This window comes from Hetaerina americana, unplaced genomic scaffold, assembly GCF_022747635.1.
Source record: "Hetaerina americana unplaced genomic scaffold, ioHetAmer1.1.p SCAF_9, whole genome shotgun sequence".
Taxonomy (NCBI): domain Eukaryota; kingdom Metazoa; phylum Arthropoda; class Insecta; order Odonata; family Calopterygidae; genus Hetaerina; species Hetaerina americana.
In genome coordinates this window covers 16,736,153-16,808,241 of record NW_027287538.1, presented here as the reverse complement: position 1 = coordinate 16,808,241, position 72,089 = coordinate 16,736,153, and positions in this window count along the sequence as shown.

The window sequence follows — 72,089 nt, the reverse complement described above, 5'->3', positions numbered from 1 at the left end:
ACTGCACGTCCCACATCTGTAAGGTGTAGCTTGATCCTAATTTCATCAATAATTGGTTATAATTAACACTTCATACTATAAATGCCAAGTTTTTTTTATGTTTTCGATAAAGGCTTTTCAATTAGATTACCACTCAATGTGCTTTGTTTATGCCGAATATTGCATTGCATTTAATATTAAATTGCTTCACATAATGGAATCAATAATAAAGTATGACGAAATTCAATACCTCTGGTGTTATGGAATCTCTAACACAATGCAACGCATATCAGTTCAAATTGGAAAACATACAGAACCATTTATAGCAACACTGCATCCTAACAGACAATAAGTTCATGTAGAAGATGGCGTTAGGACACCAAACTCTCTCATAAAAATTCAGATAAGCGTTATGTGTGTGTAATAATGTGTGTTACTGGTGTATGATAGGGATTTTAAGGTATAATTAGGTTACTACAGAGCTGCTTTTGCAGTAAATGGCCTTCGTTTCCGTTGGCCTTTCTGTTGTGATCGCGAACTTTACTACGAAAAAAGAGGATTTACCCTAGAAATCTGCCCTTGGATGAACATCTCTGTTGCGTAGTGGTGGTTTGACTTACATTCATTACATTGACATTATAGAAACTTGATAATTTTCTCGGTTCGTCACAAACAAGCTCATGAGTCTTTGACGTTGCCTCCTTTGCTGTTTTCGTATTTTGCGAGACCCATATATTTAAAATAAAAATATCAAGCTAGCTTTTGTATTGCAACAGATGTTGACAAAACCTGGTCTATTTTTTGCGGCATTATCTAAACCTGAAGTTAATTTATTTTCATTGAATACTTTACGCTAAACCAAATCGTGATCATTCCCAATCTCGCCTTATTTAGACAGCCAATACATTTTCCCACAACCATTACCATGAAACCGCGATTCTTTTTGGTGTATTTGCCTATAATTTTGATGCGTTTTCCCATAAGATAGATTGGAGATAAAGTGTGATGGAAATATTATTATTAGCCGTAGTCTACCAGACCAGGCTGGTCCTCGTTGAGTCCAAGGAATGAACACTGCTAAACATCATCTATGCACCGCCATACTTTCACCATACCTTCGCTAATGTCATTAAAACTGATATTAAAGTACACCCATTCTGAAATCCACGTATTTTAGACCTCCCTTACTTAAGTTCAAAATATCTATTCACTCTCTTACAGCATATTTTCCACTTAACCATGATTTTCAATACCCAAATAAGCAAAATTTCTTAACACTTTATACTGCATCCACTTTTGTACACCTCCAACTCGAAAGCCTCCATTTCATACATATCCCGTAGCCTGAACCATATTTATATCTTTGGAGCTATATAAAGATTACACCAGAATTTGTACACCTTCTATAAAGTGGTAGCATTCAACTCGCAATGCAATGAAATATATCCTATTTATTTTCAATCCAGCACGAAGCCCACTGGATATTTCCATCAATTGCAAGAACTCTAAAAAATCATGGTAACGAAAAAGCCAAAGTAGATACTTCATAACATCGCTGATGCACACACGCACTGTTTCTTCGAGTTTCTGGAGAAATTCATGGCAAAATATTGTTTTATTTATATCATTAATAAAATTAGTGCATTTAAACTGCCCTGAATTTTCGAACACATTTCACGAATACAGGGATAACGTCATTGTTCAAAATACAATAATGCCTCTTACTCATCACAAGGGCACACACAAATATGAGAATGAATTTCGTTCACACGTGAATACGTAAGAGTCGAGACCTCTAGGGTCAACTAGACCTTGCGTCCAATGGATGAAATTACATACATAAACCACTCTCCTGCACACCCACTCACACTCGAACACCTACGAGTAATGCCTGTACTTGACTTAGCTAGCGTCATTAATTTCAATAAAATGAAACACTAAGAGTAAACTACAATAACATTTTCATGGATAATTGAAAAAGCTTGTAACTAAAATAAGTTCCGAGTATGCCATGTTTGATCCCATTTATTTAATGCGACTAAATCAAACTTATCTCTGCATTGAAGGCGTAATTAAAAACGTTACTAGGCCAGTTTCTTCAACCATCTTTGTAAATGAAAGAATTATCCACAGAAAGAAAGACTTCTAAGTTTATCAGTTACGAAATCACGCCAGACCTTTCATTAAAATGTCATGACTCTTTGATTGAGGGCCCTAGTATTATACTACACTTAGAATTCCATTCCAAAACCCAGTTGGTTTGATATTTAATTTATTTATTCAAATTTAATTTTGAATTGTAGGAGAGCCAAAATTTTGGAAAATGAAGATAATGGCATTTTTTGCATATTTTGAATTCCACAAGGGAATTTGTAGTTTTTTGAGCATCAATTTTCCCAGAAAGCCATCCTAGAACACATCTATATTCAGCCATTTGGGTTGTAAACTAGTATAAATGTACATTTCCTTCCACCTTTCAATTACGGGGAAGGCTGAGGTAAAAAAGCCTTATTTTTATTACGTTCCTAAAAACATACACCAACCACTCTATTTCTTTCTATAACCTAATACCTGTTTTTTTCATGATTTTTCCCGCGTCACTTTCATATACTGATTGTCTTTTGTCCCTGAGAATATGAAAATTCCACAACTGGAGTCTCTTCGACCGGAAGATGGGACTATCAGTCTCAATCTAATTCCAATAAAAACGTTTTATTATAATGCAAACGTGTTTACATACGATTTATCTGTCGATCCCTTACTCTTAATCCATTTATCCATATATCTATTTAGTGATTTGACTACTATACATTCTGTCAATATTATCAAAGTACGACACTCGTTTTAATCCCGTATGCTTCCAGATGGAATCAATCTTATTCTTTCATGTTCTTATCAATTAATGAGTGTCGTCATTTTTAACTAGATCACTTTTATTTTTACCACAAAGGTTCCTCTGTCACCACATACAGCATTGGTTCAAAATTTTCCCAAACTTTGTCTTACGATTATCTTGCTTTTAACAATATGGCGGGGAGGAGCGCACTAAAAGATGCGTTGTAACACTAATATTTTTGCTTCATTTTTACATATGCATATATTTTTAATCACCCCCTTTACCACTAGCAAAAGCTATTTTGTTTACCACTCACATTCCTCTCAATATTCTCAATCAACCTAATATCGTTCGCCAACATTATTCCACGTTGTATAATACCATACACTTGTTCAATTATTTCCCCATTTATCCTCTGTAATTAAATGGATACCTAACATGCCTTATCTGCTCGAGAGAAGAGCCTATTATGCAATAATAGGCCGGTGTCGTAATGCCCACTGCCACAAGTCTTCGTGGCGAATCGCTGGGAATAATGTAGATGCGAAATTTTGGGAGCTTGAGAGTGAGGCGAAATGGTTCCAGGACCACGGACGCCAAAAGGAAAGGATTGAATTTACGCAAAATATGGTGCGTGGGAGGAGGTTGGTTATTTGCTGCGCGGTGTGGGGTGAGAGGCGGAGGTTTACGAAAGTGGGATGACTTCCCGTGTACATCGTAGCGTACCATTCGGACTGCCTTTGCCTCAATTTCATGAATTGAGCTTAAGCGCCGGCGCCTTTAATGTATCTTTAACACTTGATCCTGATGAGATAAGATGCCGTTCGCGATACCCGAGTTTACCCTTCGACTACATGAAGGAAATAACCTTAGCGCTTAAAAGGGCGGACGTGGATGCAATCTTAATCGCTAAGGCAAAAAATTACCTCGCTGCTTTTAATGAAGCAGCAAAGAAGCATAGCTATTACAAAGGGCCCCACCTCAAGGGACTACGCCAAATCTTATCCTTGGAACGGTGGTCATAAAAGTGAACTACATTTCACAGGTAAATACAAAAAAAAATATTTAATAATGATTATTTGAAAGTATTTATAAAAGTTAAAAATTTGAGAGTGTCCACGGCACATGGTTGACTATTGTACGAGGTTTAAAAAGCCTTACATGAATTCTTAGTTCTTGGGTAATAAAAATATTTAGAAATTATTCTCTGTACATAATGAGAATTCGATTGGATTAGTCATTAATCAGCAGCGTGTATCCCAGAGGGATTATAGATCCTACTGCCACCATTACAGATACATGTCCCAGGTATTTTAGTATTTTATTAGGTAGCCAAACAGTACGCTAAGTAATCCCTCCACTGAGGGGTTCAAATCAATCAAAAGTCTGAATATCGGATGGGACAGATAGGAAAACAAACGAAAAAGCACTAGGCAAATTGGGGCAAGAGAGGGTTTTTTGGAGAAATCCCGAGGCCAGAAAAATGATGCAGAGCAGTGTGATTGGTGATGGACTGCAAACAAATGTTACAGAAGGGAGTGAATTAGGCAGGCTAGGAAGACGGAGCAAAAGCATAACCATATAGATTAGACGTAATGAAAAGAGTTAGAATGAATGCGAAAATGAAGATAGGTTTACAATGTCAAGTTTGGCCATGTTAGGCAAGATTTAGGAACGGAGCGATGTTCAGTGAATTAAAAACCTATTTAATACGGTAGACTACCAAATAATGAAGAATAACCTGCACATTAATTGTAGAAAATTGCACCCACACTACTTCTGTGGAAACATATAGACTTGACAAAGCCCAAAAAAGCACTTCTACTCGCAGTGTTTTAAATGATTTCTCATATAAGTCCATGATTATCTCTTCCTCTAAGATAGCCAAATTTCACTCAAAAGTTTAATATATCAACATTAATTCTAATGAAGTATTTTTAAATTTTCGATTACTCTTGCCCTATCCTCCGCACCACAAAATCACTTTTTTGTTTGCAATTAGGATTGAGTAAGGTTTTCCTACTTGCTTGTATCAACACATCGGAGGACTCCGTAAAAGTGAAGAGTTTGCGAAATTTTACTTGAAAATTCAACTGGTAGTAGGAACTTAATTAAAGATTACAGAAACAAGTAGGGCCAAATTATGGGGACATATTTCATTACAATTGCACTTATTGCCCTGCATCAGAGTAGATCTCAAGCTCTCGGTCACGTCGGTAGAAACGGAAACCCATCACATAAGAAACCGGAGAAACCTTAGAAGAAGCAGACGTACGTACACAAATAATAAATAATGGGATTTTGGCGATGAATATTTTTCAATGTTAACATAAGAGTTTAGTAGATCTCCGTGTTGAATAACAGTCAGAGAGGCACAAAGAAAAACTTGGATTGAAGGATACTTCTGGAAGTACTCTTTCGTTTGCTTCCCAATTGAGGTTACCGATGGGGAGTGCTTCTCTGACTAAGAGAAAGAAAGTACATAGTGTGGAAGACTGGAAAGAGGATTGGATGACCCAAGAATCCGCTGTCACCACATTTCTCGGTATTGAAATGCGAAAATGATAGCAGACTTTAACTGAATGAGAGCGTGGCGTATGGGTACGCACATCAGAGAAAAGTCGACGAAATACAAATTAACGATATACGTAAGTAGAAAAAAGATTCATTCTGTAAAAATATGGTATTGATGAAAAATGAGGACGTGAATATTTAATACATAGTGTGCACTCCTGGATGACAAATCATTTTAGCTACGTATCTACATAGCCTATGTATATATGGAAGTGTTTATCAAATCCTTTCTTCTTTTTCTGAAACGGTTTGATCTCGAGGTATGCGGTAAATGCATTATGTTCCTAGTAGCATGGGACTTTAAAGAAAACTATTTTCATTTTGGTAAAAATGAGGCATATAGGTATGAGGTATACCTCCTGTAAATCAAGGAGACAGTCACATTTTATGTTTTAACATGGTGTTTTAAATTTTTCAGGTCAAAGAATTTCCTCTCTATTTATTTGAAAAAAAACCATAGGAGTGTGCTAATTTTACAGTAATTGTTGCCTTAGATTTTATAATTTCCACTTGAAATAAAAAAAAGATAAAAAATCTCGTCAATTACCTATCTCATTTACTTAATCATAATTAATCAATTACTATAGCAATCTTTTTATTGCTAAGTATAAAACTTCAATCGCCAAGTTTCATTGTTAGTTAAAGACCTATAGAAGATATTCAACAGGATTTTACCTAAGGTTATTTATTTACACTTCACGATGTTAACTGGTGTAATCTTACTTATCATTATAATTTAATTAATTGTATACTTCAGTATAAACTAGGATAAGACCAAGTAACTAAGCACAGAAAATACATAGCAACGTTTTAACTACGTCCCCTCTCGAGGTGGTGGTTACTCTAGTAGAGTTATCTTTTAATGTGTTATCAATGTTTCAAAAATGCAGTTATTTATTTTCTTCTTTAGTGAGGCTGCGCTCTAGCACTTGCCAAATTCACCAATGTGTGTAAACATATAATTACATAATTATTTAAATAATAAAATAGGAAATATTATATGCTCAAATCTACTATATTTCTCTAACCCATACTAGACATTATAGTCCATTAAAACTCAGCCCCGGATTATTACGTCTCAAACATTATGTAAATGAACGTATGAAAATTTAAGAAAATAAAGTTAATTATTCACCAGACATTGCTCCTTTGAGCTCAAATTAGACATCTTTGGTAGTTAAATAATAAACCCTTGGCGTCATTTTAATTTATAATGTAAAATAAATTGATGTCTACATTCAAGAATTCTGTGATACGAGGATTAACAAATGCATGGAAACAGTATGGTACGACGGCGAACTAAAAATAATTGTCCAACAAAGAGGCCTATTAAGGATTATAGAAGCAGGAAGAGGAATTGTGAATGAGACTGGCTGGAGCGGCAATGCTTACAGGAGCCCTGAAGTAACGAGTAGAGTCAAAAGACTCTGATGGCGCAGTAGATGCAAGAAGGCACATGGCATCTGGATGGAAGGAGTATGAAATAATGAAAATTGCAGAATAAATGGGGACGTGTAGAGAGGAATATTTACCCAAGTAATAGAAAACACTAATTAAAAACAGTGGTGCACAACCTATGCGTCTCGACGCAACTGAATATTTCCGAGACTAATTGAAAGGTCTTGCAAGAAAAACATTTTAGACAAGATGATTCACCGTAACAACGTAAGTAAAATTGAAATAACCCTCTGGAATTGGAGTATTTGGAAGATTCATGAAATATCCAAACGGTTATCAGTTGGGATTCCAATGCTTGGGAGTAATAGAAAACGGAGTAATGACCCGGAATGAAACTAGAGTCGCTGTAGATGAACATTAAATTTAGGTTTGCAGTCGAAAAATTTCTGGGAATTGAATGTCCCCGAGCGACGAGACATCTCTTTCGTGAAAATAACCTGGGAAAGACAAAGACTATCTTTCCCTCATGAAAAAATGCTCTCATTTTAATTAAAGGCAGTCTTTGTATTGTTTTAATGCAAGTACTACGTGGTGCGGCATCAATAATGGTGATTATGACGGATAAGACGCAAGGAACTCGGAGATTGACTGACTCCGTGGCTGAGGAAAATATAATATTTCTACGTTGAATCCTTTTCTCTGGAAACTTACATGTCAATAAAATCCGTGGAAAGAAAATGTTACAACGCCGTTTGCATGATGGTGTTTCAACTAATGTTCATACGCTTTTGTAAAGGATATGTATCTTTAATTCCCACAAGGGAAATGACGTAAACTTCATTCAAAGCTGCCATCATTTATAGATTTCATAAAATTTAAATAACGGAGCACTCGTCCGTCTTAACGAATAACTGAGAAAATTTAACGGGGATTAATGGATTTTAATCTCAAAAAAACCACTCAAATACCGAAAAAATTATCTTAAGTACACAATCTGATTTTAAGTTATTAAAGCGACATCCCTACTTTTGGCAAGAAATTCTGATAATTCGCCAAAAGTTCAACCCGAAGTTTGGTCTGACAAGTAGGAATAGAGCTCAAATGATACTAATCCCTAGCCTTCGTGTAAAATTCAAAAAACAGAGTACAGCGCTCAGTTCCTTTCCCTGTGACGCTTGCCATTTCCCAGTAAGACCTTATATCGTACCAGAAAATGACTCAGTAAAGCTCATGATTTGACTTATAATCGAACCCGGATCCTCCAGTCTCCGGACAATAGACCAACACTTGAACCACCGGTCTGCCATGATTAATAGGTTACCAGAGAAACCTAATTTTAGATCCATTTGAGTAAATTAAGGTTCAACATAAACACCATAAGGTACTACTTAGATAATTATACCAATGACTGAAAAACTATAAATTTTTTCGCAGAAAATTAAAGCAAAGCGTAATTTTTAGAATAAAAATTATTACATCCAAAGCCAGATGATGATAAGCTGTATCTAAACCGGCCGCAGTAAATTAATATTTTTCGTGGAATAGTAGATTGTTTTTTTCTACGCATCATGACGGAATTCAACAAAGTCATGCCATCAACCATAGAATTTTTAATGAGAGTGTATTCGGTGAAATAGATCCAGAATGAGGTGACGTAAAAAGATTTTTTTTTGTTCGCAATTAAAGAGCGGTGCAAATTTTCCGATGCTCGCAAATATGACGATACTATAGATGAAAAGTGGTCCCTCTTGTAAACCACTCTTCTTGCGCTTGAAAGTTATGATTTTTGTGTCTTTAAATCACAAAGGAGCGGCATAGATTCAACTGCAGCAGATGACCACGTAAGCATTACGTAAAAAGAAAGATATCGTCAAGCTGATAACAAATTAAAGGTCAAACAAATTTGCGGTGAAAGATAATTCAGCGCCAAAATTATAAAAGAAATCAAAAAAATTAGACTGGAGGAAGGAGAATATTAATATGCTTAATTAATTTTATTAACTTTTTTACCCTGCTCGTGAAAGAGGAAAATAAAACAAGACTTACTTTGAAACAAATATTGAATTTACTTCATTGTTAAGTTGAGCGTTCTGAGAAAATACTTTCTATTTGTTCCAGAATTAAAAAATTATTCACCGCCTACCTCAGGGGGAAATTTTTGAAGATAATACCGATAGGATTTTATCGCCAAAAGCATGCCTTTGTTGTTTGCCAATAACACAACGTGGCAACAGGGATTTCATATATATAGTATATCAAGGACAGATAAAAATCTCCAGTGATTTCATAAACTACTTCATTAACAAACAAAATAATTTTTCGGGGCATACCACGAGTTAATAATGTTCTAAATTATTCCTCTTGAGAGTTAAAGATATCTTATTAGCTAATGAAATTTTAAAATTGTCGGAGTTTCGTGCATAATCAATGTTGCATAAATTCTAAGAATTAGTTTCCGTCAATGTTGTGAAAAAATTCAAGGTTTTAGGTAATTCCTGGAAGAGGGAAGAGTTCCATTGATTTAAGCACGGTACGGTATAATTGAGAAACAGTAGAATAATGCAGCAGCTAATTCAACGTGAGCGAATTCCAGGGAGAAATGAGTTAAGCAATATTATCTCAGGGGAAAGGAAAGGCGAGACTCACCGTCAACCGGTTTTCCGACGCGACACGAGGCGTGGGGTATTTAGGCTAACTCCTCGGGAGTCCACGGCCCCTGTGCCTACGGAGCAAAGAAATACACGAAGGGTTATACACAATTTGACTATGGAAGGAAATACGGATGCAATTTCAAGGAGACAAAAAAGTTTCAATTTTTGCAAAGCAGCAGGTATTACTCTAGGCATAGAAAATTCATTATTATTGGTTATTCACACTTCACGAACATAACGTAGTCGAAAAACAACACCACTTAGTTAAATCAAACTAATAAAAATACAACAGAGATCACCTCAAGTTCACTTGAATAGCCACATTCAGTAGCGTCATTTCCGCTCATGACCCTAAGAATTTTTTCTAGCAGCATGACAAATGATATGTATTAAAGATTTATATTCACTTTGGAAAAACCAATCTGTGTCTAGTGTTGAAGATGTCATAAAAATATTTAATAAAAAACCTTAAGGAAAAAGTCACGCAAATGACGGTAGATCTCACTTAGCACCTCAGCCAACGGCGTTAGTGGAATTCACACAAAAGGGTACGAGGCGGCAGTTCATTTTATTGTGCTGCCTGTTTTCTTCCAATCAGAACAGGTACCAGAGAAATCAGACAGCTTGGGCAAAGCGCCAGATGGAACCTGGGCCCTTCGATCAGTATTACAGCACTCTATCCACTAGCCTACCCCGACCTCCTCTTTAAAGCGCACAAATATGTTCTTCTTAAAACGTAATAAAGCATCTGTTTTGAAATACTTTGGCATAAAACCTATCCTCTTCCTTTTGACTCATACGATTCACTGATTATTCTGCAGTCGATTAAGTATCTACTCTTTAGTTTCAATTGTGCGAGGTAACGTCAGCCTCGTATGAATGATAGGAATGAGTTCCATTGAAGTGACTGCAATGATAAGTTAATACATTAATCAAGCATTAAGAACAAGTTGTGGAATTAAAACAACTTGTGGCTTGCAAAGGGAAGGCAGCTGTGGAATTTCATACCACCGCCCAGGTAACCAGTAAATATACAGAGGTACGTATTGTATATAATAGACAACAGTGACCATGCTCTCGGTGAAGGTAATGATGTAATAACGAGGTTCTCTTTTCTTAATGTAAGTATATGATACACAATTTCGGTTGACAAACATGTTTTCCCATATTCACTTCTCGAATACCACTACGATTTTACAGTCGTCCAAAACCCATGAAAGGGAGAGATAAGCTCTTCAAATGCAGAGTGATACATATCAAACTTTTGCCTTCGTTTTTCCGCGTAGAATATGTCAGCACCTTGACAGCTTACTTCATTTCAAGGTATTCTACTTGTTAAAATTGAGTTTTTGATTGTCCCTAATGACTACTCTTTCCTTACTTGTAGAAATTAGACTAATGTGAGAACTTCCTCTCCTTCTCATTTCTCCTTAATCATTTATAACTATCCTCTCTATTACGGGATTTTAAATCAAAAGATCCTTTTATAATTTATTAATTGCTCCAACTAATTTTGTGTTTTCTTAACTTCCGTTAACTATTTTCACTTTCTTCCCTGATTTAAATCATCACGTTTTTCTAGTACAGTCCTAAAATTCGCAATACTCCAGTGCCCTTTGTGCTCCCTCGATGGCTCATTCCAAATATATGAAATACACAAAGACATCTAAATTTAATTCTACACCTTTCCGATTAATTTTGCATCCAATCAATAGTGTTACGTGATTTTCTCTCCTTCCGAAACTCAAATTGTGTTTCGTCTTGGTAGTGAAAGATTCTATTATTTAAGTGTCTGTTTTGGACTCACAGAACTTCGTTGCATGAGAAATAAAACTTTTGGTCCCATAGGTCCCAATGACGGCCATTTAACTTTCTCTCGGGGCGGGGATCAAAATTGATAAATTTGAATCCTCTGGCAAAAGTGCTTCCTCATAACTACTACTTATAGGCCCAAAGAATCTGTTCTTTATTTTTTTCCAAGAAACAATTCAATAATTCTGCGGGGATGCTATTTATTCCTACTGATTTATTCGGCTCTATCTCCATTACTGCTTTTTCTATCCCGCTATCTACTATTACTGAATTCAAAAGATATTCACCTGATGCCACATTTATTTCCTATTTCTAAGATGGCTGGCCAAATCTTTTTACCATTAAGTTTTGCCGTCTATTTTTTCCATCTTCCCTATATATTTTCTGAATCTAATAATAGCTTGTCAGTCATTTCTCATATGGTATGACTAGTCTTTCATTTTCAATTCTATAATAATTTTATTTTTAGAAACCACCTTTCTGTGTCTCAAAATCTCTTCATTCATACACAGTACCCACCAAAATTCCTTTGCCGCAATTTTTTCTCAAATATTTATGATGTTTATCCCTCCATACGTTACTATAGTACGATACTCTACAGTCTTTTATTACCTTTATTTGCATCCTCGTAACGCCCCAAAAATCTCTCGAGTGATCCGTGGATCCTTAATTTTCTTTGTTTTCTTCCTGGTATGTCTTTACATCACCCCCTCTAAAGGTTCAGCGTTTCTATATTTCACTTTCCTTTTTCTTTAAATCCCTTTGAATTTTAAATCGCATATTTTCAGATTTTTGATGAAGCAGATATTCGCCATTAAATAAAAAAAGATCAATCTCATGCAGGGAATATCAAAATGATACGTTCCTGGACACCTAATTTTTATGCAGAATGAGGAAAACAATTTTTCATTTTTATCTAGCTAATATATCAACGTCTCTATAGTACTTTTATGCAAAGTTTGGAAAGGTAGCAATTTAACCTAAACTATGCTATTTTTTCGCATTTTGAATAATCAAGGAAATATATTGAAATAAATAAATCAAAACGTCAACAAAACCATGGAATATTTATTTTAGAGCTACTAAATTTAAATTGCCGCCTGAAATTGTCCTACTGCTCATTTGCAGAATTGGTTTGGTTCAGTCTTCGATAGTATCTTATTTTATTAAAACTGTCAGAAAACAAATACAGGTAACGTAATGCGCTGCCTAAATCACATTTATCAATCAACTTTCAGGCGATCAAGGTGATATAATTCAATTAAATTGAAACACTAGCGAGAGATTGAGGACAAATTCATAAAATGCCACAGGAAGCCTGTTTATAGATAACCGAGCATCATCGGATGGAGAGAATAGTTGAGTAGGTTACACCAACAAGTGGGAGAAAGGGACCATAATATCATTTATATCGTAGATATTCTTTGTCTTCAATTAATAACAAGAAGTATTGGCAGTTATTGGAGAAGACAACTAACAGCTAAGGTCATTTGCGTGATTTAGACCAAGTAGCATATATAATTGTTCCGCATTCTCTCGAGTACGAAGGGTAGCGAAAAATAAAAAAACTAGTACCATAGGCGAGCAACTTTGGCGCATGCAGAATGGGTCACGTACGGTACCTCGTGTCTATTACCCCGCGCACCGTTTGGTGCACCAAAGCACAGGGCGTGACGGTCAAACGCGCAGAGTTTGAAACGAAACTCTGGGAACTCCGACCGTACGAACGTGCAGGGTTCGTCCGACCGTGGAGACAAGTTATACTTAACGCTTCTCCCGAAACAGCAGCGATCGAGGATAAGGTTAGAACAGCACAACTCAACGGTTAAGCTACACCGTGCGCGATTTTTGTCACGAAAGTCGCACCCACGTGACGTCGACACACTTTCGTAGATAACTGCACATCTTCATTCTTCAACATCGTGCGAGAATTAAACCGTTCACTATTTGCTCATTCAACATCCGCCATTTGACAGTTCATGAGACAGAAGCACACCATACATTAACTGATTCCAGGTAAGATTAGGATTCATAGGTAATTGCTGGGGATTTTTACTGTGACGACAGTTCGGCCAGTAAAACAGTTGTTTTTTTCCTTCAGAAGAACATGCCAGCTCAATAACGAACCGAGAGTAATAAGAAAACCTGCAGTGTATTCATACGTAGTCGTTAACAATTTAAATTATCTAAAACCTGCATGTTTAAATGCTTTCCATTAATTCTAGACGTGCGGTTCTCAAATCTCTGACTTCGCGAACGTAAATGAGAATCTCGTTTAAGACTTGCCGCCTCGCGAACCATACTAATTAACTGGTATAGTATTGATAACCTTCAGGTGCTGCTTGCATTTGAACAGGCAAGCGAGTTTGCATCCGGGATCGAGATGGTGCGGGGGCTAACGTACTGGCTTCCCACCCTGAGGGCGCGGGTTCAAATCCCGGCGGTGTTGAATATTTTTCAGAGGTATCTCGATCCCTACTTGAGGTGCTTTGTGGAGGGCACTTTGAGTGAGTACGCCGTCCGTCGGATGGGACGTAAAACTGTGGACCCCTTGGCGCCTTTCGTAAAGAGTAGGCTAATGCCGACGCCGGGTTTCTCTCCACCCTTCATCCTTTCCTATCCATCCCCTATGGCGCAAATGACCTTAGCTGTCGGTCGCCTCCCCTCAAAACTACTACTACTACGAGTTTGCATCCAAACTTTCGTTTCGTTTGAGGACCGCATCAACATTACACCATCATCCCCATTAATATGGTCTGAAATAGATGCAACATACCCGATGCAAACGCTTCCGACGACGCAATAGCTCCGAAGACCCATCAATGCTGCGAAAACATGCGCTAAATTAATAAACGGAAATGTAACAGGTGAAGTGTAAACATTTACCAATTCACCAAATCATCGACGTCCACGTATGAATAATGTCCTTACGTATAGCCTCAACGTATTTGTTCCTTTATATCGAATGAATTTCCCTCCAAACTTGCTACCTTTCCAATATCCAGCCAACTTCTCTTGGAGGGTGAGGTCACAATCATCTAGCTTACAACACTTGCTCCCAAATGGGATCCAAGAAGAGCATTTTGATGGATCGGAATGTTACAGACAGCGAATCCATTCGTAAAATAATGATGAAATTACACATTCGAGGCGTCTGAGTAGAGAAAAACGGAAAAAAAATTGGAAAGAAATACAAGCAAAGAGACTTAATAGAAGACAATTATAAATACAATGGTTGTTGGTAGGCAATTGAAGAAGGGATGGAAAGTGGATGCAGGAGATCGTTTTTCCATTCTCTGGAGTCTCCACTACAATGATTGAAATTAGGCTACGAAATACAAGTCTCGCCGGCCACTTTAGGAGCCATTACGAGTTCGAAGTGTCTACCGTGAAAAAAGTGCCATCTTATTGGCACAGGGTGGAAACGACAATGTTTCCTACTATCCCATCGGTCCGTAGGTCATGTCCTTTTGGAATAACCTTTTCCGTGTTCATGGAGATCGTGTGGCTGTCCTCTACGATGAATTCTCTCGCTTTGTTGGCTATTAATACAGCTTCTATTGCGAGATATTGGAAATATATCTTTTTCTCTTTGACTCCAGCTCACCTAACGGAATATTTTGGTAAAAAATCTAGAAACCTGAATAAAGATTTGAAAAAACACAGAGGATGCCTTCAGGAGAACCAGACATGAGGAAAATTCGGAGGCAATGAGACCCGAAAGATTGTCACAGAATGGTGACTGGCCCAGTAACGAAATTTAGGAATGAAAGTATTGGTACTTAAGACTGAGTGTAGAGCGGTATAAAGTACTTTCGTGGAGTTGAGGAATGTATTACGGTTATGCGAGTGATTAGGGCGTGTAGTATAGTGCCACCAGATATTGGAAAATGTTGCTATAAGAGGACTTTTTTCTAATAAATTATGATGTGCACCAACTATTGATCCCTAAGGGACCAAAAAATTGCGCAGTAGTTTTCTGCTTCCTTCAAAAATCCATCACTCATCGGTAAAGTAAAAATACAAAGATTTCCCAAAGGGCGTGTGGCGGAGGCATTATGGAAACAACCCTTAATTTATTCATATGAGAATGTAAATAATCATTCATGTACTTTGCTTATGAAAACTCGTACACATGCATGCCTATCTACACCATAAAGCAACGAGTGTTTGGCTAAATAATTAAATGATTTTCCCTAATATATGGAAAAAAAATTCGGCTGCTCAGGTTCATTTTTGTTACGATAATGTACCGTGCGAGGGAAGAATGAGCACGTGAACCTATCAGTGACCGTGACTATGACCTGATGGCTATTATTTCATCAGGGGGTTAAATGTAGTAACGTTATTTTTGGTCATTATATTCTCTCTGAACCACAATAAAACTAGACTCTTCCGGACTTTTCTAATAGTTTTAACATCGTGCCCTCTTTTCCTCAATCGGGAGGCTCCCAACTCTATTCCTCCAATATTCCCGTCACGTCTGCACGAGATGAACAAGATTCGCTAATAGCGGATTGACGCACATGTTAAAACAACCTTAGAAGAGGGAGTTAACTCATTGCGTTGCGGGCGATACAAAACGACATTCTGGGGAGATTGTCCATTTGCAATCGGATGGACCCTCGTTCCACAAGCATTCTCCCTCGGCTAGTCCCATGTGGACGATCCGCTTAGGACGGACCTCATCATCTGCCTGTACAGCTGGAAGCATTTTACTATTTCCTGGCCCTACTCGCTCCCCTCACGCCCCTGTTATTGACCCACTCACCCTGCGGTGGTTCCGAGGATGGCATGGGTAAAGGCGGAAGGGGGGAGAAAGCGGGGAGAGAGAAAGTGAGAGATAAGGACCGGAGGCATCCGACTCGATTAAAAATTTTTCCTTCCAGTCGTTCCCACTTTGCCATTGGGGCAGAGGCGGCAGGGTCTGCTGCTCGCCCTCCCTCCCAAACCTGCACCTACGACAACTGACAAACGCACCCTACGCGAGCGCCCGGCCCTCATTCCCACCCTCCCACGCAGATACCTGAAAGCCCTTCGCTCTTCCTTCCCCTCTGCCCCCCGCGCCGACCGCTCAATCTCCCCTATTCCTTTCTCTTTCCGCTCTCCGTCCCGCGGGAGAAGGGCGCCTATGGTTTATTCACAATCCCTATCTCTCTCCCCCGAAAGGATTTCGACCCTTCCCCCCACCCAACCCACCCTTTGCTCACGCTTTCTTCCAACCCCCGCCTCTTCCTTCTCCGCCCCAGGGCTCATTCCACCCCACCCCCTTATTTCATATTTACTCCTCCGCTCAACTTCCATTTTCCATCTAGACCGACTCTCCTTTCTCTGTTATGTGCTGGTTCGTGTGTGTAAATATGTTCGCGCGTGTGTTATGTGCGTGTGACCGTATGGGTGTCTACACACCACCAGCATAATCAACTGCACAAGGAGAGGACAAGGGTAGTATACACATAGCAAACTGTACGTTCCCTATGTAAATTTCGGAGCTCCGCTCCCGTCTTCGGAGAAGGGATACAATAATTAGTCGGAGCCATGGTAAGGGTACAAAAGGGAAGGGATTAGCCAGTGGCTGGAGATTTTAAGCCAGGGTTTTTGAAAAACATTCTTATCAAAATGTAGGCTGAATCGCGTGTGCCTTAATCTATCACAGAAATTGAGTGAAGTTGGTTATGAATAACGAAAACAGTGAATACTATATTTCGTCCAAGTTCTTTTTCAAGTCTCATACGTATTATACAGAACACGATCACAGGAAAAAACGAAGACTCAAAACAAAGAAAAATCGTCAAATACACACTAAATATTCTTCAATATTTACGTGGCAACTTCAGCAAAATGATGATGGCGCTCATAAATTATGTATATAAATAAATATCAAATGAGGGTTTTTTCTTCAAATTCATGCATTTAGCACTCTAAAATATTGGCAAAGACGCAAGGGATACCGTCACTTACTTTGTACGAAGTATTTCGGTGTGAAAAAACAAATATAGCGATGAGATGAGGAGGAACTTACGCGCATACCTGTACATTCATAAATGGATACATTAGGTACTCGGGGGATCGGGATGATGCAGCAACTAACAGGCTTCCTATTGAGAGGGCCCGGGTTCAAATTCTGGAGACAACAGATATTTTTCAGGGGTATCCCGATCCCTACTTGAGGTGCTTTGTGAGGGGTACTTTGAGTGAGTACGACGTCCGTCGCATGGGACGTTAAACTGCGGACCCCTTGACGCCTTTCGACAAGAGTAGGCTAATGCCGATGCCGGGTTTCTCTCCACCCTACCTCTTTCCCCATCCATCCGTAATGGCGCAAATTATCTTAGCTGTCGGTCGCCTCTCATAAAAACAACTACTACATAAAAGGTACGCTAATATTCACACGCAGGCACGCATTCCTATAGAGCGACGATTTCACCCTTTTAATTTCCCTCCTGCCATATGCCGATTCAACGAATATTTTTATACTCCACTCGGCCCCACGTTTGAGGGCAATGGCCCCGAGAGTCTTGTGTTCTCCGGGAATGCGTAGGCGGGAGCAATGAGAGTACTCGTGTGCGTTGAAAGTTTCGGACAGAAAGTTTGTGTAAGGACCCGGAAAAGTCTAAAGTGCACGGGATCTCGGAGTAGCACTCAGGGGTGGTGCAAAGGAGAATGGAAAAAGAAACGATTTCACTAACCGCCGTATCGAGAAGCTGAGGAATCGATGAGAACCTCGGGACAATTCACTTAGGAGCCTTATTTTATGGCATTGAGTCCGCGTTACCGTTTTCTTCAATATCACTACGGTAACCTTTAAGCATGGAAGGGCACATGTGGTACGGAACGCATGATTTCAAACACCAGACACGCTAAATTCAAGTCAAAAAGTTTCTTAAATATAATTTACGGATTTATATGTAAAAATATTCAGGTAATGCATATAATTATACGCAGTAAACTTAAGTTTAAACTTAAAGTAACGCAGTAAACTTAAGTTTATCATAACTATGCGTTCCAATTCGGCAATACATCCAACTTCGTGAGGACCCTATATACTTGCAGCATATTCTAAATGAGGCCTAACCAGCGAAAGACAACATTTATCTTTGACCTTTTCATTACATTTAGCCAGTACTCTTCTAAAAAATCCTAATTTTTATTAGCTTATCTACATATTCTTTGTATGTGCTTCACCCTGGAGAGGTCGTTAGTGAGGCTAACGCCCGGTTATTTAATTGAGTATACACATTTCATTTTGGTGCTCGTTTGCGTCGGTTTTTTTGAACTTTCGCATCTGCGAACGTGGATTTTTCAGGTTCATATCTTTACAATATCTTACACAATTGGCAATGAATTTCGATATGTGTAAAACCACGCAAGTATATAAAATATGTCATTTTTACATACTTCACGACTCCGTTATTAACATTTAAAATACTCATCACTCTAGCGGCAGGTATAAAATGTAGTGTGATACACAGCCATACATGTTTTGTACTTATAATGTGTGCGCACTTATTTTTCTCTCAAAATATGCTGACTTTAGACATTGAACGAAGTTAGTAATTCGCAGAAATCGCAATGGATACAGTCGCTATAGACGTACTTACGTTTATACGCATGCAAAAGATTTTTATAAAAATAGAAGGAAAATGATGAGTGCAATAATGTTTAAAAAATGAGCAGGATGTTATGGAAGACGTAAGAATGTCAACGTTGAAAAATATTCTCTTTTTAACTAGGGATAGAACAACTTTCCTTCGGTTTTACAGTGGAACATCCGAGAAAAGAGATAAACGTAGGAGTTTGTGTAACTTTATGTCTGTATTGTCCTAATAAGCACTAACCCAGGAAAATATGTACGCACATAAACATGTATGCACATTCACGCACAGAAAAAGACGAAAACGCCCCTTATTATTCCCTCCTCAACTATGTGCGTTCGGCTTCCATTTCCCGTCCTCCTGAGTACTGGATGAAAGCGTCGAGCGAGAGAGGACGACACCGGGAGTTTTTCCGCGCATAGTATATTCCATAACACGCGGCGGAGTCCCCTTTAAAAGATGTATACGCGTGTCGTGGAAGCGACAACGAGCTTAGCGAGCAACAGGTTTTGCGCTATCTAAAACACAATGCATTCGCAAGAGTTGCGCCATCGCAACTGGTCGCAAGCGACCCTTTCGATTTTTTCGAATTTACATTATTTCTTTAGCAATCGGCTTAAAAGTTCTACTGACAGTAGTGAATGAGTCTGATGTATCGTAAACGCATCAAATTAAGGAGCGATCTTGTCGAATAACCTAAAGTAAGTTGAACGTGATAATTGCAGAGAATATTCTTTACAAAGAAGCGGTATTCAAAAAATCAAATCAATACCACAAGATTAAGACGTTAAGGACTAGTGGTTAACATTAAATTATGAGGTAACAAAAAAATAGCTTTTGGTTTAATAACCATTTACGATGTGTCGCGGTAGTCCAGGGGTTGGACTACCTACCGGAGGGTTCGGTTAGGATTCCCGGGCAAGAATCTTTGGACACCCTCGGCTCCAGTCAACCTGTTTCAGGTTCCTGATCCTCCTGAAAAACCAAAGTTGGCACAGGTGAAGGCACTGGCCCACCCACCCTGATGCGTGAATTTCAGACGACGCTGGGCTTGGTGTTTGGTGAACTACAACATCACCTACCAAACCGTACCTTTTGGTAGATTACTCTGTTTGCTTCTTTTAACTTGGAAAGAGAATGGTCAAAAAAATCAATTATGGTATTTCTTTAACGCGGAATTTATTATCATGACCTTTATTTCCATCCAAAGACTGGTGGTCTACAGCCTTTATTCTTTCCTTCGTAAAGCTTTCTTACATACGAGCATGCAATTTTTACATTATGCCTGCTTCCACTTATTACTCAGAGGACTCATTTTCCTACCACAATATTAATTTAAAAGCCCAGATTACCCAATCCATCAGAAAACGTTTTCTTCTCATAACTCTCCACATTTCCTTATACTCTTCCATTCTACGATTAACTGCTGCGTTAACCAGCATCAGGTTTCTAAGGCCCCCATTCTATTAAAAACTGAATTTCCTCTGATACCATGCCTATCATTCCCAAGAAATTTTGTCAATTATTATTTAATGTAAGAAAGCATGGAATTTACGGGAAAGGGAAATATTATCTCCTTGTGCGACGCAAAAGTAGGCTTTTCAACACCCATGCAGTCATCCGCGTTTCGTATGACTTAATACCGAATACCTTACTTCTCTTATTAAGACGGTATTACATGCATGATTAATACAACAGGATATAGTGATATTTACAAAATTATAGATGAAAAAGGTTTAATATTAACCCAACCGGAAGAGGTTTTAGCATAATGGAAGTTACATCTAGACAGACAATATAATCAAGATACTAGTCCAGGTAGTTTCGATATAGAAAGGGAATATGATAAGGATAGCTTAGAACCATGAATATTTGACTACGAAATAGATAACTAAGTCATAAAATGAAATAAAATCGAAGAATAATCTGAGAATTGAGAAAATCCCCTACAAAAGTTTGGGAGACAAGAGAAGAAAATTTTTTGGGCCAATTCGTACCATTTATGAGGGTGAAATTTCGCCGGAAGACACAGATCAGCATTGATATCTACGCCAAAAAAGAGAAAATGAGCAGTATCCGAGGATTAAAGGGTTATTAGTTGAATTCCACTCGAGGCGAACATATTACTTAGCATCATCACCAAAGGGAGGGAAAAGATAACAAATTGGTACATAGGCGAAAATCATTTTGTGTCTAGAAAGTGGCGATGTATGCTTGACGCCACAGAATAATGAGGTTACTAGTAGGATGTACCTGGATCATGGATTGTATACAGGATGTAGCTGCGTACTTCGTGCATTATAAATAGGCGTATGTCAAAGTAAACTGGGCATTATTAGCGAACATTTTTCATGAGATAGGATTAAATTGGCGAGATGGATGGCTTATCCGGAACATGCACATACCTCAGAATGTACAGGTGCGGATGGAGAGAGAATAAAGATGGGATGGGCAGCGCTGGGCAGGGGATCACGGGAGGGATGTCAATAGTCGCTGGTTATTTCCAATATATTTGCAAATAAAATGGAAAGGGAGGCATGATAATGGCTGGAGGCTGGGCTGAAAATAGGTGTGCAACCCCTCTAATCAACTTTAAATGGTAACCAACTGTTAGTTAGCCAGTCAGCAGATGGGTTATAACCTTTACAAAACGCTTTGCAAATCAGATTTATGCGTATAAATGAGAATTGGTTTTTAAGAAACATAAGCAATGAGATTTTCCAGGCAAAGGAAGGTTAAGACAAAAATTAAGGAGTTGGAAAAAAGTCAAATAATTTATCAGGGTGTTAATCATTTCGCCTGTTTTGGCAATGTCTTGCATAAACATTAAAAAGTGTTGTGAACGTTAAAAAAAACATTGTGTTACTTACCGAAGCGTTAAAAAAGGGGTGGGAAGGCAGCTCAAGTAAATATGTGAATGAATTACGATTGAAAACTTGAACAATAAGCCAAGATATGAATGTTTCAGAAATTTTTTCGTTGAGACTTGATAGGATATGAATGGTTCAGAAATTTGTTCGCTGCAACTGGACGAAAAGGAAAACAAATAATCAAGTTCTAGTCATGCTAGTGGAAAAGAAAATATTGTTAGGAGAAATAAGAAGGGAGCTGCGCGCGCGATATACTATACTTATAAGAAATTTTAATGACTAAAAAGACTCGGCTTAGTGCCTCAATTTTATTTTACAAGGGTTAAAAAAAAAGAGACTGTTTCTGGCTCTACCCGGTGAAATTCCTTCATGAGAGGAGTTTAAAAAGCAACTCGAATCCGTAATTCAATATTTAAAAAATTGTATTCAATATATTCCAGCAAAATTGTTTTGACCCTAGGATTCATCTTTTCGCAGAAATTTTATAAGACATATTTTATTATCTTGTGTCCTAATAATTAAGCATAATATAGTATAAACCAAGGTCATGTACAAATAAGAAAGCACGAGAAATTTCTGTGATATTTTCATTCTAGCATTTGCCATTTAAGGTCCTGTCATCTTCTCGATTTACAGTGAAATCATGTGATCAGGGATGAAAAATGTAAGCACGATGAAAACTAGAATAGAGAAGGAAAACCAGGAGGAATAGGAAAACTGAAAAGAGAAAGAATAGTCCGAGAAAAAACTAAATGGAAAATATTTTACAAAATACAAGACTATGGAACTTGAATTAGGACAAAAATACATCATGCTAAATCTTCGGAAATGCAAGACGTGTGGAAAAAGAGGAAAACGTTGGACAAATAGAATATTAGCTTGCAGAAATGAATAGAATTAAAGATTATGTGGAGAGGAAATGCTCATAAAAGTGAGATAAGAAAAAATATATTTTAAATGAGTGTCTGCTAATTTGTGACGGTATACGTAACTAAAAAAGACTAAACCGAAATTCTCCAAATGTCAATATCATATTTAATTTACATCATCACTCGCATAAGCTATATAAATTTCATTCAAAAAAACTAGAAATGGCCTTGGAAATTACTTAAGTTTTTCAGACTGGGAAAACATTATGAAACATGAAATTACGGTTCTACAAAATAATATATTAGCTTCTTTATGCATGAAGGAATTAAAGTAAGATGAGGAGAGAGACTAAAATGTAACAGCAGCATTTATTTCTTACTCGAGTATGCGCATTTTACTTGAAAAACTGAATAAATTGGATAAAAACTCAGAATTTTGAGTGTTTTCTTCTTTTTCCAGAGCGGGTTTCATGAGAGTGTATTATCGATCTCGGCGATTTCTGGCTTCGTCGGTACTAATTAATTTACTTATTACATATGTACCGTTTATATTCCAACTCGAAAATTTAAGGTAAGACCTACTTGGAGGATAACTGGTATATTCGGATCTGACAATAATTTCAGATTAATGTTCGAAACCAGAAATTTCAATATTGCCGAATCTCAGATGAATTAACAATCGATTGTCGTAAACTATTGTTTGGCTAAATACTCCATTTGCTTGGGTAGATTTATTGCAATTGAGAAAACAGGGCTACAAAAAATCTATATATTTTGCTCCAGTCGCAAAAAAAATTATTTTGGATCAAGAAACGGTTTTCTTGGATTATAATTAGGTATGTTCTCACTGCAATTGCTTGGCCGATGAAATATTATTGGCATTAATAAATAAAATAGTTGTAAAACGTGCTAGCATATTCTCTCTAAACTGATTTCAGCAATTTACGTCATCTTAAAGCAGAACGGACTGTTTTCATAAAATTTGAGCGGAACATTTAAACAGTTTTGATATTATGAGAAAAACAAATATATACTTTCCCACAGATGTATTTGTAATGTAGAACGCGTTTCATTCAGTTCATCAAACCATCTTCAAGCACACGACAAGATTCAACTTGCGTTCGACAGGTACAACAAGATTCAACAGTTTTGACATTACAGCACCCTACAAGCCACCGCTAGGTTGTGGCAGGGGGTGAATACACACCAGGCTGATTTAAGTTATGATTATATGATCATTATGATTACCTTTTCAAATAATAAACATAGGATTCAATTTACAAATGAAAATTCATCACGTGAAATATGTGATTTATTCATAGATTCTGTTGGTTACGGCGTAAATAAAATGCGGAGGTTATGTGTTATTCAACTAAACCTCGCTCTTTTAGCTGAATTCAGGGTCTGAGAAATCTCCTCAACGATGAGGAAATTAAACTCACACTGACCCCAGTGCAAACTGATTGAAATGTTCCCTAACGGAGTTATTTAATGCGTTGTCCACTGCTACATATTGTTGTTGAATTCCAAGAAGATAGATCAACCAAGTACATCAAAGATGACCATAGGCCATAGAGGGAAATTCTGCCGTACGAGCTAGATACTATCAATGGGCAAGCACTTCATATCGATTCCATAAAATACAGATGTTTTGACGATGATAATAGAAAGCCCTTGGTTAAACGCATTTAATTTCTAAGAAACGCAGCGCTGCTTCCTGTGACGAACAATGCCGATGGAAAATAATACCGTTTGGAAAGGGTTAGTCCTATTTGTCCGCATAACATTCCTCATTATTCGTCACTTATTTGTTAACCAATCAACCTAAGCCAAAACAGATCTATTAAACGGTCAGTACTCATTAAGTAGTCAGCATATTATTAATAAATGGTGTTCAAAGAAAAACTGGCCTGATTAATCTCTATTTTTGTTAACATTCCAGATCCTCAAGCGAACTTACATAATTTTTATACCAATATCATTGCACAATTTATCAGCCGGTGGAATTTGAAAAACCACTATCTAAAGTCCAAGTAGATCAAAGTCTTGGAGACAGGAAATACGTTTAAAAAGAAATTGGTGGCAAAGGATCTGAATCTCGCCGTTTCACGCTTTTAATGTCACTCGCCTCAAGATTTAATTCACAGTAGATTCAACCCTCATTGGTCATTGCTTATGATCGAAATAATTACTGTAATGATGCTGGCTATACAACTAGCTTACATTGGAGTTGTCATTAATTACTGGGAAGTAGCTCAGGGGTGATACTGGTTATAATAACTTTAAAAAACTTAAAGCATTGGTGGAAAAATAGATATAACAAGTATTTTTTTAATTCAATACAAAAAATATGAAGGAAAAGTTTAAATTAATCAAACTAATGGTTAGGGCTAACGAATGCTAGCCATTTCAAATGGCAGTGTCTGCAGATGAGTTCACCGGTAGACGTGGCATACCCTGTTCTGCCTTCACCCGTTTCTATTCCATCAATGCGTAACCAGTCCCAGGAGAAGAAATATGGTGACGGAAGGTAAGCAGTTTGTGGAATTGAAGAGGGACTTAGTGGAAGGTTGGATGTCGGGTTGTGTTTTGAAGAGAGAGAGAAGAGCAAAGTGGCTCTACCGTTTGATAACCTGTTTCCTTTAAAAACCTACCTTAACCGGTATATTACCAATAATAAAATAATAATTACACTATTAAATCACTTGGACTTATTCTCGGACGCATAATGTTCTTTCATCCTCCAGTTCTTTTTATATTACCTAAATATACGCTGTCCCAAAGGTTGATTTAAGAAATTTATTTACTTCCTTGCTTGACTAATTCCTTACTTCTTTTAGGGCCTTTAACATCGATAACATACCAATATCATACCCGCTGACTATTTCAGACTACGAATTTCACCTCAAAAATTCTCCAATCAAGCTAAAAATAATCTTTTTTTCCATGTAATATTATGCAAAAATCACATTTGAATTAAATGTCAGTTAAAATTTATAACCTCTGCCATATATTGTGGAACATGAGTGATAAACAATAAAAAAATCGGTGAGGTGATCAAAGAAACTAAATAAAATGGATTAATTCTATTCAATTGTTCCCGGCTCAACCTTGTGGAAATTCATTTTAATAAAATTAAGAATACAAAGTATCGTTCCACTGTCCATCAGCGTTGAAACCGGTTGTACGCTAATAAAGGACAGTGGAAAGATACTTTGTATCCTTAATTTTATTGGATTAATGCTGTTCAACATGGACACCAAAAAATCCAGTGGATGAGGTAAAAACCATTTATCGTCCAAATATTTAGACTTGGACGTGTTAATATTTTTGTAATTTCATATATGCAATAAAGAATCATGAAGGAAATATTCATCACCATTTTTAAGTCGCAGCATAGAAATGATTTAGGGCAAGGTAATATAACACTTAAATCCCTTATTTTTACGATCATCAGTCATGAGATGACAGCATTGTTCAATGCCTGATATTCTGATATTATATGCCTGAAGGTTCGCCTTTTAAGAATATCGATCAAATATGAAAACAATCCTTTAACTAATTGCAATTTTATAGAGAAACTGAATGAATATTTCCTGGTAAGTGAAATTACTTCAAATAATTCAGTATGCAAAAGTTCGATCCCATGTTTCCCTTTATTGAAGTGCATAACCACGTGGTGTGGGTAGTTAAAAGCGATATTGGTTTCTCTATTGAATGCAGAGATCATCAAAATGCTTAAAAGTATTTTAATGCCGTATTTACCGTTTTTTCACTCTTTACCGAGGCGGAGCGAATGTATCCGTGAAAGCAAAATTAATTCAAGCAATGCATTACGTAGCTGAAATCCATTTTGCCTTCCTCTTCGTTTTACGAGCGCAGCCACAGAAGCATGGTGCTCTAAAGCGAAGTGCCCCAAATGCATAGCAGCATTAAAATCCTTCGGATATTTTTTTCGGTGATCGGCGAGACGGCGTCAAGCAGCTAAAAGTGTCTGGCCATCTCCTTTCTCAGCTCAACATAAGAAAGGTGGATTTTCGTTGAAACGTTTGCGTAATGTATTTTATTTCTTCAAAGTGCCTTGATTCGCCACGTTCTCAGCTCTTCTTACGAGGTGAGGGTAAGGCTTGTGGCTCAAACATTTTATTAAACCACATACATATTCCACTTAGTACGGCAATTGAATCTAAATCCAGTTTTGACGTAATCAAACGATAAAATAAGTGAGTGACTAAAACACTGTAACCAAGGCAACATTGACAATCACCATGGTGATATAGTGTTAGTCTTGGGGCACAGGGTCTGTATTTTACATTTCTTCTCGTGGTTATTTATTATTCTCCCTTGGACCATGACTATAATATTGCATGCCTAAATTAGAAATTTACAATAAACCCAATGGTAAAAGGACGGTGATATAAACAATAATGGGAAGATTGTGTTGGTTTGGAAAACAGAAAACTGTATTTCCAAAAATTCGAATAGAAATAAGAAATATTTTGTTCAGCAATAAAATTTGCTGGGAAACAATGGCGTTTTTTTCTTCAAAATCATTATGATATATTCATATGGTAAAATTTAAACATAAAATTTGCTAGTAAATACGTAAGCAAAAACCATGGCATAGATTCATAAAAAGGCATTTTAGGATTCTAGTTACTACAGGATTACAGGATCACTATTATGAAACACCCTACATTTTTAAACATTGAAGTTGAGGGATGAAGAAATACAAGACCGGATTTTAAAACATTTTTCATCGTTCACTCATTTTTAAACCGTGATTTTTCCTCTAGCTAAGCAGTGTTGAGAAGCTTTCAAGTGTAAATATTTGCGTGTATCTGGGTATAATCACGTCTAAAAGAAAAAAAATACTTTTTCTGTGAAATTTTAAAACTAGTGATCCTTGTTTCCGATTTCCACTATCCTAACCAAGGTAACTCTGAATTCCTACAGCTAAGTTTAAAATGTATGACGAACCCTATTACTATCGGTTGATTTCCTTAAAAATTCTTAATAAGTACGTCTCCTGCTTCCATACAATAATGAGTCCATTCCAGTACCGCATGCGACTTAATTGTGAATATTAAATGGAGATTCGTTCCTCCTGAGCATCCCATTGTAATTCATACATGTACCACCAGCAGGGATAATTCCAATTTTTTTAATAGAACAAAACCATGGTGGGTACATACTACTGCGTAGAAGAGATAAGACGAGTCAAAGCAGAACGGGAAGCAGGTCGTGGGGAGAATTCATTTGCTACCGAGGAGAGACGGGGTGGATTCTGAGTGAAGCCGGAAGGCAGAGGGGTGCTACCCCCGAGGGAGATGCCGGGGGATGAGCGCGGAAAGAGTGCAGCTGCTGGTGAAGGTAGGAAGTTCTTGGTGTGCGGTCGTTTATGGAATTGAGTAAAACAGAACTAGTGTAGAAAGAAGGGCCTGTGGTGCACGCAAAAACAGAACATTTACTTAATATGGAGGAAGCATCTCCAGGAAGTAAGGCTGCAGCTCTACAACTAATATTCAAATCTGCTTTTCCATGAAATTTCAATATGTTGGCTAAACTACCATTCACACGTGCACCACTTGGTTACCAAGACATCCTATTGAGCTATTAAATTAAAACTGTCAATCCTCAAGAATGATTCACAAAAATGTAGAATATTGCGAAATATTCAAATTTCATTTAGTGTTTTGACAAATTTAAATGGATAGCAAAGGATAAAAATAGTCAGTCTCCATTTAAATCGGTAAAATTAAAATTTAACAATAGTTGTAACACCATAAAATAATGTATTTTCATTCACTTCGACTTTTAGCACACACTCCGCTGTTATTCCCTTTAACGAAGCATGAGTAACAATTTACTATTCAATCAAATAATTTCACGACTTAATTGCCTTAAAAGCGCTATAAATACCCAAGGTAGCGTGGAAATGCCTTAGATTTCATGTGAAAATTATATGTTATTGCATTTTGACATTACGTAATCAGAACTTTTAAGAACTAATTCATAAAGATGTTAATTCCTTTTACCAATGTGTAATTTGCGGATTGATAAGCGGGGAACATTTCCAACTTTGAAATTACCATTCCAGTTCTTTTACGTTTAAGAAAATGCCCCAATAATGAAGCCACGCAAGCAATATTTACTAATTTACCACTCATTTAATTACAAAATTGATCAAATACCGCATGGATAGATGCACTGAGGGTTTGAATGTAAAGTAGCCGTCAGTACGGTCAATAGAAACGCGATGTGCTGAAAGTACAAATTGGATTAACTGTAAACACAGTTCATTCTTGCTGATATGCCATAATTTTCCCCGTGATTGCGTGATTATATTGAAAAGAAAAAGTATTTATTATTATTTAAAACATTTTTTTAAATAACATAAAGAGTAGTCCAAGCAAACTTATCCATGAGCATATTCATCTTATATCTTAAAATAATCAGAAAATAAAAATAAATCTTGTTCCTGAAGTAAAAACCCAGTAATTTTTTACGTTTCTAACATGTACATATATTACGAAAGCAACAAAGAAATGTGAATAGTTTTAAGCCAATTATTCTATTGTTAAATGGATAATTTTGCTTGAACATAATTTAATTGCGAATAAAATACAAAATTAAAATAAAATAATGGCTTGCATTTTGGATCTCTTCGCAAAACTTCCCTGGTTTCATATAAAATTAATATTTTTTTACACAGCACTGAATGAAAATGGCTAAAATTCTCTAAGTCAATGTCACAATTTTGCCTTGATGACTAAAATGCTCTGAAAATAAGTCTATATCATAAGCTTCGCCGGAGTAAATTTTTTAAATATCTCTTTACACGCATTCATGAACATAAACTTCTGAAGTGAAATTTCAAATTAATAATAATGGCATATTTGAATGGATATCAGATTGAAAGTAATCATCATACATTCAAAGGGATCACATATCGTATCTTTTTACATTTTTTTAAATTTATTGTGGCCCACATTTTAAGGTAGATTCTGGATGGACACACACAGAACACAGCTACACCTCTTAGCTTTGCCTGACGAAGCACAACCATAAACCCCGCACTATATGAAACCCTTTATTAAATTATTCATTCAGCCTAACCTCTTTTTTGCGTAACGTACCTTTATCCATCCCATTCTACCACATTATACCACCAATCAAAACGTTCTGCACTCACTTTGATGTTGAACACAATTTCAGTACAACTATGGGTTTTTAGCGATAGAATTAAGTGTCCTTATTCTTATGTGGTATCGCCCAGTAACAATGTGTCTCGCACAACTACCGTTAATTTGAGTCTTAACTCTAAATACACCCGTAGAATAATTAACTTAGGGTAATCAAATGATGGTACAGTAGCGATGTACATTATTCTGAAATCGAAACCTAATTGTAAGTCTGTTTAAAACTTAGCTAAACTTTCAGTAAAAATTATGTACGAGGGGGTACTTAGGGAGTCACCTGATCAGACCCGTTGAAAACACTCCTCGACTGTCAAGGCTACGGGGTGACAGCTCGAAACTCATTGATGTATCAAACTTCCCGTGCGTTGGTATGCAGATGGTTTCACAATAGTAATGGTTTCGATGATTTATATTTTCAATGGGCCGACTACGATTTCCCTTCGATAGATTATTCAAATGAATACAGTCAGACTTTTCGTATGAAAGTAGAGTCCTTTATGCTCAACAACGGACTTTCAGCATAATCTGTGGATTGATAGTTTTTAAGAGTTAAGCTTTTTCATCTGAGAGGGAATTGTTGCTCCGTAATTGCATTTATTAAAAGTTAGATTTGTACGCAACACGTTCAAGAAAAACACTTTGAAAACTGAAAATACGAGCAACTTGACCTTTCAGCAGGTTTCATTAACCTTTTTAGACGTTTCACGTCCTCTATATCCAAATTCAAGTTAAATATCATATCAGTGGTTTATTATTCCGTCGTCTTGATTAACTTCTGGTACCCAGTGATGTCGTCTTTTTTCCCATCATTACATTTTTCCGTTCCCGAAAGTCCAACCATTATCTCTTAAAACCTGTCCGTGGCTGTAGGAATTGTAGTAATTAAAACCCATTTATCCGGAATCATTCCTCGAACTTTCTCTTTTATCAACGTGGCAACTTCCGAATACCCACAACCACCGGATTCAGCCCATTTTTTAGAATGTCTTTCCATTCCTAGAATTCACTATGGTGCAGGAGTATGACAGGAATACACTTACACGGAATATTTAGCCTTTCTACTACCATGCAACAACCATACAAATACTATTAAGCCTGCAGAAATTTCGGCAGGTTTGTCAGGAGAACCTTAAATATATACTGAAACGGGGCGTTTGGAGCTTACGATAATTGAGGAAAGTTAGAGGTAGAAATAGTGAAGATATAATGAGGAAAGTATGGGTCATAATTGTCACCGGATTGGATACACCAGTTGGTTATATTCGAATAAGAATCCATTGCGCTTCGCTGGTTTTTCCATGCCGGCAGACAGACGAGAATTGTCGAAAATCTGAGCGTAGAATCATCTGACAGATATATTTCCGAATAATGATATAAAAACGAGTTTTTCAAAAATAAAATGTTATACCATGAAACCCATAGATGAAGAAAGTCTAAGAAACTCAAAATAAGAAATGAATACAAAAATTCTCAGGAAAAATATAATCTATAAAACAGTGTAAGAGTATCAGCATGAGGAAAAGCGTCTTTGGTAGCATGAAATAAATTACAACGAGGGACGTTCGGACATAACTTATGATCACTTTTAACTTTTCCTAACACCAACAGAGAAAAGTGTTAGTGGGAATGCAAGTAGTTCTTGTATGAGAGACAATTATGAGGAAACTCAAGGGTGAGAAAATGTAGCATCAAAGTAATCTTGGATAATACGAGGATAATAATCGAGAATCGAAAATATAAAAACACTAAGTTTTTGGTAGTTATTAAATGGTGAAAACTCGGGATCTTTCATGGTAAAATTAGATATGTAACCATAAAATGGATTTCCTACCTATATATAAATTTGACCCACTTTCCCTCGTTTTGCTCTTCATCCTTTTAGAATTTGTTTCAGATTCAATCAACTGCTCAATTTACTAGCAGTTCGCCTTGGCGATGATGTTACACATAATGTGATTCTATACATAAAGCATTGTTTTATAAAAGCTTACAAGCATGTAACAAACAAACTTGTAAGCATTATCTATCCCCGTCATACTACGGAAAGAGATATTATGAAAATAAAACTAGACATCAGCTGTAAAATTTACAGATTAAAAACGCCACTATACCCTAGATAGAATACAGATCGTAACAAGCCAAAACGACATCACAAGGAAACTATTTTTCCATAAAAGTAGTCAAACGTGCAGCTATTTCTTAATCTAAAGTTATTCTTACTAGCATCTCGTCTTCAATGGGTAAAGAATTATGTTATACCAATTTCCAATAACTGGATTATTTTTTATTTAATTCTTTAACTACCAGTTTAGTAACAGTTAAGTTTGATGTTGGCATAAGCGTATCATTACCTCCTACCACCCATCCTGCTGAATTTGTGCAAAATACGAATTCGATGAAGGACTCAGACGCATTTAAGAGAGGATCAACTAGGCGGTTTGCCAGAACTGTGCAGGTACAACTAAATTAAAAAGCATGATTCTATATGATTATAACTCCGACACAACATTGGCAGGTTCCCTCTCCCCGCGCGTAGCTAAGCATACACAAAATCTTTTAGCTTGAGAGTCAGACGCTCCTTTTCATTCCCATTTTCCCTCTCCACCGCAGCCACCTACCAACATCCACCCCTCCCCAACAATACTGTCCCATCCAACCATCCATCTCTCACGAATTCCCATCTCCTCTGCTCCCGTTCGCCCCGAACACTCTTCCGTGCATTCACTCCACCCACACCACCTTTTCATTCTCCATTCCCGCAACTCCAATTTGTTCCCTTCCTCGCACACCCCCACGTTCTCTCCTCTGAAAACTTTCCTTCTCCTCTTCTCCCTCTTCCCCTTACCCCAACTCATACATGTGTAAGTAGCTTAGCCCCCAAAAAGCACATTTTTATTTCATTTTTCTTTTCCACTCGCGTAAAAAAAAGTGCCTCGCAGGAATGGAGGAGAAAAAATTGCCGTCTTTCCCTCCTTTTTTTTATTTCTCGTCGGCCCGGAGCGACAAATTTATGCCGCCTTTTTCACGAACGGTAAATATCCTTCCTCTTCCTTCGCGGTGGTTCTTTGGCCGTGTGATCTGAACTGGACGGTCAGTGGAGAGCTAAAAGTTATTGATTCCGTTTATCTTCCCTTGAAGCGAGCGATCTGGGTCCCATCTAAATGCAAAGAAATCTGGAAGAGTCCGTTTGTTGGGACAGTTGTGTGTTCTTCGCGGTACATGGGGACGACGACCCCCAGAAGCCTAGCGGACGTATACCAAAACGGGTTGGTCCGCGTCGTACCCCTCTTACGTCGCCACCAGATCCGCAGGGGCTGATGCATTGTTGAACGATAAAAGAACGATTTTTTTTACCAAGAGATAAGGAACTCGGTTACATAATTTCACCGACGGCGACGGAAAAAAATAGGTCGAACGCATCGCGTGAAATATGTGCCGAACATAAATAAGGAACGGAAGGCAACAATGGAACTAGGAGCTATTCACGGTAAGAAACGCGGTAGAAATATCAGCACGTAACTTAGAGAATAATCCTCAAACGCGTTAAGACTTGTTACCGCTCCACTCTGGTATTGAAAATAAAATTTACAATGCCATATTTTGAAGCAAATAATTCTTCGTGTAGTCTAATTTCCTAGCATTTGGTCTTGGCTTTAACGATATACATATGAGTAAAGAATTTTTAAATCCCACCATTACCTCTCTGTCAGCCAGAGCGGGCCAAGTGACAACACATAGTAATCTTGTTTATTCTAAAAACTGATCGTAAACAACTATAAGGATTTATTAATGCCAATGTACTAAAAGTAATGGTAGAATCTTATGAACAAAAAGATGGTTATCTCTCCTCTAGTATACTTATCCTGTAGTACTACGACCCAACAATTGAGAATAACTGCGCGCATCCTCAAAATATTATAGAACTATTCCGTTCGCTCTTCTTTAGTGACGTATGAGTTGAAGTAGTTTTTGCTTCTTGCATGGTTGGTATCATCGTTCATCATGCTGACATGATTCTTTGCAAAATAAATGTCGGTAATAGTTTTCTAAAAAACTATTTTCTAAAAACACTTTCAAATATGTGTATTCAGAGTTTTCCGAATTAAGAAATCATGCCTTTTAAACATACAGAATGACAATGCGTTTCTGAGAACTTATTTCTATTTTTTACAAAGCATCTAAGACCAAAACTACCATTGAAGTATTGTATCTAAGTGCAGGACTGATATTCATGTACCAATCATTTCACCCTTATGAAATAAGCGATTCCAAAAGTAACAGGTTCAACAGAAAATATTATGTTCTGTTCATAAAAAAATCGACAAGCCTTCAATAATACCCAAGAAAAATAGTAAAAAAAGTTTCTGAAATGGGTCATCAAATCTCTTCAGCAAAAACGAAACATTTCACTTTATCTATATGTTACAGTGTTTCATATCATCAGATTCAGTCGTAATGAAACTTAAAGGCGAACAAAATTAAATCGCAATAACGATTACCTTGTACCAACATCATAAAAAAGCAAAAAGAGATATAAAAAATACTGATGGTTAAACTCGAGGAATATCTAAAAAGCTGCGACCCTCTGATTCAGAAACGGTGAAAGAGAGTTAGTCTTTGAGCAAATTATAGAAAATATGAAATACCTACAAGTTGCTTTAAAAAACTTTGAAAATGTGGAAAGCCCAAAGTAAAATACGTGAAACAAATCCTGTGAAAACAAAGAAATGTGTCTAACTTCAGCCTCTAAGCCTAAGAGAAATAGAACAAATCATTAAAACTCGAAAAATACACGGCGCTTGAAAAAATTGTAGGAAAGCTCGCAAGTAGGCAGCCAAAACGTTTTTCCGAGCAATCAGAAACGAAATAGACACAAAAAAATCAGAAAAGATATTAATACAACCACTACCCTTGAGAGGTCTCAAACTGACGTTAATAATTACAGGAAAATATCAATTTTTCCAGCGAACCAAAACATCTTGAGAGCGCTATGAAATGGGCCGGTGAGCCAATTGCACGAGAAACTAAGAGAATACCAAGAAAAGTTAAAAAAATAAAGACCATTTTAATAACAGATCCAAAACCTCAATTTAATGAATAGGTGCAAAAGATGACAGCTTAAGTTATTTTATTACAAATTCCAAGAAACTGCGGGAAATGCCGCGAAAATAACATTTAATGGAGTCGTCCGCTATATGTGTAATGTACATTAGCTGATGACTCAGTTCAAAGTTGCTGTCGCGGCATCTCCCGCAGTTTCTAGGAATTTGTCAAATGTAAAACACCAAAATGTTTAAAGTAGGCTTTAACCTCGCGGACTGTGACCCTTTGCACACGAACACGAAAGTCTGTGATATTCTGTGAAAGGTATTCCGTCAAATGTCTTGTTCCTTTGAAGCCTCCAAACTTTCAGTGCAATTCCGCTTCGGTAACTAACTGTTTAAAGCACTCGGAGGGATATCGAAGGATCCGGGTTCGAATCTCAATGAAAACGCATGATTTTTACTCCACGAAATATTTAAACTGTTAAATTTATTAACATATGTTCATTTCACAAATAAAACAACTGTATCGGCAGAGTTAAGTCCTTTAACGCCTAGGAAAGATTTAGAGCAGACAACAAATTAACTACAATCGCAAGGAAAAAACTTTAAAAAATACGAAATATAAATCAATTTTTTAAGGGTATTCAAATAATATTTCGACGTTAATGTCGGAATAATTTAAGGAAAGGAATTAAATCCGCTTTATTTTTCAACTGTATTCACGAAAATGTTTTAAAACAGTGAGGAAGAGGAACACAAGAAAAGGGATCAAGAAAATCGCACAAGGGACAAAAAGAATAATCTGTTGATTGTTTAGTATTAGCCAATTATCTTTCAGTCCTAGCTGAAAATATAGAAAATGCAACAAAAAAGATAAAAACCCTAGAGAAAGTGGCACAAAAAGCAGGGGTCTGAATATATTAAAGGAATTTTGTCAAAAGACTTGGTGAGATCAGTGTTAGTTCCTATTCCAAAAATGCTAAAGGCTACTTCATGTCAGGACAACCGTACAATAAATTTAATTTTGCACGCAGCTAAAGTGGTTCTCTGGATCATCAACAAAATAGGGTGGCGAGCAGGAAAAATAATTATTTAGGGTATGATCCCAATACCTATATGACAATATTTCCACGCGGTACAAAACCACACTCCGTATCAAATTATCAATGAGTGTCTCATTAAAACCTCACTGAAAGAGCAATGCCAGAATTTCTTCCTCTTAGTAAAAGGTTATTTCGAACGCAATTCTAGTAGTAGTACTTTTAGGGGCGGTGACCGACAGCTAATGTCATTTGCGTCATTAGAACGTCGGCGTTAGCCTACTCTTGCGAAAGTCGCTAAGGGGTCCACTGTTTAACGTCCATTCCGACGGTCGGCGTACTCACTCCAAGTGCACTCCACAAAGCACCTCAAATAGGGATCGGGATACCACTAAAAAATTAATGCAGCCGCCGGGATTCAAACCCGGGCTCTCTGGCTGCGAAGCCAGTTCGTTAGCCACCTCACGCAATTACTATTCTTATATCCAAACTACATTGAATATTCTGTTACAGAACACTTCCAAGATAGGTTAATTGTTCCACATACTCTAGTTTATGAAATTATATTTTAATATTGTACTTCAATTCCTACTCATTGAAAACCACAAAATCTACGCTTTGTTCACATTGATTATATCCCAATTCCTATCGCAATAACTTCCCAACAATGCAGACTTGTAAAGTTTAAGATTGATCATCTGCAAACATAGTAGATTTTATTATTCATTCACTGATTTTCATGCCTTTGTTTAATTCTAACGGAAAACTGTGAATTAATCTCATTATTCCCATGTATGATCCTTACCATAATATACGTAGTCTTACTGATACCTCTCTGAGTCCCCAGAGTTTTCTATGAACGCATATACCTATGCCTATTGTGGCGTTCAAACTCAGTATCTGTTGTGAATTAACCGGCAGAAATGCCTTATTCCTAAACCTTTGTCTCCTATTTCACTCCCATTTCTCATTTTGCCCATGTTCGCGTTCCAATTCCCCATCACTACCAAATGTTTCCGAGAGACGCGCGCAATTAATTTCTCTAATTGATCGGACACTTTGTCTATATCCTCCTCCCAATGATTACATGTTTGCATGCAGACCTGAATGAGGACCAGGTTAGTAGGTTCAGCTTTTATCTCTACTAATAATGTCACTCACCTTATCTGTGCGTACTACGCTCCTTTCTACCTTTTTTCTCTGCACTATTGTCAACCTTTGCTGACTCTCTTCACCTTCGTCGCATTATACACCACAAATATCGATCGCTTCCATAATCCCCGCTTGCCTTTTTACTCTCTTCACTCGCCACTAAAATAACTATCATCCTCTCCATCCCACTACATATTTATTGATATCCCATCTTCTCCGATTTGCTGTAATAGTCAAGATCCCTAAAGTAGAAGATATTGAATATTAATTATGCATAAAAAATGAATGGATAGATAAATTTTATTGATAAATTAGACCATTATCAAACAATAATGCTAAATTTCATGGATTGTTTCATTCAGTTGGGATACTTTTATAGAAGCTTAGGCCTAGAACAATCCCTATCGAATTTTCAGAAAATATGAAGACCTTATCCCTTCACCAATCCAACCAACCTTTGCCTTTAATACTGTGGTATTTTGTGGTGCATTCAATTACATCCACGACTGCGTGCATGGTTTGGAGAAATTTCTCTAGGAAATTATCGCCCGCGGACAACTTTAGCCGTAGAACGGGAGGATGAGGGGGTGGGGGAGTCCTCCTAGTTGTGTGTGGGTTTGCGGGTGGGTGTAGAGGGGTCGTAAGGGGCCAGGGACTGGGATTTGGAGGGGCTGCTTTCGTGGAATTATTCCGCGTCGCTCGGCCCTGTGGAGGTGCACACGGCCCCTCCAGCACTCAATGCGCTCACCCCTTGCGGAGTCCTCCTCTAACTGCGAGAGGGAGATGAAGGAACGCGCACTCAAAAGGGGCATTTGAGTCAGCGACAGAGAGACCGACCGGCACTCGCTCTCCTCCTCCTTCTCCCCCCGGAACGATTTCACTCCGCGGCAGGCACACCCCGCTCGGCAGCGGCGAAAAAACAAAAATTAAAACCACTGGCTCGGAGAAATATTTACCCCCAGCCCACTCCTTCAATTTCTCTCTCTTTCCCTCTTACTCTCTCCGGTCTTTTTTTTATTATTTAAATAAACTACGCGACAAATACAGGAATTAAAAGAGCGCAGAATACGACTCCGGGGACCGTGTGCCGGCGGGAGAAAAGAGAAGGGATTTTCTCTTTTTTTCCCTCCTTAATTCCTTAGCCGGAAGTGAAGGTTTTCGAGGGGGTGGAAGAGTAGTTTGGAGAGAGGGCGCTGAGGGCGACAAACACGGCCCGCGAGCGCGCGAGCGAGGCGCACTCTTTGGGCGTCTTGGGTCTCCCCACCCACGCGCCATTTGAAGGGGCCGTCCTCCGCTTTCTCTCACTCTCCTACCCCCCACCCCCCACAACCCCCCCGAGTGCTCGGTAGGGGTGGTTTGTTGGCCTCAGTCACCCTTACCCCTGCCTACCCTCGTGCGGGCACGGCACACGGCGTTCGCTTCGTATAAGGGAGGGGGCGGAGGTAGGATGGGTGCAAAGCGAGACGAGCGCTCTCTCTCACTCTCTCCCCGGTGCGCATGAATTAATGAACGCGCCTCAGCGACAGAGTCACCGGGGAAGAAAGAGACTCCCCCACCTGCCCACGCGCTGGATTCGCGAAAAAAAAATTTGCCCGCGTCACACAACCGTCCCGCGCACCATAAACGAAATTTAAACGCGGACTGAGTGAATAGTAATAATTCTATGAGTGCGCTGGTGGGGATGGCAATACGTCTGGGTGCTGAGTTTAACATCTAAATATTCATGCAGGTAACCCATTACACTTCTAGATGATCAAATGATTGTGCGTGAGCTTCAGATGTTTCCTGAAATTAGTGCCTCACTAATACGCACTCTAGTACATCTGAAGCCTTCCCATCCCCGCGTCATAAATAACTTTGAAATGTAGTCGACGTTGAACACGTGAACATTCAACGAGGGCGTGTAACATTAAATAACTATGAGGTTCTTGCGATTGTCAACTACCAAAATTTTCGTCATAGATAAAGTATAGTCTCAAATTCGTAGAGAGCGAAATTATTAAATATACATGCATACGATTAAAACGGTTCCAGAAAATGGTTAAATTCTATCCTAAATATTTTAATTAATATTGTATCAAATATAATAACACCTTTTCTTAAGTGCTAGCGCGAGTTTCCCGCAAGGTATTAAGTAAACCTTTGAACTAAAAAAACAATAAATTGATGTTCTAGGAAGAGATCTGTGGTGCGGACGCCTCTCTGTTTTTTTTCACGGGTAGTGATTTGTGAAGTCGGAAAAAAATTAAGATTCGAGCAGTGATTAAATACTTTATAAAGAAAATTATGAAAGCAAGGGAAATGCATGCTAACTTTTAGAACACTCTGATCTACTTTACTCCTTCATATTCAACTGTTGTCATGTGGACAAACGAGTTTAAGGTTGGTCGGGACAGCTGAAATGATGATTCGCGTATTGGTCGACCAAAATGTGCCACTACCCCAAAAATCAATGCAAAAGTGCATGAAGTGGTCATGGCGGTTCGCCAAACGAAAGTGCGAGTAATGACTGAAGTCGTAGGTATGTCGTTTAAACGAGAATATCACAATTTAACAGAGATATTGGTTATGAGAAAATTATCCGCGAGATGGGTGCCGCGGCTCTTGATGCAGGATCACAAACGCACTAGACGGGAATTCTCCAAACAATGTTAGACTAGTTCTAAGAGCAACCAACAAGATTTTCTGCACCAGTTTGTGACCAAAGATAGAACTTGAATCCCCCACTATACCCCAGAGGCAAAACAACGAAGTAGTGGATGTTGATTTACGGCCACCAAAGAAGGGAAAGGCAATATGGTCGGCTGGAAGGATTATGGCTTCAGTTTCCTGGGATGCTAAAGGAATTCTGCTGATAGATTATTTTTCAAGTGGTCAAACAATTACTGGAAAATACTACGCTAACCTTATGGACCAACTACAGCAAATGATACACGAAAAAATGTCAGGTTTGGCTAGTAGCAAAGTCATCTTTCATCAAAAAAATGCATGTCCACACTGCATTGCAATTCAAGTGTCGTTACTATGGCTAAAATACGTGAACTAAGATAAAAATTGCTGCCACACATACCTTAAAGAGTATTTGTCTGATTTCGCTCCATCAAATTCCCATCTGTACCCCAACCTCAAAATTTTCCTCTATCGACGGAGATTCTCCACAAACAAAGAACTAAAATCCGATGTAGACGGGTATTTGGCAGGCATGAAGGAATCTAATTTTCGAGATAGGATCAAGACATAAGAACATCGCTGCACTAAAAAAAGTTTCACTAAGGTGAGTCGTTTAATTATATTACATTCAGAGAACTTTTCCAATTACCATTGTGTAATGCTCCGATTCTCAGGACATTTAATTGAATAAAGAAAGGAATTACTCCTGAAAGATAAAAAATTGCCACGTTCAATTGTCAGAAAAAAACGTCAAAAAATTGTCACGCAAAACACTATTAAGGAATTTAAATATGTATTAACTTTTTTCATATTTTATTGTAACTTAATTGTAACAACAGTTCATTATCTTTATAGGTTATCAATCCAGGGATGAGTTATTAGTATCTCCACAAACTATCCTAATCCGTTTCAATCTTTTACTTCCGCAATTGCTTCTTACACTGATATTTTCCATCACCATGTTCTAGTTTCTCGTTGGTTCTAGGTCTCGTTGGTCTTCGCCAGTAATTTTTCCCATCAATTTTCTATATAATAATCTCAGTGGTACAAAAATTACTTAATATTCCGGGCAACATAAAAATTGGAAATATATTGTGATCAGTGCAGTGGCCATAACAGTCATACTTATGTCACATGAAAAATAATTCTTATTTTCAAATTATTAAATAACCATGACTATTGGCTTCTTAGGAGCAAACATTTTTAAGGGAATGTTTTTGACATAACTACGTGTATTTTCAGAAGCACATTACAATTTTATTACTTTATTCAGTCTTTAATACTCTTGTTCAAGATTCTTCCCGTTAATTCCGGAAGATAATGTCTAGTCATTAATTTCTTGGTGGCCTAATTGTAGTTTTATCACAAATTTAAATCAACCATTTATAAATTTTTTAATGATATATTAAGGTGATCCACCAAACAGCGTTTACATTATCTCAAAAAAAGGGGTTTGTGGGAAGAGTACGAAATCACATCCCGACAGAATTATTAGGGTCATCATCCGTTAGTCATGAATGTCTCCTCGCCAAAACACGAGGCGCCAAGGGGACATGTAAGGGGAGAAGTAGTTCTTTACTTAAGAGCTTTAAAAGCGGAAAAATGGCTTAATTAAGTCTTGTCCAGAGGAGTAACAAACGAAACCGGTGACAATTTATTTACCGCTTGTGAAATTCACCCTGCTCACTACGGTAGGTGTATTTGTGGGTACATGTGTGTAAGAACTATAAACTCAACATAAGCCCCAAGCCACTGGGGTTAATTGCTAGTCATGTCTTTTCCAATCCTTCATTTTGGAATTTCTTCTCTGGTTTTAAACAAAAACGGAACTTTCGGACTTCCATGCAGGGTAGCAAAGAGCTGTCTTAATCCGTGGAGAAGTAAAAAATATCCTGACCAAATCTGGGGAAAATATTTTCGTATTTTAATCCTCAATACGCATGAAATGGAGAGGGCTATGTTGTTATCAACTTTGATTTCGTACTATTTAAAGAATTTAATTTTCACTACCATATTGGAAGCGAGGTAAAAACGCAAGACACATGGACAACCATCAAGTTAATGGGAAGAGAGCATCATAACTCACACGGTTTTGAAAATACAAATGACAATATCAGAACGGGATTATCTTTTAAAAAATTGGTTTGCTCTGAATATCTATGGTTCCATCTATCTTTCAACAAAGAGAAGAAATCAATCAAATCTACAAAAATTACAGTTTCCTCGAATGAATATAGTATCAAAATTTAGTTAATTCATAAAATTTATTTTATTCAGCGTTTGATCCCCAATTAAATAGTTAAATAACGGTAATTTACAGTAAAAAATGGTTAGTTCAATGGTAAAATACGTACCAAAATGTATGATTAAACATAAAAAATGCGTATTGTTTCATTGGTGAATGTAAAAAAAATTAAAATAAATATGCAGAATAATAGTCACTAAATGGATAACAACAATACGAATATTTGGTTAAAAGGCATCATGATATGGAAATTTATATGTAATTTACGAATTACACCTACTGCTGTAGTTATCCGCACATGTAGACATTGAAGGTGACTTCCTCTGGTAATTGGAAAATGATTCAGCAAACTGGATGTCTAAATCTCCTCACTAATCTTAAATTACTCCTTGCTATAAAGAGTAGTCTAACCCTTGAGGAGTATTTACTTGACTGGAGAAGCAACCATTAGTTACCTTTATTTGTAACTCGTTAATGCTATTTACATGAAATATATTTTTTAAATGGTGCTATAAAATGATCTTAACTAATACCTTTTTTGTGAGGGAACGAAAATTAGTGTATATTTGCACAATATATAAGGCTGTGTCCATTCAAAACCTACCATAATATGTAGAATACCAATTACTATCATGCTGTACCTTAGGTACATAATAATAATTACTGTACTGTATGCTGGTCACAGTACGTACCAGCAACTAAGCATCATGAGTTTACTATTAATATATAATTGTTTAATTCACTTGATTCTTCAACGACCCTTGGCATGCAATTAATAACTATTCCCACATTGAACCGCATTGACGCTACTTACAAACAAATTATATTCACCGATAAATGTTTTTTCTGTAGATGCAAGATTTTTAGACCATTATAACTGAACCTAGCGATTAATATGTACTATCACATTCACAAGGCTCTAACTGCAGTTTTAATGGCTTTCATAGGCAAGTACGATGTCATCTTCTGAAGGTTAACTGCTGATGGCCATTTAAGTGGCATGATAGATACCACATAAATTTGATTGAAGATATAATAGTTAGGAGCAACCATACTTTGAGGAATTGCTGCAGAAAATTGAAAGAAGTCGTTACAAAAAGTAGCAGAGAAATTTGTGGAATCCTTAAACAATATCGATAGAAAAAATATATGCTTTAGATGGCTCTGGTCAAAGCAGTATATTTCTCCATAAAGATAGTGCAAATATAACCAAAAATACAAGAGCTGAGAGAGAGTGTCACACGCAGTTCAAGCAATGCAGTATTTGACGAGTATATAACTTGCAAAATATTGGAATTTTTTTGCGATATAGTGAATCATCCAGAAGGGTGAGACAAAGAAGTCCCTTCACCGAAAGCGAACGGATTTTATAATATAATCATCCAATTTCCTGTAAGGTACTCGCGAAGTTAAATTTTTGATGTAGACATAAATACAATGGAGCATTATAATAAAAGTGCATGCGAATTGAGAGGTGGTAGGAGAGTCAATTGCTTCCTCACCGGTTCACCTGACGAAAGCAGTAGGTGGTGTTTTGCGGGTAACCCTATCCGCAAATGAATAAAACTATATCCAATTCTAGCCCAAGCTGTCACACAGAAAACACCTTATTTGAGGGTCAAAACAAGAAGAAAAAGGCGTAGGATAGAAGATATGTTCTGACGGAGTCGATTATAGAGGCATTTGTAACAGTGTTATCTTGATAGCTGACATAAACTCAAATATGGATCGAGTTATTGAAGGCTGGATTTGGAGGTTAAAGAAAGGATCAGATTATAGCCACGATTACCCAAAGAGACAGTGTTCAAAGGATGTAAGTTGCGAAGAAAGATTCTCACTCCATAAAACTTACGGCGTGTTCGCAAAATTTGCTCTAACACGAGTTGTGTTAAATGTTTAAAATCAATTGTGTACAGCCGTTTTGACTCTGCGAATCTATTACAGGCTTGATAACCAAGGAAACACCCGAGTGGAATTCGAGAGGGTGGACAAGTTCAACTACTACCCCCCTGCGGATTAGTTATTGACGAAGAATTTCCTTATCTCGGTGGCTTCCCATATAGAATAATTGGTGACGCGGGAATTAAAAGCACTACACTCTGGAAAGAACTCTTGGTGAAGAAATTCAGCAAGGAAAATAAATGTTAGAAACAAAAGTGAAAGGATGCTTCTCAATGAAGAGGGAATCAAATGACCAAATTCAAGAGAAGTTTTAAATATCGAGGAGAGAACGCTTTTCCTTGCGAACTCGCCGAGGAAATAAAATGGAAAAGATTTTTTGGGACGATGGCTTTTGAACTGCATTCATGGCGGAGAAATTAGAGAAGTTTGACTTCAAATGCATGCTCACGTAAGTGGACATGAGGTACCCTCGTCTCATTCCAAAAATTCTAGATTTCGAAACTGCTCACGAGGTCCAGGGAAATTAAAGGAAAAATCTAGAACTTTTCAAGTCTATTAAAAATAAGAAAATGAAAAATACTGGCGAGATTGGTGGATTCTTGCTGCAATTTATGTGACACTATTATTTTCACCGCTTTCATAACCACATCATCAACCAATGAAACCACCTTCAAGTATCCCACGTGTTTTTACTCCAATAGAGATACCATTTCACAGGGGTTGGGGTAAGGGGAAACGAGGAAATGGGGAAATTGAGGCAAATGGTTGCGTCTGCTCAATCATGTTCCTTGAAGAGAAAATTTTAGAAAACAATCCAAGTTTCAATGTGCCAACCCTCTCCAATTCTATTTTAAGGTGTTCTGATTTCAAGTTGGATATTCTGGCTTTGTCCTCACACTCCAGATAGAATATACTGACTATTGAAATAAAAACTACTTCTTGAGAAAAAAATTCTTTTACCCAATTGAAGACGAATGAATTGAAAATGTACAATCAACATCAAAACGCGATCACGAAATTAACTTTTACAAAGAAAGGTAGATATATTTACAGAGTTCACGAATTAAAGCTCGAGTGCGCACAACTCCATGCTATGTTTCCAGCTTAAAAAGGCAAATAACTTGAATTTTTGTCCTAGTAGGCAACAAAAACCAAATCCCTTGACAGAGACATGAGGTGACATCACAGATGCGTTCTTTGCGTACGGCCCTAGAAAATAAATTTCGTCACGGTAATTTGATAATCTGATAAATGCACCTCTGTAGTGAAAAGAAGAAAAGTCTTCTCAAAGAAGGCATTTGAAATTAAAAAATAATCTTTTCTTTAAGCAAACAAACACATAAAATTTGAAATTAGAAAATTCTGTTCCAAAACGTTCATTCAGAGTTAATGGATATGAAACTTGGACATTGGTAAAGAGGAAAAAAGCTCGGTTGGAAGCATTAGAAAAGTGGATTTGGAGAAGGATAACAAGATATACGGACAAGAAAAGCACCATAGAAGTATTAAAAGAAATTATAGAGGAATACAATGCCATAAAAGAGATGGAGAAATGGAAAATTAAAGTTTTTGGACATATTCACGTGCGTTAAAAACTTCCTCCAAAAGATAATTGGGGGGGCGGGAGGTAATAATAGGAAAAAAGGAAGAGGAAGGTCAGCAACGAAGTTTATTGATGATATAAAAAGTAATATGAGAGTAACAACATACAATGAACTGAAAATAACTGGAATGGAGAAAGAGCAATGGCTGAAGCGACAAGGCTCGGCCTTCAGATGATGATGATGAATCTGATGAAAGGACAACGCGCACTGGGTTAATGAATACGCAAACAGCCAGCCCAATACCACCACTGGGTTTTTCACCGCTGGTCATAACTCGAGGAAACCATGGACTCAATAAATACTTTAAGGAATATATAGCGACTTGTTTATAGACTTATTAGTCGAATCATTAGCCAATCCGAATCTTGGTAGACACCTGTAGGGGACCGTCCTATTTCTAAAAGAGTTTTCGCGTTCATCAAGTTCTCGTTGCACCGACAAGACGGAAACCTCCACTAGGAGTTATATCTCTTCTTCTCGTAGTATTGGAGAGATGAGAGGGTGCATAATGGTAATCGATGAGACTTAACACATCTAATGATACGAGAGACCTACGAATGACACCTTACCTGCGTAACGTAGGCAAACTCTCATTCGAAGGACTCAAAAATTGTTTTTTAATTACTCCCTCCTCTACTAAATGTTTGCATTTTCAATCGGCAGAGACTCAAGAAAATACCAGTCCAACCGAAGATACGAATTTTATTTCAAATTTCTTAATTTTATTCTAATTTTCGGCAGAAAAAAAGGAGAAAGATTAGAGAGCCTCACACGCAGGCTGAGATCAAATCTTTACACGTATTAAATATCAGGAAGATAGCAATTTAATCAAGCGCGATTATGGTGGCAAAATCACATCCCAGTTGACCCAAGCGAGCAGGATTAATAGGCAGGTTATCCAAAATCTCCACATCATACTTTGTCTCGCCTCACTAAGGTGGCACACCAGCACATCCACCGGGACCCTCTCCCCTTACCACTTGAGAAACCTGACCTGGCCACTTTTTCAACTCCCCCCTTCACCGCGTAACCCTCTGATTTTCTTCAGTGTCGACCCATGGAGTACTGACTTCACTTTCCATTATGTTAAAATCGTTATTGTTTCTCAGAAGCATTAGGTGATAAGGAAATATCGCTTTTCAGCAAAGGAGTATCCTTTTCTCCAATTCCTAATGTAAACCATTTCAAGGTCATAATGGATTCCTTGACCTTCTTTCCACAGCCTGAGCTGGCACGCTTTTGGGGAATCCTACCATACTACACTATTGTATTCCAAATCAAAAAGTAACCACGTAATTTCGTCTTACTTCCCAATGCAATTCAAGAACCACTACTATCAAACAAATTCGCTGAAATACGTAATAATATTTTTGTAAACGTGACAACGAGGTACTACATTCCCGTTATCTACCCACAACCCTCTCGCTCCAAATCATAAGCCCTCCATAAATTAAGATTAATTGACAATTTCGTTATCACGATGACATTAGCCACACTGTCGTAGCATGCGACAAAACCGACTACTCTTGTGAAGCGCTGACCAAATCAAAGACCCATTCTCCTACATTCCCATTCCGCATGACCCTATACCAAAATATCAACCCTACATCGTCTCCCTCCTGAAATGCACACGGACCGAGTCAAGGTCTCTCGCCCCCTGACATTGCTATTTTCTCCCATTGCAATCCTAAAGTCCCCCTAATTTTAGTAACAACCACCTAAATTCCCCAAAGTTCTTCCTAATTACCCAATTGTCTCCACCGCCATTTATCTCATACAATGGACTTACGTACGTAATCATTGACCATCAACTACAAACTGCGAATTCATATTGTAATGTCAGACAGATGGATCGATATACTCGTATTTAAAAACCGACGTACAAAAAAAACTAATCCATTATTTTTCGCTCGTGAAATTATATTGAATAAGAAATGGCGGCAATTAACTTGTTTCCTGCACTTTGAGCAGATATAAGGTCAAACCTTTTTTGGGTCTTTTCCCACAGCATATAATTCCAGAAAAATTGATGAAGTTCAACATCCAATTATTTTTTAAGGGAGATAATGTACGTTTTCACGGGTGTCTGTCTCCTTCGTGGTTGCTATCAAATGTGACGAAACAGACTAAAACGGATCGTTGGATTAAGGTTTTACACTACCTCAGGCCCCATTCGTTCCATTTGAAAGTGAAATGAAATAAAAAGTCTCACCAGGTAAGCAAATCTAAAATCCAGTGCTTGTACTCTAGTGAAGTAGTTGTGCAGTCAAAAGGCTGGCCGAATGACGAGCCATTGAGGAAAATTTTGAAATGAACATACAAACAAATCGTAACTAATGGAACTTGACTCGAATCCTTGTGGACAGACTGGATAGGTTACAATGGATTGGGCCGTGCATAATGAACCTTACAGACGTGACTAAATGCGACAGAAAAGATGGTATTTTTAATGCTCAAGGCATACATTTGGTCTCTTGTAAGGCCAAATGTTTAAGCTTTCGTCGTACAGTGATTGGATAACTTAAGCATTTGGCCTCTTATGACGCCAAAGGTTTAAGTTATCCAATCACTGTGGGAAGGAGTTCTTCAAAGTAATCCAATCACAGGCGTCAACGACCGTACATAAGGCATAATAAGTGAGAAGAAATCGAATTGGATCTAACGACATAAATCACTTAAAATTCGTAAGACGTAGTTTTTGATCGGATGGGTGAACTTTATTTCATACAAGACTCCCGACTTGTTTTCCATCCATAGGATTAGGGGTTTCTTTCTTAAATATGGATTTAAAGAAAAGTAACGTTTACTACTTTTATTCACAAGTAGTAGTAGTAGTTTTGAGGGGAGGCGACCGACAGCTAAGGTCATTTGCGCCATAGGGGAAGGACAGGAAAGGATGAAGGGTGGAGAGAAACCCGGCGTCGGCATTAGCCTACTCTTTACGAAAGGCGCCAAGGGGTCCGCGGCTTAACGTCCCATCCGACGGACGGCGTACTCACTCAAAGTGCCCTCCACAAAGCACCTCAAGTAGGGATCGAGATACCTCTGAAAAATATTCAACACCGCCGGGATTTGAACCCGCGCCCTCAGGGTGGGAAGCCAGTACGTTAGCCCCCGCACCATCTCGATCCCCCTTTTATTCACAAGGCCCGGGTTTTAACGAATTCTGCCATCATCTAAAGATGATGAAATACTCGAAGATCGAAACCCAGTTCGTATGAAAAAAAAATATAGTGAAAATCATGCTAAATATTAATTTTCTCCGATTAAGAAAAATAGATCACCCTAATAGAAACTATTAGCCTTAGCGGTCTCATTGGTAAATGGAGTGAATAAGCCATGATCTGAACTTATAGGGAGACCATACGTGTTAACTGGTACGTACCGGCATGTAGGTACCAAAACAAAACCGTAAGTATGCAGAGGTAGTTCTCGGGCTGGACTGCGTGAGAGACATTTTTTGGCTCAACGTTTCTCTCCCGTTGCAGGGAGCGTCTTCAGGAGCGAAGAAGACGTTCGCTCCTGAAGACGCTCCCTGCAACGGGAGAGAAACGTTGAGCCAAAAAATGTCTCTCACGCAGTCCAGCCCGAGAACTACCTCTGCATTTCTCAACAGCTGCGAAAGCCTACGATCTACGAAAACCGTAAGTATTTCATTTTAAATTGTCCAATACCAGAATCTCCCTGAGCCACGGAAACGCCGTTAATTTGATTTATTATAGGTGATTACGTTAGCGTATACCTAGACTTCGATTCGCAACGACTGGAGAGTTACCAGAAGGCATTTGGTTTTGTCCTTGTGGCCCTAACTCCTGATGAAGACTAACACAAGCTCTTTAAGTGCGTTATTACCTCCAAAGTGGATCCAGCGTCACAAGGGAAAGGGTGTTTGGACCCGGACCTTCCCTCATGACATTGTACCACGCACGAATGCATACGCGAACACATAAATCCTAAGGCAACATGCGATTGCCGAACAGCGCCCAACATGCGAGACGAACCCCCCCCCCCACACCGTATTATTTGGAGCGGAAATAAAAGTTGCAGCAACAGAAACAAAGTTGAATGAGGTGGTTTTGGAAGTTTTTGGCAAATTCCTCCACCTCCTCATCCACGCTACGTTCCTCCTTTCCCCTTGGCCCGACTATTGGAAACTTAATTTCCAGCGTTCCCACGCTCCACCACGCCGGGGTAAAGAATTAATTAAAAAAGAAACCACCTCCAGCTCCTTCCTCTCTTCCAGCCATTTCTTTCCCTTATATCCATACCCCCACGCTCGTACTCTTCCTCCCACTACCCCCCCCCTTTACCTCCCTGAACCTCACCCTGCCACCAAATGCAGATAACGGCTACCCCCAACCACCGTCACCCTATCTCATCCCCCTCCCACAACACACACACCCAAACCCATTCCCCCTCCCCCTTTCCCTCCCGCGTCGAAAGTTCTCCAAAACTCGATCGCCGAACCCTTCGTTCTTTTTTTATTCAGCATCACAATGTTCGCGTCTTTATATAAAAAAATTTAACTCGCGCCCTTCATTATTTTCGGTTGGAGAGCGAGAGAGGAGCAAGTTCGGATGGGATTTTTATATAAAATAATATCGAATGGGCCATGCTACTTTCTGGGGAGGAGGATGAGGGACGAAGCGATGTGGACGGAATGGGGAAAATATTAACTTTCCTTTCGAATATGTACCATGGCCCGTGAAATCAGGCGGTGTCGAAAATTTTTAAAAGTGCCTCGGAATTATGCTCCCACTCGAAAAACCTAGACTGCAAAACTGTGCCTTCCACTCTTTATTGATGGAAATGGGTCATGCGGTGAAGTACTGTTTCCGATGAACAGGACTCATTGAAATTTCATTTTTTTCAGATTCTATTAATTAAGCGATTCTCGTGCGCTCCGAAATATATCAGTTCGCTTGCCACCAATAGGTTTAAAATGCTTCCATTTCTTCGAATCAATCACTCCTCAAGACGGTAATTACATTAGGCTCCATTCTATGATATTTTCATTGCGGAAATATTATCCGGCTCATTTACAACAATTTTATGACTTGAAAAAGGTTATTTCAGTCGTACATGGGATTTTGGGTTTGAACTATAACTAGCCCTACGAGATGAATTCAAGCGTGCTTTCCCAGTCAATTCGGATATTGATGATTTCTTTATATTTTTATCACATTCAAAATGAAACTTACCACATAAATTACTGGAAATATTCGCAACCTTCTGAATTAATTGGCTAATGTAAGAGGTGTCTTAAAAAACCAAAAATTGAAAAGGAGGAGACCTAGATACATGTGGATTGCATCAACATGCTATTTTTCCATACCGGTTTTTAATTGACGGAGACGGAAAGCTAAATCTAGGAATTTAATTTCATTCGAGTTGGATAGTGTTTATCGAAGTAGTTCTCTTAGCAGAAGAGTATTTATTCAAGAATGTATTTTCCTAAATTCAGCATTTATTTTCCTGCTGATGCAACTGGGGGACTAGTACCATATTTTTGATGCCGTGCAGCTACTTAAGTGGTATCTACTTTAGCCATGAGTTCAATAAATAAGACATATTCGAAAAGTAGGGACCGCTCACTAATACATAAATATCGGTGGATTAGAACCATGTTGTACGCATGCAGTGACAGACCATCTATTGATTATTTCCGAAGCTATCGAGATATGTTTGATTCAATTTTCGTTTGCCTGTTGGTGAATGCTGATAACGATGACCGAGAAAATGGTTGCTTCCACCAGTTGCAAAATCTGTACTGTTATTAGTATCAAGAAGGATGAAATCGCTCAACATATGGACCAAGAAATTCGATCTGATTGACGGTTTCTGCTCCAGCTGATAAATTTTCTCTTGTTGGACAGATCACTAGTTACATAACAGTTACAGAAAAGCTCCGATATCACAAACTGTGTTCAAGGTGGATACCGAAAATGTCTGCCGAACAATAAAAAGGCCGAGAATGGATGATGATTTTTGGACCGCTATCGACATGACGGTGATGACTTGACCTTATATCCAACGATTATGAATATCCTCTTTATTCACTGGAAAAGGTTACTTGGTGGACCAGAATTCGAAGATGAAGAGGAACTCAAGACTGCCGTTGTCAAATGATTAAATTCCCAGGAGACGAAATTATATGTTGAGGGATTAAGACGCCTGGTATACCGCCACTAAAAGTGCGTGAGAATGGCCGTCAACTAAGTAGAATAGTAAAATAGTGTTGCAGAAAGCTAAAACCGTCAAGACAAAAATTTTCTAGCTAACATTTTTTTAATATTACCAAACAGACCTAACTTAAAGAATAGCCCTCGTAATATCTCATTCACCGCATCGGTTTTCGCCAATATTGCGAGAGTTCCGTAATCTTTCGTTGTAGATTTTCATCATGTCATTTTAAATTACATTTTTTAATCATACGTCTATGTTTTCCGGATATCTGATTGTTTAAAAGGCTCGCGTTCGCACGTTCGAACTTTTCCCCAAAATTTATATTCCAATGCACAACGCGTTTCAACGTTACTACGTAATTTTCAGGTATGCACACAAATATATAGTTTCATGCATAGGGGAAAAAACTAGTAAAATACCTAAACGGCTAGTCTCTCCTTTTGTGTATTCTAAAACAGATTACCTTCCAAAAAATCATCCTCGCCCATACTTAAGTTTTCAATTTTTCCCATTCCTTTCCTCCCACCCCCACTCGACCTAGTCCCGTTATATTGTGAACCGCGTGAACATATGTTCACATTTGTACCTAAAGTTGACGAAGTACATGTGACATGGTAACACGCAGTAAAATTGAATAAAAATGTTCTGGTGAAGTAAATATCAGAATCATATGGTCAGATTTTCTCGGGATCGAGTTTTCCAACTGCTGATTGCGAACTCTCTACGAATACACAATATTAGAAACGACACACCAGCACTCTTACCATTTGTGATTGCTCACACTCAAGCGTACGTAAATCGCAAACATATTTTTAGTCAATATTCATCCAAGGATATGATAACAGCATACCGAAGGTACGCCAATCCCATTTCATTCCTCTCATAGCGATCCCCAAATTTAAGCGTATCTATTTTGACTCGTTTCAAAGTGTTTTTCAATTTATAACATATTCATATGAAACATTAAGGTGTTTGATGAGAAGCATTAGCAGATAACAGCTTCTTATTATGATTATTTCATTTCTTAGTCTTTATATGGCATAATAAGACGCAAGAAAGAAACATAGCCTAATTGCTCAGTTAAAATTCATTCAAGACTTTTCTAATTGATCAAACTTATAAAAAAGAAACTTTCTCCTTACAATCTTAGCAGATTGAATCGAAATGAACCTTTCCATACGAACGTTTTTCAAGCACCAAAATTTTCAGGGCCCTAAGTTCCTTAACCCCTCTTTCTTAACACCTGTTTCAATATTGATTTAATTGTTTTGAAATTACAAACCCTACCGCTATAATGACAGCAAACAAATATCAACACAAGATAACCGCACATAACGTAATGACGCTCCCATTCATCAACCACACCTGATCTTATCGTTTTCTGGGCATATATTAGGGAAATCGAACGTAAAAAATAATAAGGTATTATCGGGTAAAAAGAGTTTTTTTAAGACAAATCCGTAATACGTACGAAATAATTTCCCTTAAAATAGGACAACATTGACATTTAATCGTTTGACACTATTTGCTCCCCGACTTTTATTATTATAACCAAGTAGTAGCGGTAATTTTGGGGGAGGCGACCTACAGCTGAGGTCATTATCGCAATTCGGGATGGATGAGAAAAGATGGAGATGGATGGATGGAGAGATATCCGGCGCCGGAATTAGCATACTCATAACGAAAGGCGCCAAGGGGTCCGCAGGTTAACTTCCCATCCGACGGATGTCGTATTCACTCAAATTGCCCTCCACATAGCACCTCAAGTAGGGATCGGGATATCGCTGAAAAATATAAGCCGTCTCCAGGATTCGAACCGGGGCCTTTTGGATGGGAAGCCAGTACGTTATCCACCGCACCATCCCGATCCACCTATTATAATAACGTCATAAATTTCCGTGTGATGATCCATCTTCAATCAACGACGAAACGAAAGCTTATTGTATTTCTAAATCATTAAAAAAAACCAGCAAATGACATGCTAATAACAAAAAGGTACTCATAAGAAGGATTCACAGATCAAAACAAGGATTTAGTCCACTTCGTAGTGCGGGTGAAAACAAGGAAAACCCAAGCATATATGCACTAGTAGATGTCTCATCCAGCTTTAAGAGTGCTGAAAAAGGTATTAAGGAAAATACAGAAAGAAAATATTAATTACAGTAAAAGGGCCAGAGAGGAAGTTAAGTAGCCAATGTAACATTTCGTGGGAGAGTTATACAGTTATACCTGTGTATGGGATAAAGTCATATGTTGGATTCTACGAACGTAGGCTGTATACGTAGAGGTTCTCTTGACATGAGATTATTATAGAGATTAGAAAAGTGATTAGGATGAAAAGAAGGCCGACATTTTGGATTTCGTGGGAGAGGAGGCATATCAGTTCCTATGCTAAGTCAGAAGCCAAGACAGCACATGGCACGGGGTTGTGAGATGCGTGGGAAAGACATGGTTTAGGATCCGGAGAGAGTAACGGGAGAGAGAATCTTGACCAAGAAAGACTTTGTAACGAAGTATTTGCAGATACGCAAAGGATGTGAAGGAAACAAAAAAAATCAACGCTCCAAAGACGAAAAATGGTACACACTGTGCATTTTTTCCCTCCCTCATCCGGAACGCCGAAAAACAAAACCGTCCGTGTCGATTCCCATTGCTATGGTAGAACGATAAATGCGAATGAATATCGCCTCTCAAAACCACTGCCATAGACCATGTGCCATTTTCCAAATAGTCGGCTCTGGATGGTTTAAAAAAAAACACGGTGGAAAAATTCATCAAACGAATTGTGGTTCGAACTGGCGTCCAAAAGTCACACCGAAATTCATTCGGTACGGCATTGAAGAATAATAGAAAAGCGAATGTTTAGAAAATAAAATGTTTTATAAATTACGTTTCATTTGAGTTAAACTTTACGTAGGATATACGAAGGGGTAAAATTTGAAAATATTTAATCAAGAATATTGGTGTGAAAAACGAGTGTAAGTATAAATAATAAACGAATATAAAAAATATAGGGACGAAAAGAAAAATGATCGATAAAATTGTGGGCCTTACCTAGATCGATAGACTACTATTAATACAAGGTTCGTCGAACGTCTTTCACGTCGCAAAAAAATTGCAAGTTCCAAAAGTTGCAATTTAACTCTACTTAGTTATTTATAGATCAAACATGCATGACAATTGTGACTCTTATAAAATACTTATGTTAAAGTTTACAAATAATATTTGTGAAAAATATTGCTTACGTCCATTTAATATTTGACTTCATCTGGGAATTAATATACCATTTATTATTGATGGTGAAAAACAATCAATGCTCATTTCATTAAATTACTTGTGATCAAGCAGTAGCTATTGTTGAGTACACCGGGAAAACAATGGGTGATAACTGGGATTTTACGAAGACATCCAGAATATTACTCCAATATCCGCAGAAAAATGGAAGGGACAATTTAAAAAAATGCTCAAATATACCACGGTACTGAGATGAACTTATTTTGTTTTTCTACACACAATCTGCTGCTAAAGAGAGAAACCGATATGAATACCTATGAACCCAAAGGTTTTTTCACTTATTGAGAACTGATACTTCCATCTATCACAACCTGCAACACCTTCTACCTACGGATTCCGTGATGTATGGAGAATCCACCATAATCATTTTAAATCCCAATCAATGCGCTGGGTGATTTATTGGAAGTAAAACGTTTTGAGTTGACAACAGAGAAGGGTAACAAAACGCCTTTAGTTACCCGAAACGACAAGAAGCAACTTCGGGAGAGCTTCTCTACCTCAAATAAAGACATTAGAAGGCTAATATCGATTTAAAGAAAACGTAAGTATTTTTCTCTTATCACACTGAACTAACGCTAAGCATTGTATGTAAGTACACAACTCAAACATGAATCAATCTTTTAGTGGAAAAGTCTCAGTTCCATCAAATTTAATTTTATTCCCTTTTACTATCCCTTGAAAGAGTCTTTTCCTTCTCGAATGTTGTATATTCTCAAATGTATTTCATTAGAATCTATGACTACATTAGATACAATTACAGTTGACTACGAGAGTCATCGGAAGCATAAATACCGAATCAATTGTTGTAAAGTTGCTACCGGACCCAACGACTTACTCAACCGGCCATCAACGGCACGACATTTGGTAAAGGACACTTCTTTCTACGCGAGGCGTATCTCTTGAAAAGTTCTTTCATAGACGTCCAGATATTTTTAAGCTCACTGCCAACAGCACACATAACTTTTCTGGAAAAAATATAATGTGCGATTCCTGAAAATGGAGGACCCGAAAAATGACGAAAATTCCACAACAGTAACTTTCATGTGGTCTCACTCCCTGGAGAGCTTAAAATACGAAGAGAATTTCTAAAATCGATCGCGGTTAAAACTGATGGTTTTTATGCCGTGAAATTCTTAAATGTTTAATGCCGAAAAGAGGTCAGCGTCTTTTTTTTCAATGGCGCCTTTAATTCGGCCATGGACCTTGGGCCCCTGCCGTTCAATTCTAGGTCAGCCCCATGGATTGACACCACCACGACGACCCAAATCGAATTGAACTGCGGAAACCCAGGCCCAATGTGTACTGGAACAAATCCAGATCTGTACTCGAGGGACGAGCGTCCAGGGCCGGTAGTTGGAACGCATTTGGAAGTGAAGAACATCTCGCTGCGGTGTTGTACGTCGTTTTTGATGTGGGGGGAGGTAAAGGCGGAGGGCGGGGAGGTACAGTAATATGGGGCGGCATTTGATCCCCAGAATAGGGGGAGATCAGGCGTGCAAAGGGATAGTCGGGAAGTTTGAAGTGGGAACGACTTTGGAAGTCGGAGAGGTTCTTAACGATTGGTCCTTAAAAACTCCCTTAAACCAGCGAAATCCTCATTGATATTTCACCACTCGCAGTACCCGTTACCCATGAGCGATGTCCATCATCTTCGCAATCAAAGATTATCAATCCTATAATCCTGTTCACCATTAGTTGAGAGTGACGTAAAAGGATTTTACGAAAACTTACTTGTTTTTCACCAATGAACGAGACCTCGAGAAAAACTTCGACGCAAACTTTCCCATAACGGCGATCACCGAGGGCATGTGAGAAATTAGCCAAAGAGAGAGGTTCAGGAAGCTTGAAAACTCAGGGAAAAATCTGTCTGATGTATCTCTCAACTGACCTGGAACAAATTATGGGAATGGCTTTTAGCAGTCTCCAGCGAGTCTATTGACTCTTCGAAATAACATCTTTCATCGACTGTTTTCGGTATGACAAGAAATAAAGAATTTGTTGCAAATATGGATCAATTTAGTCTATTGCCTGAGTAATGGTTACGCATTTCCTTTGATACATAATACGCAGTATTAAGTGTTATCTGTTCTTGTGCTTATGTATAGGAGAGAAGAGCTGCGTTTTAAATAGAAAGAAACAAACATGTAAATTAAACTCATATTTATGCCATGGCATACAAAAAATTGTCCTTTAGTATAAATATGACTATTCAATGACAAATACACAAGCCAATATTTCTTGCAAAACAAACGTTAAATTGTAAACGAAATTACTTTTGTAAGACTAATTTTTCTACAGGAATATCTTGATGTAGAAGAACTTCCGTAAGTGTGGAATTAGCTTTTCTCTGGCCATAACGACTCGTAAACATTTTCATGCCATTTTTGTTACACATCTTGGACTGAACGGATAATTTGCGACAGGACGATTTCAAAAAACTTTTCTTAACGCAAAGGATACATAGAAAAATAGGAGACAGATGTAAAGTAATGAGATATTGTAAGATGACTTCAAAATGAATGTTTACGGTAACATTTTTATAATTAAGGCCACAGAAGTTTTATGAGTTGTAAACTGTCTTTATATTTATCCAGAAACTGAGGAGAAATTGGAAAAATTTTCGTTTGCAGCACTTATTAGATAAAGGAAAAACAATTTAAATCTTGATTTGAAGTCCTTCCTCATTGTTGATACTAAAAAGGATGGTTAAAATAAATCCAAGCGTGTTCTATTCGTTTCTCACGCAACAAAAAGAACGATGGATGATCATAGGACGCCAAAGCCTCTTTATCTTGAAAGCTTGACAGAAGCGTATTTTCCGCACAATATTTTTACTATCGTTTACGCTGGCAAATATGCCCCGGTGTGATGGAGGCTAAAAGGATGTATGGGCAAAAAGCTTCCTCCTACCTCCTCTTTTTCTTCCCCTCGAATCACCACGGGAAGTGCTCCTCGTTCCTCGGAAGTAATGACAGCGAATCCGAACGCGACGGAACATGAGGCGAAGTGAAGTGAGCACCCTATAACAACAGATCTGGTTCGATCCCGGGACGTGAGAAAGGCACCGCCCCTGCCTCCCCGCCGACGATGCCTCCGGGTATCGCCGCCGTCGGCGGTTCACTCGCTCGTACTTTGCATGATAATACGCGGGGGCGATCATCTTTCGCCCAGCTCCACGGCGAAGATGTGCTTTGCTATCACCGCCGTATGGGTCTTGTCTTCTGTTACTCGCGCTGCATGACAATTAGGATACACGCCCCAGAGATCACCACCTCCGTCAGTCTTCACGACTCGAACAACGGTGTGTGTATCTGTGCGTGACGTTATGCTCCGAAAATCTCAGCGCAGGGCTCGGGTTAAGTTTTCATTCGCACGATGAGGGATAAGGCCAATTTGCGATAGATAAATAAAGGCTAAATTTACGATAGCTTCCCCTTTTCGTGAAAAACGAAGAGAGAAGTCCCGAATCGCCTCATGACAGACGACAAATTAGGTGTGTTCATCCATCTACATTTGTAATTGGTTTACCAACATGCTATGTACCTCTTCCACTCAGGTATTTCGTCATTGATTAAGGACATTTAGGAATACAAGACATGTTAAAAAAATATATGAAACTGGTCTTTCTAAGCACGAACTGCTAAACGGATAACAATCAGTGAGGTTTCGCCTTATAGCAACGTCTGTGACAAGTAAAACATCGCCTTGTTCATGGTATTGTCTTATCTTGTCTCCGCACAACAGTGATTCTTGTCTGATTTTGCACGCGCTTGCTGCACAAATTCTTATTCCGATGAGAATGAATTTTTTGTGTGTGTGCATTGAATTTTGTTTTAACCTTGGGTTTAGTGCAACTGAAACCTATGCAATGATTGAAAAGGCATTTGGAAATTAATCTTTGAGTCGGGCACAGTGTTAGGGGAAGGGGAAAGGGCCATCTTCCGCACGGCCCAAAAAAGCTTGAATGGCGCGAACGAACGTGAAGGTGATGTAAAAGTTTCCTTCAATTGGGAAGGGATTATTCATTACGAATATGTTCCCATAGGACAGATAACGAATATTCAGCACTATATAGACATTATGAGAAAGTAAAGACACACAATGTTTCGGAAAAGACCACAGATGTGAAAACAATTCTTCGTGTTTTCATCACGACAACGCACTGGCGCACACATCATTACTAAGCGCACACATCGTTACTAAGTTTTTGGCCGAAAACAGCACATTGATGATCCACCCAACAACCCTACTCTCTATGTCTCGCTACACACAAGTTTTTCCTATTTTATAAACTAAAATTCACCTTGAAAGGACACCGATTTGAAACTATTGAAGACATCTAACAAAATCGAACCGCAGACTTTAAAGGTTATCCCGAAAGAAGCGTTCCAGACGGAATTCGAAAGCAGGAAAAAATGTTGGGAGCGTTGTCTTGGCAGCCGAAGGCGGTAAGTATAGTTAAAGACTAACTAAGAAAATCAAGTATTTATTGAAACATTGTCAGCTTTTTTTGGATAGACCTTGTATTCATAGCCGTGCATGAATATAAAAAGGCCCATTTAACTTTTGTTACCACTTTTGCCTCTTCCGCAACAAATGGTGGGACTTATCGGTCTTTGTTGGTATGATGATTCTCCACCGTCAGTACATGAGACTTCTTGTTTCCATTTTCTTTAGAGGTGTGAAATTCAACGTGGCACCACGCTTCACGTCAACGTCTCTACGCTGTTACTTTACGATCGGGAATTGAGATTTGTTAGGGCGGATTTGAGGTTTAGGTTGCGAGAGAGGTATATTCTGTGTGACCTAATAACAATAACTACTGATGACTTGATTTGCCTGAATACTCATCACAAGAGCTTAAAACTTGCATTAAAACGAGCTTAATGCGGTAATTCAATTGTTAAAAAGGGAATTCAATTGTCTTCCTTGTACTCTAAAGATATATCATTATTATATTTCAAAACCGCTTCCCTGAAAATCTGATGACAAAAGATAAATGAAAATATTTAAGTCTCTATGATTTTGTTTAAATTTTTCTATTCCCTCAATTTCTTCAAGGTTTAATCCTTGAAATTTAATGAGAACTGAATATTTTTTAAAGAGCGGCGGTAAAATGTGCACAAATTGCTATATTTTCTCTCCAACCACGACAGAGAATCTTTAATGACTTCCATTGTTATTATTACCTTAATAATAAAAAGAGTTTTTCGAGAACAAGAAGAAATTGAGTTTGCTATATCATTACTCTAGGTAACGATGTATGAACAAGTAATGCGATGCCTTTAAACTGAATGAGTTGGAGCGAAGTCAAATATTAAACACTGACTATAACCTTCATAGAGAATTTACCATGTCTAGCAACGTAAATTGAAATAGTTAAGGATACTAGCTATGCATTAACAGTTTGATAATATGATAATAATAATTTTCTGATTATATATTTTTAAACAAAACGTTTATATATATATATATATATATATATATATATATATATAAAACAAGCTTTAACTGCAACAAACAGTATAAGAACACATAAAAAGATCGTTATTTCTTAATCATTTTGGTGGAATTCAACTCCGTCTCCATTGGAAAAAATAGAAGTAATGTCTATTTCTTCCGATGAAGACGGAGTTGAATTTCGTCGAAATGATCAATAAATAACGTGTAAGTGATCTTTTGATGTGTTCTCATGTTGTTTATTGCTGTTAAAGCTTGTTATTCAACACTTCCGTGTTACTTCGACGAAATCATCTACATAAATATATATATATATATATATATATATATATATATATATATATATATATATATATATATATATATATATATAATATATATATATACATACACAATGTGTTTTTACAAAATATTAAATCAAAAAATTAAATAAACATAAATTTAAAAAAATCACTTTGGTCATGCTCAAATACTTCACTAATAGAAGAAAAGATTAAATTTACCTGAAGGCCAAACAATTTTAAAAAATTACCTTTTGTCTAAAAACCATTATCCGTTACTCATAACACAAAGGAATGTCATGTTTTCCAAAAGAATTTTTTCAGCAAAATTCCAGGCAATCAGGCTCGCCATAACAAGACAAGTTTCCTTACTATGACTTTGAATGAATCAAGTCGAATAATTTAACTACGCCATTGAAATTAATCGCGACATAATTTTTTTTTCAACCCGACCCGACGACACCCCCAAGAACGCGAATCGCAAAGAAAACAAACGGTTACGTGAGCATTAAGCCAACCGTGAAATTCTGAAAAATAAATTTCCTCCCAGATTATGAACCAGCCATCCGCCAAGCGAGATTTTTTCACCAAGAGCAGAGGGGGGGCTGGAAGGAGAAGAGATCGGGCGAGAGCTTCAGGGGAACTTCTACAAATGGGGAAGAAAGAGTGAAGAATTTGAGCGGGGGAGGACCGGGGAGAGATGTGGGGGAATAGAGCAAACGCCACCATCATTCCACGCCCCCACTCTTTCACGCTCCCTTCCCTCCCTCGTGCATCGAAGGGCTTAATAAAGCGAGTAATTTCTATTTCGAGAGAAGATTGACTTGACGCTATTGAATACTTAATGTATATATAATCCTCCCCCCCATCCCACCGAACCAAATCGAAAAGAATTATTATTTGGACGAGAGATGGTGGGAAGATGGGAAGGGTCGAATGGGAGGGTGGATATTTGAATATCGGGGAAGAAGAGGGGAGGGTGGGATCCCCATATCCAATGCCATTCCCTCCCCATCGCCGTTCCCTTGGCGGAATAAATCTCCCGCGGGGGCCCTCGCCGTTCCCGCAATCCCCCACCTCCCATTACCCCAAAACCCCTTCTTCTTCCGGCCACTTACTCCCTCCCCCTCACATCTCCTCCTAGCCTCCCTCCACACGAAATCGCCGGGGCCAGGGGCAATCTAATGCTGCTACGGGCATTTCGAAGCGGCCCGGCTACAACCGCGGAGGGAGCAGGGTCCGGGATGATATTCCATTTCAAAAATCGACGATCGATGTGGTGATAACATTTGAGGTGATGGCTATTCTCCGGAATGGCCAATCACGTGGCGTGGGTACATCGATTTTAAATGCATATCAGGAAAATCGAGGACGACAACATCGATATAAAAGGCGTACGCAAAGTCCAAGTAAATTATACTCGTATTCACAAACCAATCAGCCTTTGCCATTATTAAGTTGGCTTCGTGAGTGATGGTGGACCGAGTTGCCCCATGATTCCATCTACATGGTACAACCAAGACATTGGTAAAAATTGACAGAAAATATTGCACGCGAATATTGTTTCAACAGACTTGAATAATAAGCTCTGGTTCTCCAAAACCATTTCAGATTAAAAAATTGAACGTCCATCGTAAACATTCGATGCATAATTCAGATACTTCAAATTCTTCATTTATCTCCACTAAAATACTTGTCATTAGTCTTGGAAAAATTGATATAATTTTTAACAATGACCGCACTCGTAGCTAAGATTGTAATTATTTAAATAACAAATAACTATTAAATGAACGGAGAAATGTGTGGAAGCCGTTATGATACAATGGAATGCCAACACGTGAATGTGTCCAACACTATAAATAGCGTTGAAGGAAATCAAAATATGGTATAGTAAAAAAATGGAGTCGAAAACGTCCTTTTAAGCTAATGAAGCTCTACTATTGTTATGTGTGATGACGGGTCCGGAAATTTTATTGAATACATCTCACTGTTCGACAATATATCTCCGATCGCTATTCCCAGTTTATGCCAAAACACTTTTTCCAGCCGGAAAGTTTTGTTACATGTGAATCATCTCCCCTGTTCTTCGAAAGCTCATCCCTTTCACTTTCCCATCTATCACAGCTATCAATATGGAAATGCTTTCTAAGGCATGTGCCCTATTCAGTTCGCTTTCCGTTTTCTCACAACCTCGAGGATTTATCTCTGTTCCAAAACTCCATCCAGCACCTCTCCATTTGTGGGCGTTTTCGACCACATTCACGTCCCTAGAATCCCTAAATATACGCGGTTTAACTTACATCTAGTCCTAAATTCATTCTCATGCATCACTCACTGTGTCAAAATTATTGCCTTGTCATTCATCTCTTCCCAAAGTAGTTTTAGTGAAATTCGGAATGCATAAACATATATACGATACGATAATACAGCTTACATGAAGATCCAAATACTCTGAACTCACGAGAGGAATATTACGGATTTATCATTAATATTTCACTTCTATTATTTATTTTAATATTTTTGACTCTCTAAAATAAATAATATATTTCTATGACCTTAATCATGGTTTCATTTCCATTTGATTTAGGTACACATTTGGCACGGTAATTGTGTGTCAACCCACAAAAGCGGTATTATCGCTACAAGTACTATAAAGAATGCCCTGACGTAGCTATAATATGCTTAAGATTCTGATATTACTCCGATTTTGATTTTTTAAATTTTAATTGTAGATTTCGTAGGAACTACAAAAAAGTATTCGGGCATAATAGAATACTTATTGATAGCGAACAAATTGAATTTTGCAACTACAGCTGGATTATCCATTTTTTAATGTGCGATCGTTCGGAATTTTCCCTCTTAGATTAAGGATTACAAGCACTGCACTTTGAGACATAAGAATACATTTATTACTTGTTCGTGGAAATCTTTAGCATAGGTCGTTATTAGTAGTGAATTTTGAACCATTTCATATGTCAGGTAATTCATATGGCAGAGGCAATATATTAAATTGGTGGCAATTTAGTTTTCAATTTCTTACAGGTAATCTACCGGTTAGGATAGGTTTTACATGGATACAACTACCAAATAAATATATCGTCCCTCCTAACAAAACACAACTCAACATCTTATACTATAACAACCCCCTCTCTACTAAGTAAACATTTTGAAAATATTTGATGCATGAAAGAAAATATTTTATGATTGACCAATTTTGGGAGTTCTTTTAAAAGGTGCCCATCATTTTTATGGTTGATGGTTTTCAATACAACCCCCAAAGCTTGTCAATTATGAAAGGTATTCGTTCATACATCAAATATTCTCCAAATGTTTACTTATTAGCGAAATAGAAGATGATTTTTCTAAATGGGCTTCCTTCTAATTTCGTCCCCACCCTTTACTATGATAGAAGTGAGAGTACAGGGTAAAAGACTTAGGAGGGAGAAAATAAATAAGAATTTTGTAATGCGCGAGTGAAGCAGGGTACAATGAATGAAGAGTGGAGTAGAATATTTGTGGTAGAAAAAAAACCATTTTGTAAAAAAAGTATTTCAAGAGTAACTACCATAAGTACATTTTAAGTGACCATTCAAAACCTACCCATCTAATGGGCGGAATAATGACAGAAGACAGGCACGGGCACAAATACTTGTACGACGCTCTTATCTCTCCAACCTGCCCAAGAGTAATCTGCGGCACTTACTCCCTGCCCGCAGATAGCAACTATCTAGGCAGCGGGAGGGAGCCACTATCGGACCGGCCGACATCACCACCTATCCTCCTCCCCGCACTGCCTACCGGGAGCATCCCTTTTTGATGCATTATACATGCAATCTGTCGCCACCTCCCTTCCCGAAAAAAAAGTCTCCATTTCCCCAACACACACACCAATCCCACTCCCCTCTCCTTGACGCCGCCGGAACCTTAAATTTCCTCTCCGTTTCAAAACCATCCCCTCCCACCCACTCACCCTCCAAAACTCCCCCACCTCTTTCGTGTTATTTTTTCCTTTACCATTGCCTTCCTACCTTGCCCGTCCGAAGCTCATCCCCTCCCCGATTCCCTATCCCGGCCAATAAAGAGATTGTCTGCCCCTCCCAGAGGTGGGGAGATTGGCCCCAGACCTTCCCTCATTCCTATTCCCGCCCCGCTACCTCCTCTCCCTCCCTCGTTTATATATACGTATATGTCTGCGTGTATGGGTTGAGAGTTTTGGGAAGGGCGAGAATATAGTTGTCACGGCCACGGGATCTCCTGCCCACGCGTGGGATGCGAGGCCTTCCCACACCTCTCCCGTCACCCCTTTCCACCTAGTCCCACCCCCAAAGAAAAAAAAAACCCCACACCAACGTATAACCACCCCGGTCGCCGCCTCACCCCAACCCCCAAATATCCCATCGAACACTTCACTCCCCTTCCGCCACGCCACTTCTGGCTTCCCTACCCATTTATATATTTCGAAAAGTTTCCCCCTTTTTCGTTTTCTAAATGGGTATGCACATAATTTAAGTCAGATTGCGTTTTATGTTACGCTCTCTAACTTATCCTCGCAGGGTTTGTATAGGATGCGAAGGACTTTAATCTCTCTCCCCCTTTTTTACCGCGTCACGGGACTGGGACGATCGTAGTTATTCAGTGTGTCCATCTTCAGTCCCTCTCATTTTTCCCCATACATGAATGGACTCTTTCAAGAGAGAGAGGCACACCAGTGTTTCCGTATTTCCTACATAATTCACCTTCGGATCAATTTCTATGAAGGTTGTTCAATAAGTAACACCTCGTAAGTATACTGAGATATGTGGGAGGGATTCTAATGTCAAGTTATATTTTCCTGTCCATAAAAATTCAATAATATACTGGATTATTGAATTACGAGAATACGGAGAATCAATCCAGCATATTCTACCGTAACAACGAGAAATTCTATTGCCTGAAATAGACGACTGCACCGAAAAACAACATCTTTTTCAAACATTTTTAAAATACATATCTTCGATAAACACTTTTCCTATATCCGGGTTCTCTTATATTATTTCAAGATAAAATCTTAGCTATGCTCAAATTTATCCTATCCACAGGAATATTTTCAACATAAATTCCTGGATTTCGGAATAAATATAATATAACTTACCAACTGAAATTTCGTTTCAAAGGAGACTGCTACTACTACGGCGAATTTAATAGAGTTTCAACTGCAACCAGTAGATTACGACCTGTTTATTTTTATATCATGTACGGTTCTGGTTTGGAATGGTCATTGATGAAAGGACGGATAAAATATAAAATATTGTGATAAAAAAATTGTCCAATTTAAGCTTTTGAAATCAAACACCGGGAAAATAGTCCTCTCGGCTTAACTGAATACCACAATTAACTATGAACTTAATGATTACTCTATTCTCATTGATTTATTATTGATATATAAACGATATTCTATATAAATACGCAATTTGTCATGAAGTTTTTGGTGAGGGATGCAATTAAATAGAACATTTGCCTAAGATTCGAGGGCTTCTGGTTTCATCTCAATGCATGGGTTGACGAGAAACTACAGCAATAATACCAAAGTTTAGTTTGATAGGTCAGGGTCCACTTATTCTAAGCCCTATACACTGCGATCACTTTCAATACAGTCTCTACCTTTCCCTTTGCCGCCTATGGTTACCCAAGAAGAGATAGAAACCGAAAAAATACAACTTGGGTGAAGCTGAGTGCCAAGAGGCGACCAAAGGGACCCAGACGTTGTGTACCAAATATGCTGGGCACCAAAACGTTCTGTGACACAGCAGGAGGCTTAGGAATAGAAACGAGCTCACCCTTATAACGGATGTTTTCACAGATGAGAAGATGTATTTTAGGGTGAATACATCATTTGTTCAAACGACCTTCGAGCCAAACCCGTGAATGACTTTCGGTTGATTGGGGTAGCTACCCGAACGGTAGATAAACATGATACATGTTGAGGTGGCAGCTCATGGAGGATGATTTTTATTCTAGTTCCAAACTGAATAAAAATAATAGATCATTAGTTAACTTACATATAAACATAATATCTGAAATTATGATACAAGGTAGCTTGGAGCGGAGCAACATTTCTTGTGAATTAAGTTTAACGGCAAGCACTGAAATAAATAATTTGCAGGATCGTCCTATCGTGAGTATATATTATACCCTGTTGAAAGGTTTCTCCCATTAAAAATAAAACTCTCAATTCCAAACGTGCATTTGGGAGGAAAGACGATGATTCCTTCACGGAAGGGTTATAAAAGTACCCATAACATGTAAGGCTCGTCCATGGAGTTACGGAGGTAGACATTTTTCATGCTATGCTACTGAGCGAAATCCTCTACGCTTGTGCCTGACCCGCTTAGCCGATCAAACGCGGTAAGATGAGTACCAGCCGAGAAGCTAGATCTTCAATACATTCCTTGAGGAGCGGCATGCATTCAACTGAAAAATTTCCAAAGATCCTTGACGTGGAACTCAGGCGGAACGGGCTCTAAAATGGGATTTCCCCAGATTTCCTTCTGCAAAGCTAAGCCCAGATGAGAGTAGGAGCGTAGGTTAGCGACAAGGAATTTGATTCAAATCACAGGACGAAATTCCTTAAAATATAACTTTGATACCATATACTTCCGTTGGTACAAAAAAATAGCGCTCGATAATATATTATTAAATAATTTCTTTCAGTATTCAAAGACGTAAAACAAAGGAATGTAATCGATGGAATTTTTAGGGAATAGAGCACAGAGAGGTCAAAACTTAGTTTAAAATGATCTTAAACGATCCATATTGTGATATTATGGCCTTTTAAACGATTGAAGCGCATATTTCGTTACAGTTTAATCCCGACCTTCGGAGCATTAATAAAATTTTCTCCACCTCAGTCGTTCATTAGGCTCATTTTTATTGTTTGCACCTCAAAACATTTGCTTAGAGTAATGTCGATATTTTTATTCGCGATAAGAATTGTTTATACCAGCAAAATTATATAATAAAACCCCAAAAACATCAAAGAATGAAATCTTGGAAAACCAGGTCATCGGGAGGGAAGAGATTTAGGGATGAGTAAGAAATTTCTATAGTCTGGGAAATACGAAGCATGAGAAAAGGCAGCGATATAATAATTAAGTCTATTTTGGCTCAGTTTCAAGGAGAGAGCGCTCGCTCGAGATACTGTAAAAAAAAAGAGCTCGCTACTCGACTTCCATACCAATTTTTTCAAAGCGGAGATAATTGAATAGCAGCAAAAAAAAATATTTTTTTTAATTGCCACCGATGCTGGATGATGTTTAGATGAGCTGGGAGTAATTTGTAATAAAAAAACGAGTATTAAGAGGGGGTGGAATGTGAGGGTAGTGTGGGGTAAGGGGTTTGAGCAACGAGAGTGTGGGAGTGCGGGCGAAAGCATGCACCATTCAGCAAGGGCAGGACGGAGATTCAATTCCACGGACGTAATGCCCCTCGAGAGAGAGAAGGGGGGGAGAGAAGGGAGCACGATCTCGGCGGAAGGATGGAGAGAATACGACTCGGCGGGATTACCGGCGGAGCGCACAATTTTCAAAGGGTTTTGGTGTGAGAGCTTGTAGGCTGTTGGAGAAGTGGGAGGAGAAGCGAAGGGGTCGCGCGAGGAGGAGGGGTTTTAGGGGGAAGGGGGCTCAGCTTGGTTGCCAAGTGGGGACAGTGCGATAAGGGGGGGAAGTCACTGGAGAGGTGGGAGGTAGCAGGGGCGGGTGACTGCGCTTGTGTAGGGACCCGCTATATAGTCCGTTCCCCAGCTCATGGTGCTTGACCTTGAAAAATAAAGTAGCCAATAGCATCAACATCTACTCCTCCCCACACCCCGCGAGGGTTTATAAAATGGACTGGGATGTGAACGATGCAGCCTGAATTCCAAACGACAACGACTACGATTCATCGCTTAGGAGAGCTGTAAGATCGCTGCTTTGCGAATGAGTATTAAGGAAATATACAAGAATAAACCATCACTTTCACAAATAAGGTGACACAATTCCCGGGAGGGAATAATTTCACGATCTTATGTGTCGATGAATTTTACTTATTTGGTGTAAAATGGATTATATCAGCAAACTGGCCATCTCACTGAGGTTTTAAAGCAACACAAAACCATTTGGTATACATACAATTTAGATAAAGCATTGCCCAGACGTAAGGGGACAAGAAATTGAAATTAACTCGACGTTTGATTAGTCAACCTTCCCTCGTAGCAAGAAAAAAAGGAGTAAAAATGGCATATCAAGTAACGAGGGGGTATTAGTTTCCTCGAATTGTCTGTGGTTTTTTAGGAGGATCTGGTGACTGAAAAATACATCTTAGGCAAAGCTAAATGCACAGAGTGACCCGAATTATAACCCAGGTCCTCCAGTGGCTAGCCAAACGCTTCTCATGTGACTCTTATGCGCTACAAGAATTTAATGACTGAACAAAGCAGCGCCAACTTATGTGAAATTAAAAGCGGATCCAGAACCTCGACCCTACGAAATAAAATTTATGCATACCAAGAATAAGGCTGAAATAAACTGCTTAGAAGGTCAAAAAAGGGAATAATTAGAAGAACGATAAGGAGCAATAGCGGCTTAACTTGGTAAAAACGGTCTCTGTAAGCATTCACATGCTCAATGTTACCTGATCAAATTGAAAATATTCCCTGGAGCATGACATTTACGTGTAGTTGACGGGTAGCTGTTGGAAGTTTCATCGTGGACTCGTGAAGGGAGAGGACTTTGTCCTGGCTGAAATAATTTTTCCATTAACCATGCCATGTGAATCCGGGTGAATTAAATTTAAAATTTCCGTCCCGAAATCACAGAGGGAATGAAAAATATTGAATAAAATGAATAATAAGTTGCATTGTATTCATACGAGGGTCATCCGGAAAGTAGTACCCGTTCGTGAAATAAAAAGACAAAAGTAAATATTAACAAACATAAAAAATTTTATTTGAAAGAGGATACTTTAAACTACTTCTCAACATAATCTCCAAGCAAATTAAGGCATTTGTCATAACGTGTGACAAGTTTCTGTATTCCTGCTGCATAGTCCTTCGCCGCCAGCTCATTGAGATACGCGAGGGACCCATCTTGCACAAATTTTTGCATAATGCAGATGGTGTTTAACAATTTCATGAACAATTGTTCGAGAAACATTGGGAAAATGCTCACAGATGTCATCAATTGTGACGCGCCGATCGTTCCTCACGAATTCGTCAACTGAGCTCACCAGTTGGTCTGTAATGACAGACGGTCTCTCCGAACGCTCATCGTCGTGTGTGTTCCCCCTCCCCATGTTGAAGTTGCGACACCACCGCCGAACAGACGACTCGTCCATTACATTGTCTCCATACACCTCCTTTAATTGGCGATGAATATCACATGGGCGAACGTTTCTTGCATTGAGGAATTTAATCACTGCCCTCACTTCACAACTGGCGGCGTTCTCAATTTTTTTAAACATTGTAAACAATCACAGAAACAACACAGGCAATGCTAGCGTCACGCAACTTGGCTCAGAGAAGGCAGACAAGCCACTGAAGCTATCTGACCTCGTCCAGCGGCTACTCGCGTCGTCAGCACTTCATGCGGCACGAACGGGTACTACTTTCCGGATGACCCTCGTACTTTAATTAGTACGAAAATGGTGTTGAGCAATGATATAGGATTAAAGAGAGACGGTAGCATTAGAAAAGAGTTTGCCGATTGCTAATTGAAACTTATTTGTATTTTTAATGGTGTATTTACACCATTAGTGCCATTTTATGCAAAAATGAAGCTATAATAGTCAAATAATGTATTTTTAACGTCTTTATAAAAGTCGCAGCAATAGCATTGGGTTCAAAAAAAGGGGACAATCTACTCAGTTCTGGGTTAAAATTGTGTATAAAGTTGAAAAAAAATTTCAATTTTGATTAATACGTGAAATTTTTTTTAAATAATTGATACAAATTAATTCATCACCAAATAATTAAAATATATCTAGCTGTCAAAATTAATTATTTAAAATAAAATTGACATTCTAATCCAGTTACCATTTTAAATGAAAGCAGCGAACCCAATCAGATACATATGCGTGTGCGTACATTATACTACTCATGTACATACATATATATATACATATATATATATATATATATACATATATATATATACATATATATATATATATATATATATATATATATGTACATGAGTAGCTGAAAAAATATCTGGTGTCTTAGTTAGGTCGGAAACTTTTCGGGCCACCCTCGTATATATTTACACACACACACGAGCATATATAAAGCGGGTATGTACATACATTCAAACACGAAACCCGCCACATAGAGAACACATTTTCATTCACATGGCTACATATGTTCAGGAAAAAAGATAGGAATCCTTGTATAAAAGGCATAGATTGACAAGGAAGAAGTATCAACAGGCTGTAGAGAAAATGAATGAGGGAAAAGAGCTGAGTACTATCTAGGGAAAATGGGAATATATCAAAACAGGGATTATGAAAGCCGCGAAGGAAACAATGGAAACTGTTTACGGGAAATGGACAAGGAAACCATGGAGATGAGATTTTTACAAGGATGAATGAAGGAAATTGAAGAATGTAAACAAAAAATTAAGGCAGAATAAAGTACAGGGAGTTAAATAATAAATTGGGACGGGTAACAAATAAAGTCAAAGGAGCATAGTGGAAGACGCAGTGGATAATACAAGAAGGTTAGTAACACAGTTAAGTAACACAGAATGAGAGAGAATGGAGGACAGGATCGTGGATCAGTATAATTCCAGAAAATGTTGTTAGAGTGAGCAATAAATCTTTGAGCCTGCCAAGCGTGAATTACCTCATTCCTTATTACAAGTGCACTATCAAAAAAGAATTTGATGAATCAATCTTTCCCGTGGCCCGCGTACTTACTTTTACCACTCGATTTGCTGTGATTATTTAATCTAACGGTTATCATCGGAGGAAATATTGGGGAAAATGTTAGCATGTGTATTCGAGGAGACTGAGAAAAGGCCAGGAATGGATCCGTTAGTTGATCAGTTTTCTTTAAAACTGAAAAATCAAACAAGGTCGCATTACTAGTTCAGAGCAGAACTTCCCTTAACGTCAAGTTCTGAAGAGTGTGGACTTCACCCATTCACAGGGGACCAGTTCCTTTTTCCAAGACATCTGTGGTTTTCTGAGCATGAAAAATCTCACATATTTGGTTGACTGGAGTTGACAAAATCCACTGGGAATCAAAACAGGCTCTTTTCACTGAAACAGAAGGCTCTATTCTCTATTTTACAACACTTAATGACGCAATGCCTTCAAAGATAATGGTTTTGAATAATTGACAGAGTTGTCAAATTTCGAAATTTGAAATTTGAATGCTAGATGATATTTATAATTAACGACAAAAGGCTTTTC